At 49.8% G+C, this 71,040-nt stretch overlaps 3 protein-coding genes across 3 annotated transcripts in view; all 3 read right to left on the bottom strand.

The window, feature by feature from the left end:
* Positions 1 to 4,677: 4,677 nt before the first annotated feature.
* Positions 4,678 to 7,181, bottom strand: CDK5R2 (cyclin dependent kinase 5 regulatory subunit 2). Its single transcript, XM_059393494.1, has one exon. The coding sequence runs from the start codon at positions 6,987 to 6,989 to the stop codon at positions 5,877 to 5,879; it is 1,113 nt and encodes a 370-aa protein (XP_059249477.1). The 5' UTR covers positions 6,990 to 7,181; the 3' UTR covers positions 4,678 to 5,876.
* Positions 7,182 to 51,224: 44,043 nt separating this feature from the next.
* WNT10A (Wnt family member 10A) lies at positions 51,225 to 63,896 on the bottom strand. The gene is given in 5 exon segments (XM_059393493.1): positions 51,225 to 52,484; positions 55,035 to 55,414; positions 62,324 to 62,552; positions 62,554 to 62,587; positions 63,604 to 63,896. Coding segments are annotated over 5 exon segments (1,254 nt in total). The 5' UTR covers positions 63,717 to 63,896; the 3' UTR covers positions 51,225 to 51,986.
* A 6,441-nt stretch (positions 63,897 to 70,337) lies between these two features.
* Positions 70,338 to 71,040, bottom strand: part of WNT6 (Wnt family member 6) — a 14,532-nt gene continuing 13,829 nt past the window's right edge. The window contains 1 exon segment of the mRNA XM_059392679.1: positions 70,338 to 71,040. This exon segment is cut by the window's right edge and continues 483 nt beyond it. The gene's annotated coding sequence lies outside the window, so the exon portion shown is untranslated.

Here is a 71,040-nt window from a genome sequence, read left to right as displayed (position 1 = left end):
TTAATATTTGACTATTACCATATATTAACTACTACTTTCTAATTATGCAAACAACATACTAATACATTTTTATTATAAAAATTAAATGCCACAGATAAGGTGAATGTCCTCTGGACAAAATCAATCCCAGTTCTTCCAGAAGTCATTTATTAAGAGTGATGTATATCTTTCTCAACTTCTATTACACACACATACACACACACAAATTAAGGTTTAGTTTTGTTTTGCTTTGCATAAATTATATTGTACTATACATATTGTTATGCAACTTTCAATGATACTATATGTTTTGTAGATCTTTCCTCAGTACATCTAGTCTAATTCATTCTTTTTAACTGAATAATATAGTATTCAGTAATTTGGCTGTATCAAAGCTTATTTAACCCCTAACATACTGGTGAATATTTATGTCATTCTAATTTATCTCTATCCAAACAATAACACAATAAAAATATCTTTATCATATCTTTATGTGCGCATATTCAAGTATTTCTCCAAGGTCAATACTAGAAATCAGAATTCATGAATACAAAGGTATGAATCTAAATTTTTAGTAGGTACTTTTAAACTGTCTCCTTTTCTTTGGGGGTCCTGGGTGGCTCAGTCAGTTAAGCGTCTGTCTTTGGCTTGGGTCATGATCCCAGAGTCCTAGGATGGAGTCCTGTCCTGGGATCGAGTCCAGCATCAGGCACCTTGCTCAGTGCGGAGCCTGATTCTCCCTCCGGCAGCCCTCCTCCCCTGTCAGTTTTGCTCTCTTTCTCTAGAATCAATAAATAAAATCTTCAAAAACAAAAAGAAAGAAAGAAAGAAAGAAAGAAATTGTCTCCTCTTCTAAGGATTTTATAGCTTTTTTCTTTACATTGAAAAACAACAATCTGGAATTTATTTTGGTGATAAAGAATGAGGAATAATTGACCTTTTTTCTTCATATGAATGACTACCCAGTTGTACAAAATCATGTGCTGACTAATCCATATTTCCTAATGGATTTGAAATGGTGCCTTTACCATATATTAAATTCCTATGTATGCCAGAGTTTAGCTTTGTAATATCTATTCTGTTGTCTATACCTAAGTCAGTGCCATATATGTTAACTACCTTAGTTCTATAATACATTTAAGTATCTGGTAGGGCAAACCCTCCATCATTACTCTTCTTTCTTATGCTTTACTTGATATTCTATGTTTTTCTGAGATCACATGTAATTTTTTAAAGGAGTAAAATGTTGAGGGGCACCTGGGTGGCTCAGCGGATTAAGGACTCTGCCTTCGGCTCAGGTCATGATCCCAGGGTTCTGGGATTGAGCCCCACATCGGGCTCTCTGCTCAATAGGGAGCCTGCTTCCTCCTCTCTCTCTACCTGCCTCTCTGCCTACTTGTGATCTCTGTCAAATAAATAAATAAAATCTTTTAAAAAAAAAAGGAGTAAAATGTTGAAAGATTAATGGAATGGATGATAAGCCCTCTTTCCTTTTAGGTAGTCATATATAAAAATGCACACAGAGAAACTAATTTTATGATTTATGGACTAGAAGCTAAATATCAATCACAGTGGACTATGACCATGGGGTATAAAGAAATGGGGTAGGGGAATTTTAAGAAAAGGGAATAACTACTGTAGGCAATATCTCTAAATAGAAATAGACATTAGGAGCAGCTAACTACTAAAGAAATAGTGGGAAAAATCCAGGCGAGGGGGGAACCCTTGAAAATTCAAGCTAGATTGGGGGAATTTTAATCCAGATACTAAGAGGTTAAACCTAAGATAGAGGAAAGAAAAAAAAATAGGGGTGGGGGTTGCTGGAGTAAAAGTTAGCCACCCAGCCTGTAAGTGCAACAGAGAGACTGAGTCCAAATCTCAACAATGTATTAAACTAAGTTCAACTAAAGTGTTGAATCCTGAGACTATCCCTATTTTCCTATTTCGCACCCAATTTTTCATCACCGAACTGAAACAATTTTTCTACCCCGCATTTATGTGCTGTCTTAGGGTCACTGACAGCAAATTTTGTTTAACCATGTATAAAGGAATCAGGAGCACCACTTAAAGTGGAGCTATGAAGATAGTCAGCCCTCCATACCTAGCTGTCACCTGTCTTGGTCATGGTGGCGTGGCCAGAGGGGTTGCTGTGGCAGCCTCTGTTGTCAAAATCTTCCAGAGATGCGCATCTGGGGGCCTAAGGCAGAGTCCCCATAGGCTGAGGCCATAGATGTCCCCTTAGATATTGCCAGATGCACTGTTTGCTGGGTACTCTGTCTGGCAGGCAAAGCAGTTACCATGACAACCAACGCCCCCACGCCCAAGTCTGCTATTTTTTTTTTTTTTTTTTCATTTCTCCTTTCCCATTAAATACCAAGGTATTCCAGGGACAGGAAAGCATAGCTCTCCGGACAGAATGTCCTCTGCTCCAGGAAGAGGGGCAGAGAAGTAGGCAGTGGCGATGTGTACATGTTATGTCTGAAGGAGCCTTCATCAGTATAAATGTATATGTACCTGCTTTCTGGGTTAAAATGTATGTCTTTGGTTGTATCCACGAAACAAATTGTCAGATCACTGTTTAACCACACATTCGCTTTCCTGCTTCCCTCCCCTCTCTGTTGCTCCAGTGCTGGGAGAGTCACTCCAGTAGTCCTTTGCCAGGGGGAAGTGCTGAGTCATGGCTCCAGCTGGGTTTCTGTATTCTGTTCTCCATCTCCATTCTTTCCTCAGTCGACCCCTCACCCAGGTTGGGCTCTTTCTAGAGCTCTGAGCCCTCTTCACCACTACCCTCCTCAGCCTGGACTCACTTTCCTGAGGTTCACTTCTGGGCAGTAAAGAGAAGGCACCTTCCTCTGTTTCTGCACTTTCTCCTTTCTCACCTTGCCTTCTGAGAAGACTGAGCCTTTCTCCATGTGACCACCCCTCCCTTAGAAAACCGGAATCTGAACAGGTTTGACCCAGCAGGCTACTTATTCCATGTATTCCTCCTCCATGCTGATCCTTCTCCAGTCCTTTACCCCCTAATCGGATTGTGGCAGTGTTCATGCTTTGGGGCATGGCAAGGAAAGTGAGATTTATTTTGACACCACGCACTGAGACTTTTTTCTCATTCTAAGTCTCCAAGTGCCAGACCCCACAGGTTCTTAGTTTGTGTGTGTGTGTGTGTGTGTGTGTGTGTGTGTGTGTGTAGGAAAGGGAGGATATTGTGTCTATGGATTCAGGGGCAGTACCTAGTGATCCCACCAAGAGCAGGACGTTTGGGGGTCTCGGTAGGCTCTCTGGTTTCTCTTTCCCACCCACCTTAGACTCTTCTAATGCAGAAGTTCTAATAAAGGAGTCTTGTTAACTAGTTCCAAATAAGGCAGCCTAGGATTGTTTCCTCCGCTAGAGTGGGGAGAGTGGAAAGGTGGCCCCGCCCGCTCAGTCTGGTTACTATGGCGACAGCCGCGGGGTGACCCAAGTGCTCCTCCCTCCCTCCTCCCAAACCCAGAAAGATGACGGCACCGCGCTGACTGCGCCAAATTCCAGCCAATGGGTGGCTGCTCCCGCCTTCCCTTCCGCCAACTCTCCCCTTCCTTCCCTCCCTCCCCCCGGAATTCGATTCACAAATCTGGGCTCGGGATTTCCGGCTCCAGGCCGGGTGCAAGGGCGCTGGGCCGAGATCGGGGTAGAGTCGCGGTCTGTCCTGTTAGGAGGGCAAATGGAAGCCGGTATTCTTGGGTTCTCGGGCCAGACTCCTGTAATTCACCACCAGAAGAGATCACAACCTACTTTCAAATTATTCGGAAAATCTAGTTGAAGCTGAGCCTGCAACTCCTCCTGCCCCTACAAGCCCCACCCTGCCCACAGCGCGCCAGTCAGCACCACGGACAGCGATCCAGTACCTAGTCTCCCGCCCCTCGCGGGGTTCTGACTCCTCATCCTCGAGGTCTGGCTGCAACTAGGGACGCCAGAGACGCCAGCACTCTGCTGGAGCCAGGCCTCATGGGCCAATGAAACTGAATGGGGGCGCTTAGCCACGTGGCTCAGAAGGCATCGGGACAGGAGTCTCAGGCTAAAGAGCTTAGTTCTCTTCTTTCAACCCCTAAGAAAGGCACCTGTCTCCCAGGCTGTCTGTGTCCTAGCCTCCCTGGGGATAAAGGGCCAGGCCTGAACCTTAAGCAGGGTTGGACTTCGCAAGGCTATCCTGGGTAGGCGGGTGACTAAAATGGCCTTGAAACAACCAAGGGAATTGGAGGAGGGGTGTGGAGCTGAGTGTGTGTGTGTCAGGCCCCACCTGAGAGTGGTGAGCACAGACTTGGTCAGGCCTCACTAGACTCTAGACAGTATATATAGCAGGGAGAGATGGAGGAAGAGAAAAGCAGCTACCGTAACTAGCTAGTTCTACCTCAACGGTCTACTTTGTAAAGGGTATAACTTTTGCTGTCTTCATTATTCAATCCCTAAATGGCCTGGGCATTAATGAAGAGTTAGGTGAGACAAGATGGATTCAGCTTTATCATCAGGCCTCAACCTTTGGCTACTAAAGTCTCTGTAAAATGGAAGCCAATGTGAGGGCGGGATACGGAAAGAGTAGCAGTTCTCAGGGACCCATCCTCCCCAGTAGACCCGTGGGGGTCCTCCTGCCCTGTGACTGTTTCACTCCTGATCCCACTCCCTCCCTCCCGGGGCCCAAAGAAAGGCCGGCGCAAAACCATCTGCAGGCGCTTCCAGCGCTTTATAGTTCTCTCCGGGACAGACGGACAGACAGACAGTGCAGCCCGCGCCGTCGGCCCGCATCATTGGCACCTTGGACACGGCACCAGGCCCAACCCAGTCCCTGGTACCTTCCCGGGAAGATTCCGGTCCGGCCTCAAATCAGCACCTCAGACAGCTCCCGGCCCAACACCCACCCTCCCCCCTCCCTCTGGAAACAACCAAATAAATTAAAAGGGGAGGAACAAAAACACCCAAAGATACGGAAGAGGGGTACCCCTCCCCCAGAGTAAGAAGAGTTTCTGTCTCCTCCCGCCCTTCCGCTGAGGCGCCGTCGCCGCCGGGATGGCCTCCTAGGTTGATTTTGCTCCCAAACCTCGGCCTCCTGAAGCCGGCATCTCCCTCCCCCCCCCAACTCCCGGCATGCAACACGTTGGAAAAGGTAGGGACAGGAGGTGGGGGTGGGGCGAAGGACCATCCTGGTTGTTGTCTGGGCTCCTGGGGCTGCAGTTTCTCCCCGCACCGAAGTCAGTCCAAATCAAGAATTGATATTCCCTTTGGTCTGGGAAAGGGGATATGGGGTGCTCAGTAGGGGGAAGAAATGCAAGCTGACATAGGCGGGGGGGTGGGGGTGAGCAGACAGGAGGGAAGATGGTGACACATGTCAGAAGCAAGGAAAAGAGAACGAGAAGGGGAGATGGGGACACGGGTGCAGAAAGAGAAAGGGGAAAGGGGGGCAATGATAGTGGGATAGGGGGTAAGCTGGAGACGGAAATACACACCAAGGGTACGGAAAATGGAAAGGCAGAGAGGGAGATGTGAAGGCAGACAGGAGGAAAGATGAAGATACAGGAAGGAGGCGAGCAAACGGTCAAAATCGAGGGAGATGGATTTACAGACACACACGGAAGGGAAGGAGGAGACCCGGGTAGAATTGGAGAGATGGGGGCACAGGCAGACAGAAAGGGTGAGGTTGGGGGTCCCCCTCCCGCGCTCATCCCCCACCCCCACCCTGTGCCCAGCAAATCCAGAGCCGCGGCCTCTGGCGTCCTGGCCTCCACCTTCCCCTGCGGGACAGGGGCGGCTCCTCCTCCGGCCACGGCACGGAGCGGCGGTAACAGCGGCGGCGGCTTGATGGTCCCGGGGGCTCCGAGTGTGTGTCAGGGGCTGGGGCGGGGTGCGGGCGCGGCCCTTGGGAATCCCTAGCGGTCCAGGTTCATAGTCCAGTGCTTGGCTCCGGTCGCGCAGCTGTCCCTGGCGGCCGAGGAGGAGGCGGGGGCCGCGGGCGCCCCCCCGCTGGGTGGACCCCCGACGCCCGCGGCGGCCTCGCCCTCGTTCTTGAGGTCTTGAAAGACCTGCGTGAAGAAGTGGGGGTCGGCGTTGAGCCGCAGCATCTGGGGGCTGAGCCGCTGGATGAGGCGCAGGCAGCGTTGCCAGAAGCGCTCCTTGTCGGGCTCCACGAGGAAGGGCTTGAGCGGGTATGAGATCTCGTTGCCCATGTAGGAGTAGGCGAGGTAGAGGCAGGTGAGGAAGGCGGCCTGCAGCTCGGCTGCCGACGCCAGCTCATCCCCGCGCAGCGACTCGCGGCACAGCAGGTACACGAACACCAGGTTGGCGGGCGTAATGAAGGCCTGGTCTTGCCAGCCCTGCAGCAGCAGCGAGCGGTCCACTCCGCGGAACCAGCCCACCAGCTCGCCCGGGCTCAGCTCCTTGAGGCGGTAGCAGCGTCGGCACACGAAATCGCCCAGGCAGCGCAGCAGCTCGCCGGTGGACGCCTGCACGATGACCCGCCGCGGCGAGCCGCCAGGCACCGGCGGCGCCGCTTGAGGGGCTGGGGGTGGCGGCGGCGGCGGCTTTCCCCCGCCCGAACCCGGCGGCGGGGCGGCCGCGCTGCCCCCCGACGGCGGCTCGCAGGTGGCGGCGGCCGCCGGCACGGTGGGCACCGGCACCGCCAGTGGCTTGTTGGCGCCGCCGCCGTCTGGGGGGTCCCGGCCCTTGCGGAGAAGGTTCTCGCGGTTGCGTTGCTGGACCAGGGGGTCGGGGCCAGTGGATGCCGGCTTGGGCGTCACCTTCTTGCTGCCTTTCTTCTTCTTGGCGGACGCGGCCACCAGGCGCTTCCAGGTAAGCGCGGAGATGAGCACTGACGGCCGCTTGAGTCGGCTCTCGCCTTTGCCGCCCTTGCCTGCTGGCGGCGCCCCGTAGCCCCCCAGAGCCTCGTCCCCCGCGGGCGGCGCTTTCTTCTTCTCTTCGGGCAGCCCGCCGGGCCTCCGGCCCTTGGCCGAAGAGGCGGGGGAAAGAGACAGCACCGTGCCCATCCTGCAGAGCGGGGCCGGCGCCCGGGCCCCGGTGGGAACCGCGGGCGGCGCCGCTGTCGCCGCCGCCTCTGCTGCAGCCCCCGGAGACCCGGCGGTGGGGGGCCTAGCCCCGGCCCGGGCGCGGGAACGGGCAGGGGAAGGTGGTTGCTTGGCTGCTCCGCGGCGGTTGCTCGGAGTCTGAGCTGCGCCAGCTGCAGCGTCAGCCCCACCCCTTGGACCCCGTCTTTAGCCGCGCCGCGCCCCGCCTCACGCAGCCAATCCTCACTCGAGTTGCCCTTCTGACCGGCAGCTCCTCTGGCCAATAGAAGCTCGCATACCAATTTCAAGTCCCGCCCTACCCCCCACCCTCTGTCTCCGGTCCTTTCCCTTCCCCAGAAAGGGGAAAGGGGGAGGAGGTGGCCCTGGTTCCAAGGGCCTCCTCAGGGTCAGAGCTGGGGAAAGGGGTCTGCCGGCTCCCACTCCCCCTCACATCGCCCCTCCCTCGCCCCCGCAAATCCCAAGGCCCTGGGTCAGCTTGTTTTGATGTATTGGATGGCGGTGGCAGAGAAGCGATGGGAACAGCCTCTCCCCCTTTTTGATTATGTGCTGGGGGCAGCGTGGGCAGTGAGTGCTTCCCCAGGGCGCCCCACGACCTGCGGGGTCGAACTACTCTGGGCTTTTCCAATATGGCCACAGGTGGATTACAATCTCTTAGCTCTCCTCTCCTCCCTTCCTTCCATGAGGCCACCATGATGGGCTTGTGGGGGAGTTCAGTAGGTGTGTTCTTGCTCTACCTGTGATGGGGTCCCTGTGGGGCGCGGACCTACCTGCAGATCACAAGTCCCCTCCTTGGGGGCCTTTGCTTTGGGGGCGATCAGACCCTCAGCTAGATGCCCCAGTTTGCCGTTTGCTGACCTGGTTCTCTGTAGCTCGGTGTGTAGGGGGACACCATAGTCTCTGGTCCCTGGGTGGCTCCTCTCCTGCTCTTCTTCCCCACCAACACACCCTGATCTCACACTTGGATGAGTGATGAATGATTAGTTCCTGGAGAAGTGCTGGAAATTGGATGGGTTGGTCTCCTGAGACTCAGACAGAGCCTGGTCTCCTGAGGAGGCAGGACCTCCTGGGCAGAGGGAGGCCCAAGAGGGTTGACCCAACCTGGAGCTTAACCCTGGTCCAGGTTGAAGTGAGCTTTCACTGCAAGATACTAGGCTGGGTCCTGCCCATTTCTCTGTTCCCCCCTCAGCACCCACAAGGCCTTTGTCCTCTGGGCCTTACCTGCAGGTCCCGAGCCCACCTGTTTCTGGAGCTGTTCTACGAACCTTACAGGACAGTGTCCACCTTTCTCCAGGCTTGCTCCCTGTAGCTCCCCAACATGAAATTCTTCCAACTTTTTAAGTGGGCCTTGGAGGTGGGTATGATGGGGAGAGAAACCTGGGCTATGTATTCAGCAAAACCCTCAGAATTATCCTTGGAGTCACTTCTGTCTTCGTAGACCACCAAAATGACTTCCAGAGACCACTGCTGTCAGTCTGTGTGTATGCGCATGTGTGGGTGTGGCTTCATCCATATAGGCTGTTCCAGAATTCCCTTAGGCTGCAGCTGCTGCCACCAGAGGCACCTGCTTTTCTCAGCTCTCCCACAGCCCCTGCTCACTCACACCTTCCTGGAGGCTTATGGTCTGGTTGTCTCTATTCCCTATCTCTTTACCACCCTACACACGCAGACTTGTACCTCCTTCCTGACTCAGCACCCAATGTGCCCTTCTCAGCAAGGTGTCTCCTGGTCCCTTGAGATCTGATCATTAATCCCCTCCTTGAAGCCTGACCTAACCTATACAACCTCTCCTTCTCCCCCTAGTTGCAAAAAAACAAAAACAAAAACAAAAAATGGTTTCCTCTTTTCAGCTCCTGTAATTGGTCCTATTTCCTCCTACAAGGCCTTCTGAGTCAGCCTTTATCTGACACCCAAGGAACAGTAGGCTCACCGGTAGTTAAGGACAGGTTGCACAGAGACTGAGTTGCCCTAGCAGAAACCTGTGGGTCTGAATGGCACATGGGTCCTCCCAGCTCTAGTCCCAGGAGTCCCTCACTGACGTAAGGCCTATTACTGGTGTCATGTAGGATAAGATCTTCTATCTGTACAACACCCACAGATGCGACCACCATGATACCCCGACTCCAGGCTCAGTTGTGACCTTCTAGTGTTCCCTGGGTCAGAACAAAGAATTCTCTTTCCTACTTCAGGATCCCCCAAACAGGTCCTGCCCCCACCAAGGACTCAAAAGGTCTTACTCCCCTTCTCAATCTTCATCTCGTCCCACGTCAGACCTTCTCTCTGGTTCACATTTTCCACCCTTCTACCTCGGTTATCTTTCTTGAATCTCTGAGCTCCTACCACTGGGCCAGTACCCTTCCTCAAACCACTACCTCGCCTCCTTCCATCCAACTCTTGAAAATCCACCTCCTCCAAGAAGCCTATTTGGACTGATGGCAAGGGACCCAGTGCTCTTCCTGACATCAGTCTTTCTAATCTCTTTTCCCAACAACAGCTGCTGTATGACAACTTGTTCACAGGCTGGGCTGAGTCCTGAGTCAAAGATGTGCGAAATGAATATGGATGGAATTTTTAAAGGAAGCAGACAAAATAGTCAAAACAGATCCATAAAAAAAAATAACAACATTTCTGTTATTAAAAAAGAACACAAACATTAGTGGAGGGGAGAGGGGGATTCTTTTTCTACAGGCTGGAGGCCAAGGGAAATAAGAAAGACTCCAGGGAGAAGGTAGTCTTTACAGAAGGGCAGCGCCTCCCCACCACATTGCAGGTGTACTTTTCCAGTCGGGTTATGTTTATGTCTATATTCTGTGATTGATTCAATTATCTGTATTAGGATCTGTAAGTCACTTCTCATCCGTCCATTTCTTTCTTTTTTTTTTTTTTTTAAGATTTTATTTATTTGACACACAGAGAGACACACTGAGAACAGGGAGGAATACAAGCAGGGGGAGTGGGAGAGGGAAGCCGCTTCCCACTGAGTAGGGAGCCTGATGTGGGGCTCGATACCAGGACCCTGAGATCATGACCTGAGCCGAAAGCAGATGCTGAACTACTGACCCACCCAGGCACCCCTCATCCGTCCATTTCTCATGGATGTGTGTGCTTCTCTGGGCCAGGGCTGGCTGTATCAGCCTCCCCTTAGCTGAGATCTCCCCACACCCCATCGAGGCCAGGCTCCTTGTCTGTCTCCATCACTTGGTAGGTTACCTAGAACAGTGCCCTGTCCAGATAGATGGTTATTCCTGAAGGCCCTTTAAGGCAAGAACTATAGGCGTAGGTCAAGAATTGGAAGGCTTGGATCAGGGTATTAGCCTATGTAGGAACACAGCCTTATCATTGAAGATTACCACCAACTCCACCTTAGAGATGAGCCCTTCACTGACCCATCCTGGGAAGATGAGCCCCATCTTTTAGGGAACATCTCCAGGTAATGCTGCTCAGACTCCTCTGCCCTTTGGCTATTTTTATCTCCTTCTCTGAGAGGCCAATAGTCTAGGAAGCAGGAGGTAGGGGTTCCAGTCATTTCAGCTCTCTGGGCCTCCTTTTCTTCATATTAAGATGTAGGGATTCTATACATGTTACTTTTATTATTGGACAATGAATATTAAAGACATCAGATAACATCTTGGGGATTGGACTTAAAAAAAAAAAAAAAGGATTCTTAAAGCCTCTTCCAATTCTACAATTCTGACTCTAAATAAAACCCATCCTATGAATTTGTTTCATTTTCTAGCTCCAGCCCTGTGTGGTTCTCCCTAGTCTGTTTCTGCCTGATGGGCTCAGGTTTGTTTGTGCACGGCATCCCTGAGGCCTGTCCTTCTGCGGTTTAGCCAGGGAGAGGAAGGGGAGCCTGCTCAGGCTCACAGTCATGCAAATCTCCCTAGGTCCCTCCAGACTTTAATGGGGCCCCTGTAAAGTTTGGAGGCAAAGGACAGGATGCCAAGGTGGTCCAGGGTCTCCCTAGTAGACATTAAGGCTGGAGGCTCCGCAACCTACAGTCATTGCATCCTATGTCCCCAAGGGACCCCTACACAGAGGCTGATGACAAGGAAGGTTCTTAGAACAGCCAGCGTGGAGACCCAGCCTGGACATCTGAATGCTTGGTCCTGCTGCTTGCACCCCTTCTCTGAGCCAGGATCCCCACCTCAGGGTCTCAGCTCCTGAGGTGTGCAAAGTGGGGGGGGGGGGGATATGCAGCTGCCCGGCCTTCCTTCCCTCTCCCAAAGACCTTAGAACAGAAGAGCTGGGGTGGAGGGAAGCAAGGCCCCAAGAGGCAGTGGAGGGAAAACTCTTCCCCAGGAGACAGTGGGGAGTGGGGAAGGGGGACGAGCAGAGAGAAGAGATGAACCTGACAAAGGAGATACTGCCCACGGTCAGAAGAAGCAGAGATACTGCCCCATGTTCTCCCATCCTTCCCACTGAAGCAGGCTCCTTGCCAGAAAGACTTAACCGAGGAGGCCAAATGGAGGTTTCTTAGAACAGAGAAGGGAGTGGAAAGCATAGTTGAGGAAGAAGTGCCCTGGGGCAGGGAGAGGCGGAATGATGCTGAGATGCTGGATTAGGGGTTGGGGGGCTCCTTTTCCTTTCCGTAGGCTCTGCCTCCTTCCTTAATACAGCCTTGGTCTCCCTTTCAGGTTAGCAGTGTCAACCCCCCTCATCCTTACCCCTGGATCTTCTCTCCCCAGTGCCCCCACTCCTGCTTTCACCTCCGTGGTCTCCACCTGAGCCCAGCTTTCTCCTTCCAATCCTTCCAGCTCCCTTCAGGAGCTTTATTTCTTAGTCCATTTTGTCCTGCCCCCGCCAAGCCCTTTCGCCCCTCCTCCCTTTCGTGCCCACCACAAACATCACCCCCCACTCTGTCTCCTCCCTGCCCCTGCGGGTACCCAGCATAGCACTCCAGATGTAGGAGCAGATCAAGAAGGGCGGGGGTGGTGGCTGTTGCTTTTCTGGGATATTCTTAGCCTGTCTGGGGGCTGGAGCTGGAATCAGTGTTTCCATCTCAACTAGGCAGGTGGCTGCGGGGAAACTGCTCCTGTGACTGGGTCTTCATCTCGTTCCAGGTCCCTTTCCTTGTCCTCCTATGTCTCCCTTCCACTCTGTGGGCACAGACCCCTGTACCCTGAGGTGGGGGCTTCCCTCCACCCTGGCCTAGTCCCAGGGAGGTCTCAAAACCCTGCTCTTGGAGACTGTTGGGGAAAAGAAGGCCTTTGAGAACTCGAGGTCAGATGTTCCCTGGATCCACACACAGCCTTTGCCCCTCTGCCCCAAGGTGGGCTTCCTTCTGCCCCGACAACCCCTGCTTGGTGTTTGGTCCATAGACTCTAGTCGTGACCATGACAGCCTTTCTTATCTCAGAATACAGGACTTCTTCAGGGGCCCTGGAGTTCTAGAAGCTCTCTCTCTTTTTTTTTCTTTTTTAAGATTTTTATTTATTTGTTTGACAGAGATCACAAGTAGGCAGAGAGGCAGGCAGAGAGAGAGAGAGGAGGAAGCAGGCTCCCTGCTGAGCAGAGAGCCTGATGTGGGATCCCAGGACCCTGGGATCATGACCTGAGCCGAAGGCAGAGGCTTTAACCCACTGGGCCACGTAGGCGCCCCTAGCAGCTGTCTCTTGAGAGAGTCAGAGCCCTGGGGTCCAGGCCTCTTTGGGGATTGAGTAAGGGGCTTTCTGGCCAGATTCCTCTGTTGGCAGAGGGAGGTGAAAAATAGATCTTACTCCTTCATAAATAGCACAGAATATATTTGTCACCTTAAAAGAGACAGATAGTATGGGGGTTCCTATGTGGGCCCTAGAGTCATGCAGGTCTGGGAGACTTGGGACAATTTCTTAATTCTTTTGAGGTCTATAAAAGTAGAACATCACAGAAGTGTTGTAAGATTTTACTGATCTGGGCACCTAGGTGGCTCAGTCGGTTAAGCATCTGACTTTGGCTCAGGTCATGGTCCCACGACCCTGGGATCAAGGCTCACAGGGGGCTCTCTGCTCAGCGGGGCGTCTGCCCCTCCCCCATGATCGTGATCTCTTTCTCCAGCTCTCTCTCTCAAATAAATAAATAAATAAAATCTTGAAAAAAAAATATTTTATTGACTTTCACAATGCCCCACAATGCTTGTATATTCTGTGGGCATGGTGCTTGGTGTTCATAAATGTGGGTTATTACAAATTACATTCTCACCATTATTTTTACGGAACAGGAGAGGTTCGCTTGACCTGTCCCTTTATCATGTTTTGTTTGGTTTTGTTTTTTCCTCATAAGAACATTCTTCATTACTGTCAGGATAGTACCATCATTACTTTGGGTTTGGTTGAGACCAAAATTGACACTATTCTTTCTTTTTGGCTATTGTACTGGTGGCTATCTTACTCGGACTGTCCCTTGGGGCGGGGCCGGTGGCTTGATTTGATTCCTGAGGTCCCGAAGTCCTGGCAGCATACCAGGTACTTGTCCCCTTCTCTGGTCCAGTGTGGGCCTCATTAATTTGGTGAACCTCAATGCTCTTGGGTGGCTCAGTTCGTGAAGCGTCTGCCTTCAGCCCATGTCATGATTCGAGGGTCCTGGGATCAGGCCCTGCATCTGGTTTTCTGCTCAGCGGGGAGCCTGCTTCTCCCTCTCCCTCTGCCCCTCGCCCCTGCTCTCCTCTCGCTCACACTGGCTCTCTCAAATAAATAAAATCTTTTTTAAAAATTGTGTGTGGGGGGTGGGTGGGGTGGGTGGGTGTGTGAGCCTCTGTGTGTCTGCTGTGTGCCAGGCACCGTCCTGGCCCCGTGTTCTGACTGTGTTTTTTCAGGGGGCACGCTCTGGATACTCCTCTTATCCCCGCTGTCTTTCCAAAGCTCTAGAGACTCCACGTAGTCAGTTTCAGTTTTCAAGGGCTTTTGAGAAAGTGTTCTGCAAAGTTATAAAATCTGCATTAGCAAATACTGCTTGAGAAATTGTAGCCTATGAGGTCCCGGGCTACGTGCTGGGACCAGGAAAAAAAAAATGTGAGGTAGGACTTCAGCTTTCAAAGAACATACAACAGAGATGATAGAGACATGAGCAGTAATACTAGTAAACTGACCGGTGTCCTGTGATCAGCTAGGGAGGATGGGATTGGACCAGTGGGCTAATCTGCCCATCCCCCCACCCCACCCCCACCCCCACCTTCCACCACCGTAGCTAATCTCCGGCTTGTCCTGAATTCTCAAGGGTAAGCACCTACTGGCAGGGAGTCAAAATCAAGTTAACTAAGTTCCAGTTTCGCTGTCTCTTACTGGGTTCTCCCCAGCCCATGGCCTTCCCTGTCTGACCCCAAGCTGGGATGATGATAAACACCATTTGCAGGGCAGACCAGGGCCTCAGCAAGTCCCTGCTTGCAGTGACAGACTCCCACCCTTGGAGCAGGAGGTGTAATGTGTTACTGTGCACTCGTGAAGAGCCCCAGTGGGTCTGTTAACTGGCCCAACATCGTAGGAGACACTTCTGTTCATCTCCTACTTGTCTGGAATGAGGGACAGGTGGGGGATGGGCTGTGAAACACGTTCATTAATTTACACTTCCATCTCCCTGATCTCAAAATATAAAGACAATCCTTTATTTTCACCTCCTCTGAGCATAAAAAAAGCAGTTCTAACTTTATAAGCTAGAGCCCCACATAGACTCACTTTTGATTTTGAGTGTGGAGAAGAGTAAGAAAGTTGTCCACTGGATTAGTTAGTAGTTCCTAAACTGCTCGGCTCAGCAGAACCACCCTGGGTGGGCGTGGGCGGCGGGGTGGGGCACTTCGTAAAAATACAATTTCTGGACTCTACCTCAGACCTATGGAATCATAATTTCTTCAGGTGGACTTAAGGTGGCATCATTATCAGAAATTTTTAAGAGGGAGAAGAAAATTCTGGCAGAAGGCTAGATCCCACGTGTTCTGTCTTGCCCCACTATGGTTGTTGTTAGCCAAGCACCCTCTGGTGAAAAATATATATATATATCCTTATTTGCCTTTGGGAAACCCCTTCTTTAACACTCCCAATCCATGTGGGTTTTACCTGCCTAGATTTAAGACAAACCCAACCAGCTGCTGTCCTGGTCCCAGTGGGTCAGGGATGAGCTGGTGGCCCAAGCCACTCCAATGAGACTCAGTTCTTGAAGTTTTTCTAGAACTACTGGGAACAAGGTTCTTCTTTCCCCTCTGAGGTTGCTCAGCTGGTGGGATGAAAGCCTTGAGATGCTGGACCCCACTTGGGGAGAGGTCATCTGAATGAAAGCACAGAGCAAGAGTCAACAGATGGAGAGAGACATTCCTGATGTGATTCTAGCTGCTGGATCCAGCTGGGCGTGATATAGAGCTATAATCCAGTAAATGTCCTTCCTCCTCATTCCTCCCCCCCCAATTTTAAGGTTATTTGAGTTGCAAACCTAACATTTGCCAGCAAAACAATCCTACCTAATGAACTTACTTCTGGAAATTTGTTGGTAACTTCGGAGAAGTTCATGTTTGGTCTTAATGACTAAGGAGGGTGGTCTCTGACCTCTGGTTGTCTGTGAAGGACTGAATCTGGAAGAGACACGGTTGATCTGCCCTGGATTTGAGCCCAAGGCCTGTTTCCTACTAGATTCCTCAGACCTCTTGTCCAAACCATAGCTCGTGACTGGAGTTCAACACGTCCCAGTGTCCCTTGCTCAAAGTAAAAGCCTTGGGACTGGAAAGCCTTTCCCTCCAACATGTACAACTGTCAAGTCTTCTTCCTGGAAGGCTGCCAGCTTGCATTGCTTAGGTATCAGCTTTCTGCTCAGATAAGAAATCTGATGCTTCACCCTCCATCATGCTTCTGAATCAAGTTTGCTCCAACCAGTGTAAGAGGTGGCTGTGGCCAACACAGAATCATTCATTATCATTAGGGCCATTAGCACAGTGTCTCTTGGGGGGCTGGGGTAGGGGTGGCTTTGAATTTTAAGCTGCCCCAGGATTATTTTTTTTTTAAGATTTTATTTATTTATTTGAGAGAGAGAGAGAGAGAGAGAGATCACAAGTAGGCAGAGAGGCAGGCAGAGGGCGGGAGCGGGGAGGCAGGCTACCTGCTGAGCAGAGACCCTGATGTGGGGCTTGCTCCCAGGACCCTGAGATCATGATCTGGGCCAAAGGCAGAGGCTTAACGCACTGAGATGCCCAGGAGCCTCTGCCCCAGGATTCTTGTCCAGGACTCCAGAACTCCTTGTCTGGTCTGCCTCTGAGGAGCTTTCTGGGGGAGAGAGGGCAGTTAGGATGCCAGTCAAACCAAAATTTTCAATTACCACGTGGTTCATATCTGACCTTTTTTTTTTTTTTAACTCCAAGGTTATTTACTTTTAGATTGTTTGTGGATTATTCTTCAGTGGGACAATATTTTCCTATCCCACTCTGTGGTCCAAACACTTTTTTTTTTTTTTTTTTTTAAAGCGGGAGAAGCAGACTCTCCACTGAGCAGGGAGTCTATGTCAGGCTCGATCCCAGAACCGTGATGTAAATCTGAATCAGATTCAGTTCAGATCGTGATGTGAACTGAAGTCAGACGCCTAACTGACTGAGCCACGCAGGTGCCCCTAAATACACATTCTTTTCTTTTTTTTCTTTTAAAGATTTTATATATTTGACAGATAGAGATCGCAGGTAGGCAGAGAGAGAGGAAGGGAAGCAGACTCCCCACTAAGCAGAGAGCCCAATGTGGGGCTCAATTCCAGGACCCCGGGACCACGACCCGAGCTGAAGGCAGAGGCTTTAACCTACTGAGCCACCCAGGTGCTCCTAAATACACATTCTTGATGGTGACTTGGGCATCCACTCATAATTCATCTTTCCATTCATGCATTCAACACAAATTTGAGTGTGTGGAAGTTTATTTTCCTTTTTCTTTTCATAAATTAAATCCAACTTCTAGCACATCCCTACTGAGTGGAGAGAATGTAATCTTAGCTGTTGTGGGGACTCTACCTCCTCCCAAAGGTGACAAGAAATTTCCAGAAAACAAAAGGTGTCCTTTGGGGACACTCATTGTCCAAGCCCAAAGGGCATCTCAAAGTCTGTCGTGTCTACTTTTTCTAGGCTATAACCGAGAGTCAGGAATCTTTAAAAGTGGTTATAAAAATATGTGAGACACAAAAAAGGTATAAAAAAAAACATATCCACCTCCTAGTTCAAATAAAATACTACCTACAGTTTAATCCCTTTATCTTCTCCTCCCCAGCAGCCCCCTACCACCAACCACCCAAGAGAATGAATAACATTCTGGATTTGGTGTTTGTCTTTTCCATACATTTCTTTATTCTCTTACTGCCTGTGTAGATCCTGATTAAGCAAATGTGTGTGTTATTGCTACATAACAATTACCATAAACTTAAACATGAAGAGGCTTAAACAACATTTATTCATTAGCTTCCTTCTGTAGGACAGAAGTCCAGGCAGGCTTGGTTTGGTTCTCTACTTAGAATTTTACAAGACCCATCAAGGCGGGTTTTCTTACATGGAGACTCTGGGCAAGAGGTTGTCGGCAGTTCTTGGCAGTTACAGGATTGAAGTCCTCATTTCCTTGTGGGCTGTTAGCTGGAGGCTGCTCACAAGTCAGCAATTGTGCATCCAATCCTGATCACACTTGAAATATCTCTTATTTCCCCTTCTTTGACAGGCTGAAGAAAACTTCCTGCTTCAAAAGAGTATGATTGGGTTAGTAAGACTCCCCCAAATAGGCTGCCTATTTTAAGGTCAACTGATCTACTGTTTTGGATATTTTAATACAGATAATAATAGATAATATTCATCTTTCTATTAGAGTAAATCTGCCATAATACTTTTAATGGACATCTGGTGTTCAATTATGCAGATATTTGTTTTACCAATATTTCTTTTAAGAAAATTTTCTAATATGGCACAAACCGAAGAACCACAGTGAAAGTCCATATATTTGCCATCTACAGTCTATAATTAACCTTTTACTACACTTGCTTTATCACATATCTATTCCTCTATCCAACTTCTTTTCTTTTTTTTTTAAGATTTTATTTATTTATTTGGCAGAGAGACAGTAAGAGAGGGAAACAAGAGAGGGAGAGGCAGGCTTCCCACTGAGCAGGGAGCCTGATGCGGGGCTTGATCCCAGGACCCCGGGATCATGACCTGAGCCGAAGGCAGATGCTTAACAACTGAGCCACCCAGGCACCCTATACAACTTCTTTTCCAAACTACATTTCAAAATAAGTAAGGTCATGGTTTTTTGATAGGTTTGTCCATTATAGTATCTCCAGCACCTACAACAGTGCCTGGCAAAAAAATAAGCATTCTATAAATATTTAAATCAATAAACTCAAGAAAACTGTGAAAATTTATATAGCTCAGTAAATCATGTTATACAAACATAATGAGAGACTCAAGACAGACGTCCCTCTCTCCAGGAAGCCTTCCTTGAATGACCCCTATCCCCTGCCAAGCTAGGTTGAAGATCTTTCTCTGTGGTCCCATAATATCTGGGATTGGAGCATCCGTCTCATTGCATTTAAAGCATTGTATTATCATCATTTTGTATATCTATTTCCGCTATAGATGGTGAGCCTCTTGAAGGCAAGGACAATTTCTCATTTGCCTTTGTACCCCAATGCCTAGTACAATCCCTTACCTAGTAAATTATAAAATGGCTAATATATATTGAGTTCGTACCACAGGGGCATATGCTGGTTTTTTTTTTTTTTAAGATTTTATTTATTTATTTGACAGGCAGAGATCACAAGTAGGCAGAGAGGCAGGCAGAGAGAGAGGAGGAAGCAGGCTCCCCGCTGTGCAGGAAGCCTGACGTGGGGCTCGACCCCAGGACCCTGGGATCATGACCTGAGCCGAAGGCAGTGGCTTTAATCCACTGAGTCACCCAGGTGCCCCGCATACGTTGTTTTATGTGTGTCACACGTATCATGCACTTTACATGTCTCATGTTATTTAACTGGGACATTAACACTATGAGGCAGATATTGCTTTTATCATTCATATTTTACACACAGGGAGGCTGGGGAACAGGAAGGTTAAGTAATCTGTCTGAAGTCAACAGCTAGATAGTCACAAAATTGGGATCTGAACCCAGGCCATCTGGTTCTTGTGTTTGTCTTTATAACACCACACTGCCTCCTACACAGAGGTAGCTCTCCTGTAAAACTTATTCAGTGTCAGCCTCAGGGACTTTCACTTGGCCAGACCCTTCCAATGTCCTGGAAGGAGCCCAAGGTGGTCAGAGAGTGACACATTTTTTCTAAAATTTGAAAGAATGATATTTGAACCCAAATTATTTAAGGCTGCTCTTTCCATTCCAGTGTCTCCTGTTACACATCCCCCATGCAGAGGGTACTGAAACTCCATGGTGGTTTCTGGGATCAAGGTCAAACTGGGATATTTAATCTGGATTCAGTGGCTGTAGTAGTTTCCTGCGAATTGCTGTCTTAAAACAACACGTATTTCTCTCTTAGGAGCCCAGACTCAAGGTGTTGGCAGGTCTGGTTCCTTCTGGAGACTCTGAGGGAGAATGTGTCCCATGCCTCTCCTGGCTTCCATTGTAGTGGCCGACAATACTTAGCCTTCCTTGGTTTGTAGACACTTCAGTCTAATCTCTGCCCCTGTCTTCATACCACCTTCTCTGGCTCGCAGAGTCTCTCTGTCTCTCTTGTAAAGGACACCTGATATTGGATTGAGGGCCCATTTAAAATCCAGGATGATCTCGTCTCAAGATTCTTAATTATATCCATAAAGACTAAGTATTTTACTAAGCTAAGTTCACATTTGTAGATTCTAGAGGTTTAGACATGGACTTATCTTTTGGTGGGGGAGCACTAGTCAACCCATGCAGTGGGCTATAGTTGTGGAATCTCCAGGCATCTTTTACAAAAAGATTTTATTTATTTATTTGAGAGAGAGAGAGAGAGAGAGAGCACACACACATGTGCAAGAGCAGGGAGAGGGGCAGAGGGAGAGGGAGAAGCAGACTCCCCACTGGGCTCGATCCCAGGACCCTGAGATCATGACCTGAGCCCCCCAGGTGCCCCTGCAGGCATTTCTACACATGGTTCATTATTAACTCATTCTGGTGTGAGACTGTCTTCCAGAATCATGACTAGTGCCCACTCACCATACCAACAAACGCATATGTGAGATCAGAGCTTATGTGGCAAAATGGACATGCCTTATAGTACCTAGCACAGAAAGTGTATAAGTAAGGAAAACAAACAAGGCTTGAAATGTGGGGAGCCAGAAGTTTGTCTGTGAAAGAGTCTTCAAATCATCAGGTACGTAAAATTGTAAATAGAGAATTCAGTTCTCATAGACACAAAAATGGAACTTCTCTCTTGTCAGGAATATATTTGATTATGCCCTGAAATCACACAGCTCATAAGTGAAGGGTATTTGGTAGCAGTTTTTCCAAATTAAACAACTCTTTTTAAAAATATATTTTATTTAGGGGCGCCTAAATAAAATAAAAATATTTTATTTAGGGCGAAGCCTTTGCCTTCGGCTCAGGTCATGATCCCAGGGTCCTGGGATGGAGCCCCGCATCAGGCTCTCTGCTCAGCAGGGAGCCTGCTTCGCCCTCTCTCTCTCTCTCTGCCTGCCTCTCTGCCTCCTTGTGATCTCTGTCTGTCAAATAAATAAATAAAATCTTTAAAAAATGTATTTTATTTATTTGACAGAGAGATCACAAGGAGGCAGAGAGGCAGGCAGGCAGGGGCGGGAAGCAGGCTCCCTGCTAAGCAGAGAGCCCAATGTGGGGCTCGATCCTAGGACCCCAGGATCTGACCCAAGCCAAAGGCAGAGGCTTAACCCACGGAGCCACCCAGGCACCTCTAGAAAACACTCTTAAAAATTGACATGACAATGACTTTTGACAATGATTTTTGAAGCCAAAATAAACTTTTTTTTTCCAAAGTAAACTCTTTAAAGCTAAAAAAGTTATTTTGATCACCCATGCCAGAGGAAGAACTAAATTATCTTTCCATTCTTTCTTAGACACTGTATTATAAAATTGTTGTCATGTACAGATGTGATCACAGAGTATTCAGCCAAGAAATGTAGTTTAAAAGTATTACAGGATATTTTAAAAAATTGTTAATTTTTCCAGATTTTGTGATATTTGTGTCAGCTTTTTAGAGTTTAGAATTTATGATTTCATTTCTCATTCTAAATAAATATTCAGGGGTGCCTGGGTGGCTCAGTGGGTTAAAGCCTCTGCCTTCGGCTCAGGTCATGATCCCAGGGTCCTGGGATCGAGCCCCGCATTGGGCTTTCTGCTCAGCAGGGAACCTGCTTCCCTTCCTCTCTCTCTGCCTGCCTTTCTGCCTACTTGTGATCTCTGTCTTTCAAATAAATAAATAAAATCTTAAAAAAAATTCTAAATAAATATTCACTTTCTGGCCTAGTATTATACTCATAATTTTGTCAACTTTTCCTTTCTTTTTTTAAAAATTTTATTTATTTGTTTGACAGACAGAGATCACAAGTAGGCAGAGAGGCAGGCACAGAGAGAGGAGGAAGCAGGCTCCCCGCTGAGCAGAGAGCCCGATGTGGGGCTCGATCCCAGAACCCTGAGATCATGACCCGAGCCGAAGGCAGAGGCTTAACCCACTAAGCCCCCCAGATGCCCCTTGTCATCTTTTTCTTAATAGAGGTTCCAAGATTATATAACCTTTAGACCCTTTACACTTATCTTAAATAAGATACTGGCAATTTCACTCCTAGGATTATACCCAATAAATGCACATCTATTCACTCTAAGACATATATTAAACTTAGCAAGGATACTGAAATAGCCCCATACTGGAAGCTACCCTAATGCCATTATATTAGCTATCTATTGCTGCATTTAAAAAAAAAAAAAACACTCTAAGACTTAGCGGCTTAAAATGATAAGCATTTATTCTCTCTGAGCCTCTGAGATCAGGTATTTGGGAGTGGCTTAGCTGGACGGTTCTCTGAGTTAGTTCTCTTCTGAGGTTACAAAGAGGGAACTGAAGTCCTTTGGAGTCTTTACTAGGGCTGGAAGACCCTTAGCCAAGCTCAGTAAGTGGCTGTTGGAAGGAAGCCTCAGTTCCTTGGGGGGGTTGAGGTCTCACTGTGGGGGGGGGGGGGATGGCAGAACGGCCCACATTATATCTCTTTTGGTTCTTGCCTTGATTTTCCTCCTCAGAGATTTCTATATACTGTGTTGACTCTTACTTGCCGATCTTTAATATTTGTAACTGTCCTTTTTTGAATCTTTTTTATCTTTTTAATTTCATTTTAATTTTTAAGGTTTTCTTTCTTTTTGCCTTCCACTTCTCTTCAGGTTCTATGTACTCTGTTAATTCACTCAAGCATTTTTTCTAGTGTAGCCTTTCCTTCTGAAATTACTTTTTCATTTCTAACTCTCTTTCAAGTTCTGTCACCTCATTTCAGATCGTCTCTAACTGCATCCTTCATATTTGTGTACTTAGCTGTATGTATATTATATGTCCATAGAAAGTCTACCCTTGTATTAGGTTCTCCAGAGAAACAAAGCTAATAAGACGTGTGTGTATATATAAAAAAAAAAAAAAAAGTGGGAGAGAAAAATGGGGAGATTTATCTTAAGGAAATGCTCACTTATCTTAAGACAAGAGTAATTACGGAGGCTGTTAAGTCCAAAGTCTCCAGGGTAGACCCGCATGTGAACACCCAAAGAAGAGCCGATGTTACAGTTCAAGTCTGAAGGCTGTCTTAAAATTAGCCATACGCCCCCTAAAAAGAACCTTAACATGAACTTGTAGATGAGACTGAGAAGCTAAGTAACTTGCCCAAGAGAGCAGCTAGAGTAGTGGTAGAACTGAGTCTCCTTGAGGCCAGAGGTAGAACTGAGCTCTCCTTGAGGCCAGAGTCCACGGTCTTTTCACTATACCAGGCAAAAGGTGTTCTTTGGGGTCTGGTCCTATCTTCCCTGCTACTTTGCAGGTCCAAGAACACCATCCTCTTCCATAAGGAGCTGCAATGGCTTCTGAGTGTTCTCACTTGCTTTTGCTTTCCACAAAGCAGGTAGAGTGATTATCTCAAGATGGAAATCTGATTCCATCATCTAGAACACTTCAGTGTGTGCCACTGTCTTAGTCCATTTGAGTTGCTGTAGCAAAAATACCATAGACTAATGGTAGACGAGACTAATGGTAGACTAGACTAATGGCTTAAACAACAAACATGTTATTTCTCACAGTTCTGGAGAGTCAGAAGTCCAAGATCAAGGTGCCAGCAGATTTGGTGTCTGGTGAGAGCCCACTTCCTTGTTCATAGTTGAGTCTTCTCACTATCATCCCCTGGTGGAAGGGGTAAGAGCGCTCACTAGAGCCTCTCCTGTAGGGACACCAGTGTCACTCCTGAGGGATTTACCCTCATGACTTACTAATTACTTCCCAAAGGCTCTACCTCCTAATACCGTTAGGGGTTGGGATTTCAACATATAAATTTTGGGGAGATAAAAACATCCAGACCCTAACAGTCACTAAGAATACAGGTACAACTTCTATACTAAAGACCAAAAAGCTATAGTTTAAGCAAGTTAGAAATTTATCAATTTGTCACATATAGTCTAACAGTCCAGGGCTATGGCTGCTCCATGGTGACAGGGAGACAATTTTTCTCTATCTTGTTGCTTTGCTGTCCTCAGCAGATGGCGTCCATCTCGTGGTCTAGGATAACTCCTCTCGCCCCAACCATAAGTCTATACTCTAAGCCAGAAAGAAGAAAATAGTAGGAAATGGAAGCCTTCCCTTTTGCTCACAACCCATTAGTCAGATGTGGTCCCATGGGCAAATCTATATGCAAAGAAATTCAGAAAATGTCTTTAACTGGCATGTACCAAGCAAAACTCTGGGGTCCAAATTCAAAAAATAGAGGGAAAATGGGTATTGGGAGACAAATAAGACTCTATGCCACACAAGGTTTTCCACTGATTTTATAAAAAATACTTTACATGTCTCTTGGTTTTGCCTTGCCAGGTTCCAGTCTCACCTCCTAACACACCTCTGTCATTCTCTGCCCTCCAACCACACTGATGTTTCCAGTTCTTGAGCGTTCTGTTCTCCTGCCCCGCAACACTCTGGGCCTTTGCAGGAACTGTTCCTTCTGCCTGGCACACCCTTCTCCCATATCACTTAGTTAGCTTCCACTCATTCTTCAGAGGTTTGCTCAAATGCCACTTCCTCAGGCAGGCCTTCCCTGATCCCACTCTAATATAGGTAAGACTCTTATCTACCAGGAACCCTTCCTCTGTAATACTCAGTCCAGTTGTAATTATACACCTATTTGACAATTATTCAATTGCCACCCCCTGCTCTAGACTACAAATCAATAAGACCAAGGCCATTTCAGTTTTGCTCCCCACTGTATCCTTAGCACCTAGCAGAGTACAGCGGGAAAATACTTGTTTTTCTTGGGGGGAGGGGGGAAGGACAAATGAGTTACAGTGAGGACTTTCAGCTATGTGGACAAGTTCTCAGACCACATGGCTTGGTCTAGACTTATCACCTCTGCAGTCATGACAGCAAGTGTGGATTATCTGGGTCCTCCTGTGCACAAAGAATGGTGGTTCGAATTCCACGGTGTAAGGTTTGGTATAAGGTATTCGGTGCATTGCCCTCTTGCCTCCTGACTGCAAATAGATTCTACCAGGCTTTTAACGTTTTTGCTTTGATCAGGTTATATCAAGAAAGAAAGCGGGCAGGTTGAACCCTGCCACATTGTATTTCTGCACAGGAATCCCCACAGCTTTATCATGCGAATGACTGGCTTTATTCAGCGGTCCGGAGTTCAGAACACCCAGATCCAGACACCAAGGAAGCACTTGGGAGTTCCCACTGAAGTTAAAATGAAGTTAAAACAAAATATCTGCAAGTCACAGATTTAACTCCCTCTTCTGTAGTATTCCAGGTCCTCTGGAATAAAGACCTCTGTAGACCTCAGAATTACGTGTCTGGATGCTTTTGGCTACAAGTCACAGAATGCTCCTTCTCAGCTGGCTGAAACAGGAAGGAGTTTCTCATCCCACATCACAAGAAGTCTGGAGGCAGGGAAGCCCAGGGTTCTTTATTCACTGGAACACTCTACAGAGGCCTCGAATTCTTTCCATTCCCATTATACAGGAATGGTTCTGTCCCCTTGTTTTTTCATTTGACCATCATTGCAAACAGTATGCTGATGGCCACTTGATTTCTTTTTAAAACAATGAAGAGTATCTCATTTTAAGGAGATATCATAATTTATTTATGATATAATACATAAATATAATAAATAAATAAATATAATATAAAAATAAATATAATAAATAAATATATATATAATTTATTTAACCAGTCTCCTCTAGATGAATATTTGTTTCCTGTCTTTTGCTATTACAATGATGCGATACATACTTGTGCTTAAGTTATTTCATGTGTGAGTGAATGCATCTGAAGATAAATTCCTAGAAGTGAAATTGCTGGATCCCAAGATATACGCAGCATTTGTAATTTTGACATATGTGGCCAATTTGCCTTCCATACAGGCTGTACCAATTTATAGCCCCCTCCCCTAATGTGTACAGCAACGCTTGAAATCTTTCTGACACCAGAACTTAAGAGTGGAAAAACTATGGTAGATGTCTGAATGGTTCTTGCATAGAGAAACAGTAAGTGGGATGCTTATCAACTCAGTCGTTTTAACTGGTTAGCAGCATAAGCCTTGACACTTCTTTCCGATAAATCATTAATCCCTGTGGACGCCCCCACCTCCCCATTGTCTGTGTAGGCCAGGCTGTCCCTGCGCAGTCCGTTTCTGCACTTAGCCCTAAACTTGGCCGTTCTGCCCACAAATGACTCTTCCCTAGTCTTCTCCCGGGCTCCACCTGGCCATGTCCTAGTCCTCCACTAAACATTATGTGACACCTCCAGACAGAATGAGTCACGCTTCTCTGCTCCTAAAGACTTTTGTTCACACCTCAGGGATAGCACGAATCACCTACAATGTAATCATCCACTTACCTGTCTCCCACACTATGCTCAAGGGTAGAAACTTCACCCTCATCTTTCAACCAGCATCTCCCCACAGGGTACCTGGCACGTAAGGGGTTCACAGTAAAGGTAGGCTGAAACGAAATTCAGCGAGGACACAGGGAGGAAGTACCCACTGGCAAACCTAACAGTATTTGTCTTTCTCCTTTTCTGATAGTGTTGCCGAGAGGGTAAAAATACAGATTTTCCGAGTATTTCTTTATTTTTCTGTTTCTGGATTTCCTCCTTCTTCTGGAATCTATTCTGTTCTCTGCTGTGTCCTCAGTGGCTAGAACAGTGCTTGGGAGAAAACAGGCCTTTCATAAGCCAGTTGTGAAGGAATGGTTATCTCTGAGCAGAAGGAGCATCTACAGGGCAGCTGATACTTTTGTCCCTGTATCCCAGGTATGCCATCTCCTTTTCTAGGGGGTGCTCAGTCCCACAGTTCTTCTGGTTGACTGGAAAGCGTCAGCTGGTTCTGGAGTTGGGAGCATAACCAGGAGGTGACCATGAAGGTCCTGCTCTTCGCTGGATGCCCTCCTGCCTGAATACATCTATTTCATTCCTGTAAAAATGTCTTCCTCTGATCCAGTCCTGAGAGCTGAAAGTAGGCTGTCAGAACTCTGAATCAGGAAAATATGGTGGCCCACTCTCTTTGACTATATTAGTGCCCATTGGCCAGTATTTGGCTGACACTCCTAGGTGCCCCAATTCTGCTGAGTCTGAATTTTCATACACTCACTTGTGACTTTGTTCTGTAAACTGCTTCTGGGGACCTTTAGCAACTATGAAAAAAAAAAAAAGAGTGGCAACTAGGGATTCTCCTTACTGATCCATTTCTGTGCATGTAACTCAGTTTTATGAAGCAAAACAATATACGGCAGAGGAACACAGAGGTGTTAAAATTATGAAGATAATTGTGGATGCTAGAAGATAACTAACATAGAAGACAGGTAGAGGTTGTCTCTGTGGAGCGAGGAGGATATGATCGCAGAAGGGCTTACAGAGAGCATACAAGACCCTTTCGGTATTCAGTTTCTTAACTTGAGTAGTGGATGCATGGGCATTCACCGGGCTATTAATCCTTAAACTGTACATATTCATGTAATATGCTTAAGTGTACATGATGTATTTCTTTTTCTTTCTTTCTTTTTTTTTTTTTTTAAGAAAACCACTATAAAAGAGAAAGGAAGAGAGAAGGAAGGAAGGATGGAGGGAGTGAGGGGGGGAGGAAACTGGATCAGTTCATGGGAAAGAGCACGTCAATGTCGAATTCCCATTTTTGGCTAACATGATTCAGCATCTAGGAGGATAATCTCAACAATTATTCAGCGGATCAGTTTATTTAATTTATGAACTATGCATTAATTCATGCTCAAAATCAAACATTCTAAGCTTCTCTCCTCAGAATATCTTCCACACTAAAATTATCTATGCTGTGGTTTTAGGGAACAGAATTTCCTACAGAATCTTTACCTTATTGTAGCTGCTCCTGGAGCAAGGGTGGGACAACCATACAGAAATCAACTCTTTAGTTTCCGTCTTAAAATTAACTCTGCTCCCCTTCCCCCCCTCAAGTTAACTATCACCTTCAACACATATCCCCAGTATAGACACTCTTGCTGACAATACAAAATATCATTCTCTCAATACTAGGGTTCTTTTAAGATTTTATTTATTTGAGAAAGAAAGGGAGCACAAGCAGGGGGAGCAGCAGAGGGAGAGGGAGAAGCAGGCTCCCTACTGAGCAGGGAGCCTGGTGCAGGGCTCAATCCCAGGACCCTGGGATCATGACCTGAGCCAAAGGCAGATGCTTAACCAACTGAACCATTCAGGCACCCCACAATACTAGGGTTCTTAATTTTTAATTACTTTCAACCATTTATATCAAAGCCTTGCTGAAACAGATTATTTTTAACCCCAGAAGTGGCCAAGGGGTAGAGTGCATGGTATGTCAACAGTCTATGGTTTCTTAAATGTAGATCTCTGTCCTGTTACCACTCTATAACCTTGTCCTCACTCCAAATAGCAAACAGAGCTATTAGATCAGGATTGGGTACCAGCTTATAGACAGACAATCTAGAGGTGGGCTAGTGGCCTGTCCATATTTGTTAAATAAACGAATGAATGGATGACTATGATGTAGCCTGGCATAAGAGCTTTGCCCAAGAGAATCAACCATGTCTGAACTCCATCAATCATTCACTCTCTTGTGGAGCTGATACTGACATGCAGAAGTTGGAAGCTGATGACAGTTGAGAAACTGAGTGAACACACAAAGAGGTAGCAGGTCAGCAGTTTTGAAGCCACATGGAAGAAGTCATGAGTAGGAAAAACCAAGAACAAACAATATTCAGAGAAGAGTTTGAAGAGGTTGGTTGCCAGCAGGAGTAGGAGAATTAAAAAAACAAGGTAAGTTTCCACAATGTCAAGGAACGGAAGCCTTTCTGATATTGTAGGTATGACAACTATAATCTTGTCACAAATTCTACTTAAGGTCCAGTCACCCTGTGGTGCCTGGGTGGCTCAATAGGTTAAGCCTCCCAAGTTTTGATTTTGGCTCAGGTCATGGTCTCAGGATAGTGAGATCGACCCTGACATGGGGCTCTGCACTCAGTGAAGTCTGCTTGAGAAACTCTCTCCCTCTGCTCCTCCCTACCTTGCACTATAAATAAATAAATAAAATTAAATCAAATCAAATCTTAAAAAAAGAAAAAGAAAAAGAAAAAAGGTCCTAAGTCACCTTGTAGTTCTCAAAATATGTCCTGGTCTACATAAGGATTAGCTCTTCTTGGTTTCTTATGAAATGTTCACTCATCTTCTTGCCATATGTAGTCTTAGAATAAAACATCATCCAACAGACAGAATGGGAGAAGATATTTGCAAGTGACGTATCAAAGGGCTAGTACCCAAAATCTGTAAAGAACTTATCAAACTCAACGTCCAAAGAACAGATAGTCCAATCAAGAAATGGGCTGAAGTGAGGTGCCTGGGTGGCTCAGTGGGTTAAGCCTCTGCCTTCAGCTCAGGTCATGATCTCAGGATCCTGGGATCAAGCCCTACATCAGGCTCTCTGTTCAGCAGGGAGCCTGCTTCCCCCTCTCTCTCTGCCTGCCTCTCTGACCACTCGTGATCTCTCTGTCAAATAAATAAATACAATCTTTTTTAAAAAAAAAAAAGAAAGAAAGAAAGAAATGGGCAGAAGACATGAACAGACATTTCTGAAAAGAAGACATCCAAATGGCCAACACATGAAAAAGTACTCAACATCACTCAGCATCAGGGAAATACAAATCAAATCCAGTGAGATACCACCTCACACCAGTCAGAATGGCTAAAATTAACAAGTCAGGAAATCACAGATGTTGGCAAGGATGCAGAGAAAGAGGAACCCTCCTACACTGTTGGTGGAAATGCAAGCTGGGGCAGCCACTCTGGAAAACAGTATGAAGTTTCCTCAAAAAGTTGAAAATAGAGCTACCTTATGACCCAGCAATTGCACTACTGAATATTTACCCTAAAGATACAAAGGTAGTGATCCAAAGGGGCACATGCACCTGAATATTTATAGCAGCAATGTCCACGATAGCCAAACTATGGAAAGAGCCTAGATGTCTATCAACAGATGAATGGATAAAGAAGATGTTTTATATGTGTGTGTGTGTATAAATATATATATAGGAATAATATGCCACTATCAAAAAAATCTTGCCATTTGCAACGACATGAATGGAACTAGAGGTTTGGTACCCAAGCAAAGATTACTTGGCTTACAAAGAAGCAGAAAAATATCCTCTAAAAGGAAGAAAAAAAATTAATCAAAACCAACCCAGAACTGATATGGATTTTAGGATCAGCAGACAAGGTCATTAAAAGTTGTTTTAACTGGGGTGCCTGGGTGGTTCAGTGGGTTAAAGCCTCTGCCTTCGGCTCAGGTCGTGATCCCAGGCTCCTGGGATCAAGCCCTACATCAGGCTCTCTGCTCAGTGGGGAGCCTGCCTCCCCTCCCCTTCTGCCTGCCTCTCTGCCTACCTGTGATCTGTCTGTCAAATAAATAAATAAAATCTTTTTTAAAAAAGTTATTGTAACTGTATTACATATGTTCAATGGTTAAGTGAACACACAGAAGAAAGTCCCCCCCCCCCAAAGATTTTATTTATTTATTTGACAGAGAGAGAGATCACAAGTAGGTAGAGCAGAAGGCAGAGAGAGAGGGGGAAGCAGGTTCTCCGCTGAGCTGAAAGCCTGATGCGGGGCTTGATTCCATGACCCTGAAATCATGACCTGAGCGGAAGGCAGAGGCTTAACCCACTGAGCCACCCAGGTGTCCCCGGAAGAAAGTTTTTTAAAGAACTAAATCAACCATCTACATATGAAACTACAATGTGTGAGACTGAAAGGGATTAGCAAAAGATTAGACATTTAAAAAGAAAAAACTAGTGAACCCGAAGACATGGACTGTGATAAGTTTAAGATGTATGCTAAAAACCCTACAGGAGCCACTAAAATAACAGAGTTATATAGCTAATAATCCAACGTCACAAAGAGTGGAATAATAAAATGTACTCAATCCAAAAGAAGGCAGAAAAGGAGGAAAGGGAAGAAAAGAACAGATAGGACAAATAGAAAACAAACAGCAAGGTAATAACCAACCTAACCATATTTTTTAAATCACATTAAATGTATTAATGAATTAATTAAATGACAGATTGTCAGTTTGGATTTTTTTAACAAGACCCAACTATGAGTCTCCTATAAGAAACACACTTCAAATATAAAGACAAAGATATTTTGATAGAAAGCAAAATGATAGAAAATGACATCATGCTATCAGTAAAAGAAAGCCAAGATAACTATATTAATACCAGAAAAAGTGGGTTTCAGAGAAAAAAATATAACCAGGAATAAAGAAGGTCATTACATAATGACAAAGGGGTCAATTCATCAAAGGAACATGAGAAGCCTGAGTGTTTATGCACCTGAAAGCAGAGCTCCAAGATTCAGGATGCAAAAGCTAACAGGCCTGCACGGAGTGACCCAGGGTTCTATTCAGAGATTTCAGCATCCCTCTGCCAATAATGGATAAACAAGTAGACAGAAATTCATAAGGATATAGAAGGTATAAGCAACTGCTATCAACCACCTTAACCTAAGTGACATTTATAGAACATTCCACTCAACAACAGCAACAACATTATTTTCAGTCAGATATGCTGGTCTGCAGCTTAGAAGAGCCATCTGGGTAAGAAAGGGACTTGAGAGTCATTAGCTTTATGATGGTTATCAAAGCCTTGAGAGTGGAGGCATAGAGTGTGGGGGGTGAGAAGAGAGGATGAGTGAAGAGGAACCAGCAGAGCAACCTAAGGAGAGTCAAGACGTAGAAGCTGGAGGGAGGCTATAGTTAAGACCGCTGGAGAGTGTTTCATGCAGGGACAGGCCCATAGGGTCAAGTTGGCATTTATTCATTCAACAATTCTGAACACCTGCTACATAGCAGGCACTGTGCTGGGGACACACTGGAAGAGAGAGAAAGCAGACTTAGACCCTAATGTCCTCCTGTTGGTCACAGTCTAGCGGGGAAGTCAGCCAAATAAAGCCACCAACAGACTGGTAATTACCAAGATGGTTTTGTAAGAGCACATACCAAAGGAATTCAATCATCCTGGGGAAGATCTGAGCAAGATCCAGACAGGAGGACCCTAGATAAAACACCAAAAGCATAAAGCAACCAAAGAAAAAAAAAAGGTAAACTGGATTTCATCAAACTTAAAAATTTTTGTGCTTCAAAGGACACCATCAAGAAAGTGAAAACACACCCTGAGCACAGGGAGAAATGTCTGCAAAACATTTATCTGAAAAGGTATTTCTATTTAGAATATATTAATTTAAATTTTTTAAAAAAGATTTATTTGACAGAGAGTCAAATATATATATATATATATGCGCCTGTGTGTGTGTGTGCGCGCACGCCTGTGTGTGTGTACATGCACACGTGAGTTGGGGGAGAAGCAGAGGAAGAGGAAGAGAATCTCAAGCCAACTCTGCCAAGCACAGAGCCAGACGCAGGGCTCTGATCCCATGACCCTGAGATCACGACCTGAGTCAAAATCAATAGTCAGATGCAACTGACTGAGCCATCCAGGCATCCCTAGAATATATTAAGAACTCCTAAAACTCATTAATAGAAGGGAAAAAAACCCAATTTAAAAGTGAGCAGAGGATGTGAAAAGACATTTATCCAAAGTTATACAAATGGCTAATAAGCATGTGAAAGTATGCTACAAATCATTTGCACTAAGGAAATGCAAATCAAAATCATAATGAGTTACAGCCTCACACCCGAAATGATGGTCTTAATAACCTTTAAAGTGGAAAATACCAAGCACTGGTGAATGCATTAGTTTGCTAAAGCTTCCATAACAGAGTATCATAAACTGTATGGCTTAAACAACAGAAATTTATTAACTCAGTTTTAGAGGAGTTAAAAGATAAACTGAGGCACATTACAAATTCTAAGAGTTTGAGCAAAAACTGATTCGAATCAGGCAGCATCCAATCTAGCAGATAGAAGGCACACCTGAATTGCTGTACAGAATGACTTTCATAGGCAGGAATAAGGAATAAGGAAGTTACAGCAGCAGAAAGCAGACTGGTTGTTGCAAGGTTACTTTCCTTTAGGGGATGACAGAGGTATACCTGGTGCTGATCAGGTGATTCCTGATTGACTAGTTTAAGATTCCATTTTTGGGAGAGCTGAAACTGTAATTAAGGTAAGCCTCAGTTTGGTGATGTGGGGCTCAGTATAAGTGACTCCATTGTGGGTCTGCTATCTTGTTTTTAACAGAGGCCAGAAGTCCAAGATCAAGGGGTCAGCAGGGCCATGCTCCCCACAAAGGGGCTAGGGCAGGATCTGTCCCAGGCATCCCTCCCAGTTTCTGGTAGCTTCTTGCGCCAATCTTCACACGGCCTTCTCCTTGTGTGTGAGTCTCTGTGCCCAGATTTCTCCTTTAAATGAAAGACCCCCATCATATTGGATCAGGAGTCCAGTTTGACCTCATCTTAACGAATGACATATACAATGGCCCTATTTCCAAATTTCACATTATGAAGGACTTAGGGACAAGGCCTTCAGCATGAATTTTGGAGGGACATAATTCAACCCATAACAGCAAGGATGTGGAGAAATTGGAACTCTCATACACTGCTTTTGGGAGTGTAAAATGGTGCAGCCACTTTGCAAAACAGTCTGGCAGTTTCTCAACATGTTAAACATAGAGTTACCATATGATTTAGCAATTCCACTCCTAGGTACATATCCAAGAAAATGAAAACATATGTCCATACAAAAAATTATGTACAAATATTCAGAGCAGCATAACTCAGGAAAGCCAGAAAGTGGAAACAGTCCAAATGCCCTTCAACTGATGAATGGATAAACAAATTGTAGTATTATCACACCACAGAATATTATTTGGCAATAAAACAAAGGAAGTGCTTAAATTTACATAGTATTCTATGTCAGTTATATCTCAATACAAAATTAAATGCGGTATTGACACATGAGTCAGCATGGCAGCACGGACGCACCTTGAAAACGTTATGCTAAGTGAAAGACGTTGGTCATACAAGACCACATAATGTATGGCTCCATTTATAAGAAATGTCCAGAGCTGGCAAATTTGCAGAGGCAGGAAGTAGATTGGTTGTCCAGGGCTGGGGATTTTGTGGAAGGTAGGAGGAAGTGACTATTAATGGGTACAAGGTTTCTTTGAAAATATTCTGAAATTGAGTGGTGATGGGTTGCTCAACTAGGAATATACAAAGTTTAACTGTATACTTTCAGAGGGTGAATTCTGAAGTACGTGAATTGTATCAAAATAAAGCTGTTATTAAAAAATAATAACAAATAAATAGGAATAAATAAATAAACTCCTTACTGTGAAAGGAAAGGAGGAAAGGGGAAGAACATTCCAGCAAAAACAACCACCAGAAGGTGAGTTCCAGAATGGCAGCAATTTTTGCCAGTTTTGTTCACTACTGTACTCCCAGTACCCAGTGTCTGGTAAATAGTAGGTAGAGTGTGTGCACACACACATATTTATAGTATACAGTATAAGTATGATAGAGTAACGTCAAAAGTCTTATGGCTGGCTCAGTTGGTAGAGCATGCAACTCTTGATCTTGGGGTTGTGAGTTCAAGCCTCACGTTGGGGGCAGTTTATTTAAAAAAATAAATAAATAAAATAAAATAAAAAGCCCTGTATCTGGAAAAGAGTACTGGCCTCTGGAGAAAAAGATCAGTGTGTGTGTGACCAGGATGACACTGAAGAGGACAGGTGGACCATGCAGGTCAGAGATTTGGATCTTAATCCTAAAAGCAATGGGGAGCCACTGAAGGATTTTAAGTGGAGGTGGAACAGATTTACATTTTAGAAGACCCCACCAGCAGCATCGGAGAGTCATGATGCTAAGGACTGAACAATTGGACTTAGCAACAATGAGGTTGTTGGTGACCTTGGACAAGATCAGTCCAGGTAGAGAGACAGGGTGACTAATTTTGGGAACTGGAAAGGAAGCAGAGCTGGCAAAATTATACTACACTTGGTAAGACCTCTCCATATTCACAAGTCTCCAAGGAAACCGACCAAAAATACACTTGGCTTGGGAAATAACAAAAGACATGTTCACATGAATATTCACACACAGCCGGTTCACCAGCTGATTCTGTTTCTGTGCAAGGATTCCACACTTCTCACCCTGACACAGAGGGAGGACCCATGGCCACAGTTCTTTATATTCTCTCACCAGATGCGGCCTTTCATTGTTGGGAGTGATGGATGGCCAGAGAAGGCTGCCATCGTCTGAGACTTGGGGACACTTTAGAAACATAACTTGTCCCCATTTAGCTTCACTGGGCCTCACACCCGGACTGTACTACCCCGGAACCCAAGGGTAAGCCAAGTAGACACACTCAAGGCCTGTTCACTGGAGACTAATCGTGAAAGCTTTTGGAATAGGGCCCATAGTATGACCAGATGTCTGAACTGCGAACCAAACAGCCTCGGTTCTAGTTCTCATTCGATCAGTCACCATCGCAAAGCCTTGGGCAAGTAACTTAACCTTTCTGGGCTTCCGTTTGCTCAGGTCAAAAATGAAGAGAATAAACACATGACGCACAATAATAAACACAGGACATATCTGTCCTGATCAGAATGGTCAGGAGGAAATGACAGCCGTGCAAGGGCGTATCTAGATTTTGTGGGGCCTGCAGTTGATATCATTCCATGGGACCTCTTTAAGAAAAAGAATATAAAATTGTAAGAACAAAATTAGGTATGGATGTTAATATGTTTATAATGAGAAATTAGGGGCACTTGGGTGGCTCAGGGGGTTAAAGCCTCTGCCTTCGGCTCAGGTCATGATCCCAAAGGTCCTGGGAGTGAGCCCCGCATCAGGCTCTCTGCTCTGCAGAGATCCTGCTTCCTATCCCCTCTCTCTCTCTCTCTCTCTCTGCCTGCCTCTCTGCCTACTTGTGATCTCTGTCAAATAAATAAAATCTTTAAAATATATATATATATAATGAGAAATTATATCAAACTATAAACTTTAAGAAGGTAATAAAAAAACAAAACTTTTTTAAAATCACATATTTATCGGGGTGCCTGGGCAGCTGTCGGTTGAGCACCGGCTCTTGGTTTTGGCTCAGTTCTTGATATCAGGGTCGTAGGTTCAAGCCTGTGTCTGGCTCACTTTCAGTGCAGTCCTTTGAGGTTGTCTCTCTTTCCCTCTCCCTCCCCCTCTGTCCCACTCTGGGCATAAGCTATCACACACATCCACTCTCTCTCTCCCCCCTCAAATAAATAAATATTTTTAAAATCACCTATTTGTTCAATTAATTGCCTGGCATACTACTACCCATTTTTTCCCCACTACATTTTTTGGCTACATATTCTTTAATGCTTTCCTCAAAGACAATTTTGTAATATTTTCTATAGAGAGAACAGGAAGATAATTCAGTCCTTCTCTTTCACAGTTGATCAAATTTTGTTATTACCGACAGTTCAAAAAAAATACTTTCAGCATCCCAATTCATTATTTTACAACTGTTCTCAAATTTGGGGAAATGTCTATCAAACTTCTTTTCTTTATGAGCTATAACATTTCAAGGAATTTCACATTTTCTTATGCCATGATTAATCTTTTATATCTCCTCATTCTTCTGGTGCTGGACACACCAGGACCAAAGGACCTCTGGCACCTTCAGATCACCACGCTTGTAATTCAACACAGCGGGAGTCAGGAGTATTCTAGAAGCCATACATGGAAGGCAACAATAATTTAACTATATACAGGAACCAAATATATCTATCCCGCTTAACTCAAATTAAGAGTATTCCTTACTCCAAAATGCCTACAAATGCCCCTGGCTCCTTCAGTGCCCCCAGATAGGGAAGTCCTAGTGAAAAGAGATGTGATCTAAACAGATTTGGGCTAATATATCCTCGTTTTGGGGCGCCTGGGTGGCTCAGTCGGTTAAACCTCTGCCTTCGGTTCAGGTCATGATCCCGGGGTCCTGGGATCGGCCTGAATGGGGGATCCCTGCTCAGCAGGGTGGGGTCTGCTTCTCCCTCTTCCTCAAATAAACAAATTAAATAACTCTTAAAAAAAAAAAAAGTCCCAGTTCTGCTAATTTTATAAAAACACGACCTCTACCATGGCCATCCAGGGGGCCTGGGCGAGGCAGGGTCCAGAAGGTGAAGCTGCGTTAGCGCTGGGGCAAATCTCCTCCGTGGTCACAAAGACTATTTAAAAAGCTGGGCCATCGGCAGGGGACGTTACTCACGTTTGGAGGGAAGCACAGCGGCCCCGCCAGCCTGGCTCACTGCCCGTGGGCGGCCCACGGTAGTGTCCCAGTGAACGCAGCTGCGGCCACTGCCGGCCAAGCCTCACGCAGACGTACCCGCTGACCCAGCTTCCCCCCAGCCCCACCTGCGGCCCCACTGGAGGTTCACGAGTGTCAGCTACCCCCAGCCCCTCTTTCCGCAGCGCAGGCGTCCACCTCCGGTTTCAAAAGAAGCGCGCTCCCTCGGCCCGCCCCTCACTTCCGGCCTGGAAACCCTTCGGTCCCACCGGATCTCGCGATATCGCCAACTCCTCGGCTCCCCGAGCTGACCCCGGAGATCCGCTGCAGAACCCGCCGGTCTCCCGGTGCTGACTTTCCCGGCTGGTGTTTGGGACCAGGGCTCTTCGTCCGGCATGTTTTCTAGCAGCACGGACCAGGCTCTTAAGCCGCACTTAAGTCCATCGGGCCCAAGGTTCAGATCAGGAGCGGAGGGGCGAGGGTCCGCCTTCAACCTGACCCTGGTCTGGTTGTGCGCGAATGGGTGATAAGGACTCAAAAGTATGAATGACTGCAGGACTCTGGGCTCTACGCGCGTCATCTCATTTAATCCCTACAGTAACCCCGAGAGAAAGGCGTGGTTTTCACCCTCGTTATAGAGATGGGGAGACTTGAGGGTCAAAAGCGGAGGAATGCCGGGAGTCACGGGAGAGGATGTGACAGGACAGACAGTCTGACTGTTAGGCCTCATTTACTTGCTAAAGCAATTTGTCAACAGGTTCCTCTGACTCCTAGATTCCTAGAGGACAGTGTAGCTCCGTGAAAAGTATTCCACCTTTGGGTTCACACCTACTCGGGTTCATATGAAAATCCAGACACTTCCCGTGCTGTGTGACCTTGAGCAACTGTCTCAACCTTTCTGAGACTCAAGTGATAGATGGGAATAATAATACCTCCCGGGATTATGAGGATCGGATGTATATTCAGGGCTTACTTCAAAACAAGCACTCAATAAATGGAAGCTATTGTTATTAATAATCTTTTTATCCCCTTACATGTTGTACAGTGTTCAATGTGTAGGAGATGCTTAATAAGCCCTAAGTAAATGAGTGAATGAATGTAGGGAGAAATGAATAAGTCTAGCCAGACACCTGGTGGTCCCTGCCTCCAGTCCACTAATCTCTTATCCCTTTCCCTGATGTGGCTACACCTTAAAGGGTTTGAAGGGAAATGACTATTCATCCTCCTTTACCCAACATTTGTGTGTTCACTTGTTATTAAAGTAGCATACAGAAAAATGCACAAATCAGGGGGCATCTGGGTGGCTCAGTCAGTTAAGCATCTGCCTAGGCTCAGGTCATGATCCCAGGGTCCTGGGATGAGCCCTGCATTGGGCCTCTCTGCTCCACTGGGAGCCACCTTCTCCCTCTCCTTTTGCCTGCAGCTCTGCCTACTTGTGTGTGCACGCTCTTGCTCTCTCTCTCTCTGCCAAAGACATAAAATATTAAAAAAAAAAAAAAAAAGAAGAAAGAAAAGAAAAATGCAGGAATCTTAAGTGCACTTAACTTTTTATAAAATGATCCTACTGGTATAACCAGCCACCTAATGAAGAAGCAAAACATTACCAGCCCCCAGAAGGCCCTTCATGTTTCCACCTAGGCATATATCCCACTGGGTAACCACTATCTTGCCTTCTACTAATAGACATTAGTAGTGCTCATTTTTGCATGGGATGCGACTGGAATCAGATAGCATGGGCTAATCTGTAACTCCCAGATTCACATGTCCCCTCCCTTCCAGTGGGAGTCCAAGAAGAAGCCCGATGGGGTTGACTCCCATGTTATCAGGGTGACTGCCCGATGCCACCCACCTTGACATCACAGATAGCTTCTCTACCTGCTCGCTGGCCCATGGATCCCTGTGCCCATGGACTCCTGGCATACCTCTCTATCTCTGAGGTAAGAAAGCATCTTCTGCTGCTTCTTCTCAGCTCTTTCATAAGGGTTCCCATGGTAGAGATGTGTATGTTCCTGGTGACCCCTGTCTTTGTCATTACACCCCAGATCTTTCTTCCTCCACCAGGAAGGCCTTGGGAGAGTGGAGGATGGGGATATGTTGACCCACAAGGAAGACATGCCCAGCTTCACACCATTCCAAGTAACACTCCTCCCTTTGTTTTATTCAGTGTGCCCCTTCCCCCTCCACCAAAAACTGTTTCTCAGCTCAGGGAGATGAGCTCTCAAGGTCTCTACCATTCCTACCTGCCGTGTAGCATCTGCCACACCCTCTCAGCCCACTAGACATGTTTGTTCTTTCCCAAACCCCAACTGAGGACCCGGTTTTTGTCCTCTTACAAAAGGATTCCTGATGCCACACAGAATGAAGGATGTGGCATGCGGGTTCTGGGCATTCTGCCTCGAGGGGGCAGTGTCGCCTAACACCACAAGACAGCCCAGTCCTTAGCCCAGTCTAGACGCCCCATTTCACAGATATTACCAAACCCATGTTATATATGAGGAGGATAAGGCTCAGAGAAGTTTAAGGGGTTTGTCGAAACCATATAATTCATAAGTGATGACAAGTAGACCTCGGGAATGCTGTTTGACGCAGGTCTAGAAGGCTTGGTATCTGCTAAAGGCCATAATTCAGTGAAACTAAATGTGGATATTTTACATATTTCATATCTAGTCCTCAAACAACTCCAGGAGAAAGGTTGTTTTTTTAAATCTCCACATGGCAGATACAGAAATTGAGGTTCAGAGAAATTAATTATTCTGCCCAAGTTCACAGGGATAGAGACTAAACTAGGATTCAGCCCCTCCCATCCCACAGACTGACCCTAAAGCCTGGCTCTTTCCTTTGTGCTCTGTCACACTCACCAAAGGGATTCTGGCAAGTGCAGATTTGAGTGGGTACATGGGTGAGATAGGACAGTGGGGACTAGGTATTTACCCAAAGGATAGAAAAATACTAATTCAAAGGGGTACATGCACCCTGATGTCTACAGCAGCATTATCTACTATAGCCAAATTATGGGAACAGCCCAGTTCCATCAACTGATGAATGGATAAAGAATGTCACACACACACACACACACACACACACACACACACACACACACAATGGAAAATCACCCAGCCATTAAAAAGAAGGAAATCTTGCCATTTGCAACAGCAAAGATGGAGCTGGAAAGCATAACCCTACGTGAAATAAGTCAGTAAGAGAAAGACAAGTCCCGTATGATTTCATTCATACGTGGAATTTAAGAAACAAAATAGATGAGTAAATGGGGGAAAAAGAGAGAGAGAGAGGTAAACCAAGAAACAGATTCTTTAACTATAGAGAATAAACTGCTGGTCACAAGAGGAAAGGTGGGTGGGGGCATGGGCATAAGAGGTGATGGAGACAAAGGGGTGCCCTTGTCATCATGAGCACCGGGTGTGGCATGGAAGTGTTAAATCACTATATTGTATACCTGGAACAAATTTTACACTGTGTGTGAACTAGCTGGAATTTAAATTTAAAAAACTTAAAAAAAAAAAAAAAAGAAAGATAGGACAGCGAGAAAACATTCCAGAGAGAGCAAAACACATACCGCAAAGGGACAGTTTTGCTTCTCTATTAATGTGTAACAACCCCCCCCCACACACACACACACAATTTAGTGGCTTAAAATAATTTATTTTTATCTTTCACAGTCCTATGCGTTGACTCCACTCAGCTGGGCGGTTCTCATGGGGGGGTTTGTCATGCCATCGCCGTCAGATGGGAAACTGGGGCTAGAGTCATCTGAAGGCTCATCTGGGCTGGATATCCAAGATGGCTTTTCAAAAATACAAGCCTGGCACCTCATCTGAACTGGCTGGACCAGATGGGGACTGACCAGGCATTCCTCCCTCTCTCCAGATCGTCTTCCCGTGTGGCTTGCCTCGGTTTCCTTGCAGATGGGGATCTCAGGTATTCAGCCCCCATAGTGGTGGCTGACTTTCCCCACAGTGAACATTCCAACGGGCTGAGACAGCAGCTGCAAGACTTCTTGTGACCTCTCTTTGGAATTTACACAGCATTACTTCCACAGCATGCTATGAGTGAAAATGAATCATAGGGCCAGCCAGGGTTCAAGAGGAAGGGACAATTCATAGGTGTGGATATGAAGAAGCATGCATAGTTCAATGGGGGCCATCATTGGAGATTAACTACTACAGGGGGTTAAGGAGGGAAGGATCAACTCAGGAACTGCCTGTTTTCCTGTTTCAGTGGGACATGGTGTGCTAAGGAGCAAAACTGGAAGTGATGGCTTGTGGCATGTGGTGGAGGGGCTCGATGACATGCTCAGGAACCTGTAAGTGGGGTCCTTCTAGGGTCCTTAGCTGCGGACCTTTAGCTGTGGACCTCAGTGGCCTGGAGGCACAGAGGAAAGCCACGGGGTCCCACCCCTTACACATCTGGGCGTCCTTCCCTTTTTGGAGGACCCTCCTTAGTGAAGGTATTAGTGGGAGGTCAGGATCCGCACTCTTGACCCCTGGTAGGGAGGTCATCAGAAGTGTGCCAAATCAATGATCCCACATGCGATTCTGATCAGTAAGTGACCCAAGGAAGCAGAGGACTGTTTATAAATCATCCCAATGGCAGGCGCTGCCAACTGCTGTTAGTGTATATAGTGGTGTACAAGAGAGGACCCCGCCCCCCAGAGCCCAGGGTCAGGAGCCCCCTAATGAGGCCTTTCATAAGGCAAGACCTTACGAGGTTCTGGCTGCTTAGCTCCTCTTTGTTCCTGCCCACTTCCTGAGACTGATGCTGGAGGCTTCATGTCAATTTCTTGAGTTTCCTGATATCATTTCAGTAAATTCCTCTTCTACTTAAGTGAACCAGAGTCCATTTCTGTTGTTTGCAATTAAGAAATGTAATCAACACAGAGACCACTGACATCTTCAGCTAGAGGAAATGACATGATCAGAGCACTTTATGGAAGATAAAAATAGAAAAATCTGATAAAGATGGATTGAAAAGAGAGAAACAGGAATGAGAGAGGCTGGTTGGGAGGATGTTGTGATGTTTAGGGTATATGGTGAACTATAATAGCACCAGTGCCAAGGAAGTGGGAGAAACAGCAGCTTTTGGCCACTGAGTGAATATGGAAAAAAAGAAGAGAGGGGGAAAGTCCACGTTTACAGAGTTTTGAATCTTAGCAACTAGGAAAATAATGATGTCACAAAGAGAAACAAACAAGTCAGAAGAACTCTTTTGGAGGGGGAAGTCTTTCATTCAACAAATATTAATTGTCTGCTGTATGCCAGTCTCTGTTCTAGGCATTGAGAGGACAGCAAGGAGCAAAATAAAGTCTCAGTCCTAAATTAACAAATATGTACACAAGAGTATGAAACTGCTATAATAAACATGTCTAAACATGTCTAACTGGCAGCAGGCCTTCAAGAAAAATCCTAGGAAGCAAGGCTGAATCTGAAAACAAACTGACCATCATTCCCACAGACATTCATTCATTTCTTCACTCACTTATATTTATTGAGTACCTACTATGTGCTCAGTACCATTCTCCCTGTAGAAATACAGCAAAGAAATAAAAGAGGGTCTCGGCTCTCATGGAGTTTTCATTCTAGAGTATGAAGCAAACAGTAAACAAATACACAAATATGTCATATATGTGGTATGTACTAAGAAGAAAAATAAAGCAAGGGAAAAGTAAGAGGAAGTTTGCTATTTTAGATAGGTTGTTCTAAGCAAAGGCTTCTTTTGTAAGGGGATATTTGAGTGAAGTCCTGAGTGAGGAGAGGCGACATCCATGTGGTTACTATGGGAAACTTATTTCAGGCAGAGGGAATAATAAGTGCAAAGGCCCTGAGGCAGGACAATTTGGTTCCTTCAAAGAAGTGCCAGGAGACCAGTGCAGCTAAACTAAATGGATAAGGGCAGGAGTAGGAGGAGAACAGGTGAACGTGGGAGTGGGAGTGGGAGCCAGATCTTGTAGGGCCTTGCAAGTCATTGCAAGTACTTTGGCTCTCATTCTGAATGAGATAGAAAGACTTTGGAGAATTTTGAGCAGAGGAAGCACACTACATGACTAACACTTTAAAAGGATTATTCTGGCTTCTGTGTATAGAATAGACTGGGGGTGTGTGAGGGCAGAAGCAGGAAGACCAACTAGGAGACAGCTGCAGTCAGTCATTCAAGGCAAGAGACCGTGGTGACATGGAGCAGGATGGTAACGATGGAGGAAGAGACATGTGATCAGATTCTAGAAGTAAACAGAGGAGAACAAACAGGATCTGCTGATAGATTGGCTGTGAGGTGTCAGAGAAATAAAGGAGCACAGGGACTCCAGAGTTTTTAATAGGACTTGCTAGAAGAGCAGTTGCCATTTACTGAAGAGAGGATTGAGAATTATATCTAGGGCTTCGAGAAAGAGTAAAATTGTCACCAGCCTTCCTGCCTGCCTGCCTTTCTGAATAATTTGACTCCAAAGCCATGGTAGGGGGCCAAAGCAAAACACCCATGTAGGGGGTGGGAGGGGAGATATTCGGGTAGCATAGGTTATCAGGGCCAAAATGGGAGAAGGTGAAGACTGCAGGGGAAGTGGAGGGGGTGTTAGCAGTGGCAGGGAATAGGTTATTTATGGAGGGATTAAATAACCCTTCCAACATGAAGAGACAAAGAAGTCACAGAAATAGAAAGGGGGTAATTATAATAAATCTTGTGGTGCTGGACTGGAATTTAAGGTATGGTGTGCACTCGTGGTTTTCTACATAGAAAGAGTGATTGATTGATTGATCATTCGCTAAATGGAAATGTATGTGTACAGTTATACATACATTTCCTAGCACTATCCATTGAGACAACCAAAAGCAGTGACACCTCGAGAACAATGAGCACACCTCGCACCCAGATCTTGTTTTCTAAATATCACTCTCCATTAAAAAGAACAGACGTGCCTCAGAAATGGCAGGTTGCTGGGCTGGAGCAGAGAAAGTACAAGATGAGCCCGGTATATCTTGTGCCAGAAAATAAGGAAGTGCTTAAAGAATCATGGCGATAGAAGCCAGCTTGGCAGTTGGCCAAAACTAGGAAATTTTTGAGCATCAAAATCAATAATGATGCAACAAGTAAAACACTCACATCCATAATAATGTTGCCAAAGATGCATCACCCAAATCAAATCATGAGGATACAATAGATAAACCCAAACTGAGGGACTCCCTGCAATATAGTCGGGCCACAGTCTTTTCAATCATCCTGATCCTGAAAGTGAAGGAAACCTTGGCACTGGGTCAGACTGAAGGACACTGGAAAGACAAGATAACCAAATGTAACACATAAGTCTGGACTTGATCCTTTCATCATCAGGCCTAGTGGTGAAAGTCCAATAAGGTCTGGGAGTTAGATGGTATAAATGTATTGATGTTAATTTCCTGATCTCAAGCATTGTATTGTTATGTAGGAGAATGCCCTTTTTTTGGTAAGAAATTTACATTCAAGGGGCACCTGAGTGGCTCAGTGGGTTGAGCCTCTGCCTTCAGCTCAGGTCATGATCTCAGGGTCCTGGGACCCAGCCCCTCATCAGGCTCTCTGCTCAGCAGGGAGTCTGCTTACCCCCCCCCCACCTGCCTGTCTCTCTGCCTACTTGTAATCTCCATCTGTCAAATAAATAAATAAAATCTTTAAAAAAAAAATAAATTTACATTCAAGTACGAGGGATAGATTGGACATCATGTGGGCAACTTACTCTCAAGTAGTTTGAGGAAGGGGAGAGTTCTTTGCATACTGTAACTTTTCTGCTACATCAAATAAAAAGAAAAAAGACAAGGAGAGAATGAATGAAGTCCCTGAGAGAGTGGAGAGAGACAGGAGGATCAGCCAGTTTCCCAAATGGATGGAATATTCCTAAGGAGAGGACAGTCGGGGATGTGCAATGTTGCAGAGATGGGAGAGATCAAGACTGAGATAAAGGTATTAAACTTACAAATGTTTTCCTATGTTGTCAATCATGGCAAAATCTGTTTAACATATGCAGTACATTGGAATATAAATCAGCCATTTATCATGAGAACACTGAATATGCATAGGGATTTCTTTTTTTATTTTTAAAATTTTATTTATTTATTTATTTATTTGACACACACAGAGAGAGAACAAGTAGGCAGAGAAGCTGGCAGAGAAAGAGGGGGGAAGCAGGCTCCCCGCTGAGCAGAGAGCCTGATGCGGCTCTATCCCAGGACCCCTGCACCATGACCTGAGCTGAAAGTAGAGGCTTAACCCACTGAACCACCCAGGTGCCCCGTGAATGTGCATAGGGATTTCTATCCCTGGGCCTTGGGATTCTGAGGTTGGAAACCTGCTTTCACTACAAACCATCACAACTTTGAAAAGAAAATCTCGTTGCCATAATCATATTAGCTCTTGTCAGGATGGTCGGTCTCTGTAATTCCTAGTTTTAGAAGGGTTCTTTCTTAAATGTAGTGTATTCCAATAATATAATTCAGTGCTCACATTTTGGTCCAAAAATATTCTGGATATGAAATTATTATTGTGTCCAAATAATACATGTTCATTATAAACTAATGAAAAATGTAGCTAAAAAAGGAGAACACGTTTTAAACCACCTATAATCCCATCATCCCAAAATAATTTCCGTTACCAATTTGCTGCTTATTTTAGAGTTTTAAAATGCAAATCACGTCTCTAAATTTTTGTTGCACTAAAGGAGGGATCCTGCCCTATGCTATTTTGTATCTTGCACACACACACACACCCCATATAGAGCAAACACGGGCTCAGTCACTAAATATGTTTCAACCACCTCATTTTTAAGGACGCTGTGAAGAATTCCATCGAGCAGATGGACGATGATTTATGTAATCATGTTCCTATTTGCGGATTTTTACATTGGGCGCAGAGAGATCGCGCCGCAGAACTTGCCCATGGAGCACGGACGCCTAGAGAAGATGGGAGGTTGGGGGACTGCTAAGTCACCTAACAAGGTTTTAAGTACACAGACACTAAGGAAAGGTCATCGAGGCCACGGCCGGCAGGAAGCAAAGGGCCGAAGGAGTCAAACTGTGCCACAGGACAAGGCGCGCGGAATGAGTGGACTCCGAAACCCACGGAAATGAAGCGAGACCCTAGGCGGGTGGCGGTGGCGGCTTTAGCAGCGGTTGCGGCCGATGATCCAGGCCTAAAAGCCGGTGCAGCGCTCTTTCTCACCAACAGAGGGCGCGGGGGGCCGCAGCAGTTCGCAGAGGGCGGGTCCCAGCTGCCCGCCAGATGTGAGCAGCTGGACCGCGGGAGACGCGAGCTCTACCCCCGTCGCTGCAGGCCCGCAGGCAGGGGGAGAGCAAAGATGGGATGCAGGGGCAATGGCGATGGCAGAATGCCCATTGCTGCTCTGCAGGGTCCAAGATTACCTTCCCTTGTGGGGCAGAATTCGGGAGGAGCTTCCCGCCCAGAGGGGGCGCCGTTTTCTGATTCCCACAAAAGTGCGGCTAGGGCTTGGCAGCCACGCTGGGGCTGGCTCAGCAATACAGAGTCAGGTCCACTGGGTGGGGCTCCCGGCCAGGGGAGACCCACGCGACTGTCTGCGGCGGGAAAGAGAGCCGGCCTTGAAGGCTTTGAGTTTCTTGAGTACCCAGCCCTCGAGTCCAGACGCGCCAACACACACACACACACACACCACACCACGAACAGCCTCCCTGCGCTCTTTCTGCCCTGGATGCGGTGTGCATTCAAGAAGAGAGCAACTGAGGCACAGCAGGACGGAGCACTGAGTAGACCCCTCCTCCCCATATTGTCTGGAGCGGAGAAGAGTTGGGCTGGAGGGCGGCAGTCCGAAGTTCCTGTTAAGAATCCCGGGCTAGGGACAACCCCAAGGACCCCGCCCCCTTGGCCTGCCTGCTGTCCCCACCCCGGCCGCTTCCCCGACTCGGGAGTAATCAGCTGCTGCGCGCGGCTGTAATTGACGGTGCAGGCCCTGTCTGGCAGAGAGCCGGCGGGCGGCGCAGGGGCGGGCGAGGGGCTTAATTGCAGGGCTTCGGGTGCAGTCTGGGCTGCAGCTCCGCTTGGGGCGAAAGGGACAGACTCTAAGCTCGGAGAGCCTGGCCTCAGAGGAAGCTAAAAGACCTCCGAGTTGGTGGTCGAGGATCCCTACCCCGGAAGCGGGATCGAGGGTCTTGAACCCTAGGGAGAATGCGGGGGGTGGAGTGGGGGGGGAGGCGTGGGACGTCTCCGGAGAGCTAGGAGGTGGGGGGCAGATTCCAAACTCCCCACCCCAGCCCCAAGGAGCCCTGGTTCATCTTGTCCGAGACTCCTCCCTCATTCTGACCCTCCCTCCACCACCACCCCCCCGCTCCCCTTTCTGCCGCCCCCGTCACCCCCCTTCTCGTATCCCCAGGGCGCTCCCACCCTGGGGAAGAATGTGCCCTCCTTGCGCACCCTTGCCATGGTAACGGCACACCCCCACCCCCGCGCACCGCAGCGGCCGGGCCTGGCCCGGAGGGCGGCGAGAAAAGGGGGAGTGGGCGCCTCCCAGCCCCGCGGACACACCTCGACTGCCCCGGTTGCCACAGTAACCGGGGGCGTTTCGAAGTGCGCAGCCGCAAAGTGGCATCGGGCACTCCTCTCGCTCCTTCACCCCTCTAACCCACCAGCAGAGGACCCTGGCTCCTAGCAGAGACTGCCGCCCACCTTCCTCCACCCCCAGTGCAACATCAAGGACAAAGTCCAGAGAGGGATCATGGGCTGTTCCAGCTTCCACGCACCGCAAGCCTAAAGGGATCCCCCTGTCCCCAGCTCGCCTCCCTCCCCCAGCAGAGCCCGAGAGGGGCGCTGGCAGCAGGAAGCCGGGAAGGGCCCCGGAGGCGCGCAGGGCCCACAGTGGAGCGGTGATTACAGGGACCTGTCCCTCCCGCCCCCGGCTCCCACTCTCATTAAGTCATTTTTTCCCCTGTTGGAAAGTCCCCGTGCCTTGAGCGCAGGGGTTGGGGCGACCGCAGGCAGCTGCCGGCAACCACATGAGAAGGGGGGCTGGGAGGGGGAGAGGGGGACCGCGACTAGGGCCTGGACAAACTCCAACGTGGAAGGCCCCCTGCCGGGGGGCTAGCTGGGAGCGCGTTAATTTGGGAATAGGAGGGCCTGGATGCCGCTGACCTTGCTTCTCACTCACCAGGGTCCTCCTCCAGCTGCCAGGGCCCCTACCTTTGCCTCTCTCCTCTTTTTTCAGCCCCGCGACCTTGGGTGACTGACAAGCAGGATGCCTGGGTTCGATCCCCGCCCCAGTCTGGCTGCCTCTCTCTGACCCTTGACCCTACCGCTGCCTGCAGGTGTGCTCACCACTCTTTGTCTCCATTCCTTCTCTCCCTCCCTCTGGATCCGGCCATCCAGGCTCCATTAAACCATTCTGGTTTTTTCCTCCTGCAAGGAGGTGACCCACGGTCCATCAGGGTGAAAGGTTTTGAGGACCAGGACTATTCCCTCCCCTTCTGATCTATGTCTCACCATGTTCTTATTCCCAAATTGGAACCCTAGTCCTCCCCCAAGCAACCCAGCAAGTTCTTCCTCCCATCTACCTCCACCAACCCCTATTTCCAATCAGCACAATGATTCCTGGTGCACCCTTCAGCCAGTATGCCTACGCCGGGTGCCCCTTGCCTCTTATTTTCCTGCCTTTCCTCACCTCCACATGGCCCGTTAGGGCCTTTGCCAAATCCCACATTCCCCTTTCCATCTGCGGGGTCCAGCTTTGATTCTCAGACTCTAGTCACCTTCCGGCCCAGAGAGAGGATGTGGAGCTCGCCGCACCTTGTTTGTTCCCTTCCCAACTTTCCCTCTCTTCCTTTATAGGCCAGGCCAGCCGATGTCAGCTCACCAGGACTTGTCTGGGACATGTCCCTCCCCCACACATGGTGTCAAGCCCCTGCCCCAGCCCACCACCCACCTCTCCCTCTGGAGGCAGCATGCTCTGCAGGATTCCTGCTCCTACCTCCTTATCCCAACCCTGATCCTGTAGCTCTCCTCTTTGGTCTTTCCTCCCCCAGCTGTGTCCTCCTTCAGCCTAGAAGGCACAAGAAGGTGACACTGGAGCTAATGCTGTGTGGTGGACACTCCTGGGGTAGGAGCGCCCCCCCCACCTTCATTTCCCTCCCCCAACCCATACACACACCTCTTCTCTCCTCCTCCCTGGGATGGGAGGGAGCAAGGGGGCGGGGAACCCAGCCCCCACAGCCCTCTCCTGGGTGAACAAGAGGAAAGGAATGAGGCAGGTGTGTCTGGCGGCTCCTGCTTACCCCTCCTCCCCTGGGGACTCTCACCCGCCTGCCTGTGGGGCTGTCTTTTGGGGGTTGGGGAGAGAAACCCTGTCCTCCGCAGAAGCAGCAGAGCTGAGCCTGCGGAAGGCCCCGCTGTCTTAGGCGTGTCTAGGAACGGCTGGGAAGCAGGCAGTTGGAGGGAAAGAAGCTGAAGGCGAGCCAGTGGGGGCAAATCACCCAGCTGGTGGGCCTACAGGGGTACACCATCATGAGAGCTTTTTTCCCTTCTCTCTCCTGCCCAGAGGGCTAGGGAAATACAGGGAATTGTGTAGGCCAGCCGTTGAGAAAAGGAACAAAACTTCATCCCCATCTGGTTCATTGAGAAGGATGACATTCTGAGTAAACTGAGGTAGGCAGCAGGATCCTCAGCTATGAGCAACAGGAGGTCTGGAGGAAGTAGGTGAAGTGTTTTTTTCCCTGAGATCCTGACCCTACTTCCATCTCAACCACCCTCCTTGAAAGTTTATTCCAAGAAAACATCCGACCTGAGAGCCAGGAGAGTACAGTGAGATTGCCAGCTCAGCGGTGTTCTTAGGGGTGTAGGGAGAGGAGGCTTGCCCACCTACTACAGGGCACATTGAGCTGGGGATCTGGGTGCCCAAGAGGTGTAGCAAGGATGCCGCTCCACCTCTGGCCTTACCTACATCCCCCACCTACCCTGCATGGACTCAGAGAGACCAGAATCCAGACAGTGAGTCTCCTAGCCCTCCCCCGCCACCCTCCTTCTGGCCGCACCTCCTGGCCCCACCTGCTCCCCGGGGCGCTGGGCTGGCTGGGTTGAGCTGGGTCTTGCCCAGGATTACTCCTCTCAGAGCGCCTGTCTCTGCCTAAGGGAGCTGCTGGGCACCGCCACTCGTCCTGGCTTGTGGCAGAAGGCTCAGGCACAAGATGGACAGCTAGAGCTATGGCATTAGAAGCTCCTGATCCAGCTTCTCGTCAATATCCCCATGGCCTCCATCCAGTTGGGCCCGGTCTCTGGTCTCTGGTTCCGGAAAATGGCTGCGGTTTCCTAACTGCCCCCCCTGCTGTCAATTCAGTTCCCTGGCTGCAGGTGTGTTCATCACTCTCTGTCTCCATTCTTTTCTCCATTGCTGTCAATTCCGCCCCCCCCCCCCCCCTTCATTCAGTTCCCTGTACAGCAAACCATGTGGAAATCAGACCAAGACACTCACCTGCTTAAGGCTCTCCGAAGTTTCTCATTCCTCTTAAAAACCCAACTCCTTACATTGGCCCAGAGGGACCTGTGATGGGACTCTCGCCTGCTCTCTGAGCTCCTCTCCTGCTAACCTGCCTTTTGATTCCTTCATTCCCATCACACTGGCTTCTTTGCTGCTTCTCCCGAGGACATTTTCCTTACTACTAAACTCTTGTCTCTGCCTGAAAAGCCCGTGCCCTCAATCTGTGCACAGCTGTCCCCATTGTACTGGTCTCTGCATGAGCAAAACAACTCAGAGGCGCCTTCCCAGACCAATGTCTTTCTCTAAAGGGGCCATACTCCTACCTATGTATCTATCAATAAATGAATAGTTTAAAAAGATGCTGTGGGCTGTGTGTGTGTAGATACACACACATACACACACAAATGGAATATTATGCAGTGGTAACAAAGGAAGACAGCTTGGCATTCACAGTTACATGGACAGACCTTGAAAGTATTACACAGAGTGAAATAAACCAGACTGGGAAAGACAAATACCACAGAAGTTCACTCCCATGTGGCATCTAAAAAAAAAAAAAATGAATCAACAAACAAAAGGCAGAATGGAACTATAAATACAGAGAATGAGCTGATGGTTGCCTGAGGGAAAGGGGCTTGGGGGATGGACAAAATGGGTGAAGGGGAGTGGGAGAGGAAGGCTTCCAGTTATGGAATGAATTAGTCATAGGAACACAAGGCACAGCATAGGGAATACAGTCACTGGCATTGTAACAGCGTCCTATGGTGACAGATGGTAGCTTGTCTGTAGTGAGCACAGCTTAATGGATAGACTTGTCCAATCACTATTTTGTACATCTGCAACTAATGTAACATTGTGTGTCAACTGTACTCAAAAAGGTTTTTTAATGCAAACAAAAAATAAAGGGGCCCCACTCCCCACAAATCACTCTACATGAGCCCCAAGCTTTATTTTCTTCACCGCACAGAGCATCGTCTGAGATGACCTCGTTCATGTGTTTACTTGTTTATTGTCCCTCTCCCCCAACCAGGATGTAAACTCCAAAAGGACAGGTGCTGTGTCTCTCTTATTCACATCTGTATCCTCAGCACCCTTCGTCCCCTGCAGAGTGCCAGGCCACAAAAAAGTGCAAAATAAATATTTGTTAAATGAACATGAACGATGAGGAGAAGAGGCCCTTGGGGGAGGGCATCGGCGGCCTCTACAGAATCACTTCAGCTCAGTGACGTCCATTTTTTCTTTTCTAATCATCCGCCCCCTGCCCATCGGCTTCCATTCCCTCTCTCTCCAGGGGGAAGAGGTGAAGACAGGAAACGGGAAAGGCCCAGAGACTGCCCCATGACAATCGCCCTCGCCCTGGGTGTGGGTTAATTCCCAGCCCAGAGGAGATGACTGAGCCTGGGGCAACGAGCATTGAGGCACACCGGGAGCCCACAGAAGTGAGGGGTGGCGTTCAGGCAGGTGGGGACTGCCTCCTGATTGCCGATCTGACCCTCAGAGCCTGGAGGTCCCTCTCCGATCAGAGGGTCCAAACTCCTCTCCCAGGAGTCTGGACGACGACGCTGTCCGGAGAGCCAATCTGGCAAGCGGCAGAGGGCCGGGCTCCGGCTGGGGCCCTCCGCTCACTTGCAGACGCTGACCCACTCGGTGATGCGGCACTCCTCGCAGACGACGAAGCAGCACCAGTGGAAGCGGCAGTGGCAGCGCTCGCTGCGCGTCTGGCGCAGGATGTTGTGGCCGCGGCCGCAGCACATGCTGCCACAGCCGTCAGGGCCCGCGCTGCTCTTGTTGCACAGGCGGCCCACGGTGCCCGCCGAGTCCAGGCGCGGCTCGCGCTCGCAGAAGTCGGGCGACTTCTCGAAGTAGACGAGGTCGGCGGGGCTGGCGCGGCGCCGCGACCCCGGGACGCCCGGGGCGGGCGAGGGGGCCCCCGCGGGGCCGGGCTCCAGCTGGCCGCCGTTGCGGTTGTGCGGCCGGATGAGCGTGGCGCGGTGGAAGCGGCTGCGCAGCAGCGCCCCCACGGCGCGGAACTCCGGCGTCACCTGCCAGCACGTCTTGAGCTGGCAGCTGCCCGACGTGCCGTGGCACTTGCACTTCCGCCGCATGTTCTCCATCACCGCCTGCGGAGGGAGGCACGGCGAGGGGTGACGCCCGCGGCCAGCCCCACGGCCCTCCTCCCAGCGCAGACACTGGCCTTCCAGAATCTCGGAGAATTCTGAAACTGACTCCCATCGAACACAGGCAAAAGCTGAGGCCCGAAACAGAACGGGGCGAGGGGGGCGGGGCGGGCGGAGGTGTGTGGGTGTGTGTAGGATTGCGGGCTGTGGGCCGCACGGCTCCTGAGCCTGGCAGTCCCGAGAACAACTCCCGCCTGCTCTTCAGGACTGTTCTCCCATCCCTCCTCCCACCAGGCCAGGTCCTGGGGGAATTCCCTCCTTCCTCCCCTCCTCTCCTTTTCCAGCAGCTGCAGGGGGCCCTTGGGGCTGGAGGCTCTCGCTTCCTGAGGGGGGATCCCAGATCCTCAGGGAAATTCCCTCTCCTTCCACCCCTCAGGTGGGGGCCAGGAGCAGGGGTGGGTGCTGGCCCCAATATATCTCATACCCAAAGCTTCTGGCCTCTATCCAGGCATGAGTTGGGGCTGTGGAGAGTCTGAGAAAGCCCCTCTCAGCCTCTGGCCCTGCAGCCCTTCGCAGAGAGCCTACGGAGGGGACAGAAACTGGGGACACTCCTCTCTCCTCCATTATACTGGCTGGGGCTTATTCTGCCCAATGCTGAATGCCACGGTTCCTCCTAGGGGAGAGTGAGCATCAACAGGGGCCAAAGGCTCTACCTGCCTACAGAACGGGAAGAGTCCCAGAGAACCAGCCCCCCCCCCCCCGCAATGAAAATGAGGACAAGACCCCACACCTCCAAGGGAAGTAGTTACAGGAATACAGCCTACCCACTGCCTCTGCCCAGCTCTCAGCCTGCTCTAGAATCTCCTCCCAAAGAACCCCTTGCCATTATTATCCTCACTAGAGACACCAGAAGCAGTTGGCCACATCTTCTCCCCCCACCCCCAGATTCCATTCCAGAACACAACATCTGGTGGGGAGAGCAATGATCTGGGGCCCTCCAACCTGGGCGGTTAAGGCCACAAAACAGAGACCATGCCTTCTGAGTCTTAAAAGGCCCCTCTGCTGGTAGGTGCAGCCTGTGGTGTCAGCACCATGGAGGAACCAGCCCAAGCCCCCCCACCCCACCCCCTACCAACAGCTCCAGAACGTTTGCTTCCCACAGGCAGCAGCCATTAATTAAGCAGTTTAACAAGGAGGGGGAGGTACTGTTGGTATGGGCTGGGATAGTATGGAAGCTTGGGAAAGAAGCTGGGTGAACAGGGCAGGGCTGGGTGGAAGCTGGATGTGACCTGAGGGTGTGTATGCCTCAGTTTACTTCACCTCTAAGTCAGGCTTGGAAGAGCTGAATCAGCTCCAAGTCTCTGAAAGGAAAAGGCAAATGGCCTGGGCTGAGAGGCCCGGAGAAAAGGGGATGCGGAGGGACAGATGCGAGCCAGAGCGAGGGGAAGGCAGAAACAAGGCCCGAAGGCAGGCCAGGCAGAGCCAGAGAGAAGGGATGGGGGCTGAGCAGCCAGGAAAGGAGGGTGCGGAGTTATGAGAGAGGACTAAGGGGGCATCTCAGTGGAGGCAGACGCAGAGTGCAGACAAGGCCACAGCTCAGTACAGGCAAGGCCGCAGCTCAGCTCGAGAGAGCACAGGCCTGGTGCTCAGCTGCCTGCAGACCAATCCTCCTTTCCCACTTCCTCCTAGGTTTCATGGCCTTGGGCAAGCTCCTCCATCTTTCTGTACCTCGGTTTCCGTATCTGAACACGAGGCTAATACTAGGACCCTCAGAGCTAGTTGTAAGGATTAAATAGGCTGCTAGGCACTAAGGTGCTCCAGGCAGTCCCTGACACATAGGAAGGACAAAATAAATGCAGGTGGTTATCCATTCCCTTCCCTAAATGCAGGAGATTATTCCTTTCCTTTCCTTTCTTCTTCTTCTTCTTTTTTTTTTTCTTTAATGAATGATCTTTGAGTAGTATGAACATTCAAAGGAAGGGAGGTAAAGAAGAAAAGCAACCATGCAACCCCCACACATGGTGGCCCCCAGGCACCTCCCCTTGCAGGAATCCCTCATTCTGCACAGAAAGGCTGCAAGAGGTCAAAGATCACAGCATAGGATAGCACAGAATCATGGAACATTAGAGCTGGGCCAGGGCTGGGGGGATGTAGGGAACTGGGTGATCCAGTTCAACTTTCTTGTTTTATAGGGGAGGTGACAGAGCGGCAGAGCAGGGCCAAGGCCCCCAAGGCCCTGATTGCAGTCCAGTGCCCCTTCCACCGCTCACTGCAAGGTAAGGAGAGGACCAGGCTGCCCAGCAGAGGGGGAAGCTGATCCAGGACAGGGCAGGTCTCATCCCTGCCTCCCCCACCTAGTCCAGTGCCTGGCACACAGTGGGCCTCCAATGCAGGTTTGAGGACTGGATTAGGCAGGGGGCAATGAGAAAGCTGCTGAGCTAGGTGGAGTGGCTGTGTTCCCTAGAGGAGAGGTCGGCCTGGGGTGGGGGAGGGGAGGAGCCCTAGGCAGAGGGGTCTGGAACAGGCCCCAGGCGGGGCGGGTGGGGCTCTCACCTGCCTCCCAACTCGGTTGTTGTGGAGCCTCATGCGTGCGTGGATATCTCTGTGAGGCTCCCGGGAGTCCAGAAAGTCCTTAGAGAAGCGCTCCCCGAAGCCCACGTCGGGGCTACAGCCGCCCCACTCCCAGGAGTCCTGCAGGCCCGGGCTGGCAGGGGGCAGAGCCGGGTGTTCCGGGACCCCGTGGCTCAGGCCCTTACCACGCTGGAGCGCGTCCAGCTGCAGGCGGTGCAGCTTCCGGCGGAAGGCCTCCTCGTCCCCGCGCCGGGAGGCGTCGCAGCCGCAAGCCCTCAGTTTACCCAGGGCACAGGCATTGGACACAGCGTGTACGACCCCGGCTGCAGCGATGGCGTAGGCGAAGGCGCTCTCTCGAAAGCCTGGGGGTGGAGATCCAGGAAACAGACTCTGGGGGGCTTCGATGTCTCAGATGTCTCATGCCTCCGCCCTCCCTGCCCAACCTTCTCACCATAAGAGGAGGAAACCGAGGCCCAGTGTTCGGGGAAGGTCTGGTACAGGGATACAGGCTCAAAGAGGGGCAGAAATCACCCCCTAGAAGTTTGGGGTGCAGAGTGGAGTGGGGAAGGCCTCCCCCAGAGCCCTCTTTTTGCTTGACACTCCATTCCTGGTTTCATTAACATCACCCTTAGCAAGCTCAGAGTCTGTGTCTACCTCTCTCCTGTTGGACAGAAAGTATCTGGTAAACGTTCTTTTGAAAATCAGGGACTGAATCTATTATCTCTCATGCTATGTTTGCAATTTTAAAAATAAGCCTGCAGAAAGAAGACAAAGTTTAACCTAAAAAAATATATTTATCATTCGTGATGGACTTCCAGGCCCCAGAGGATGCTAAAGATGCAGAAGGGCAAGTAAGAGGAAATGGTGTCCGCCTAAAGCTCCCGGCCCCAAGTCTGCCTTCCTGGTGTCACTCGCTTCTGCCGACTACAGAACATTCTCTGATGGCCAAGTTCAAGAGCCAGAGAAAAGACCCCATGAGTTTTCCCTTTCCCTGTCCACAGGCATCCCAGAAAATCTGAGAAAAGGGGATCATTCCACCACCTATCCTGCAGTGGGTCTAGGTCAGCTGAAGGGGTTGTTTAAGGGATGCTGAAACACAGCCCAGTGCCCTGCACGTAGTGTTGAAAGTTGAGAGGAAAGGGTGAGCTAAGGCAGACACTTTCCTTGAGATGCTCAGGGGCACGGACACCCTGATGAACCACTCTCAGGGGCCCAGGACTGGTCTCCACTACTGTTCTCCTCGGTGTTTCCCAGTCCGACCCATCCTCTGGGAAGGCCCTGGTAGGTCTGGGCCTCCTTGGCAGGGGGAGGTCTACTTGCAGAAGATGCTCTGGATCTGGGACCCACTTCTGGCTTATTCTGCATCTAGAAGGGACCAGCTAGCAGCATTTTCTGGTACAAGTCTCTGACCAACCTCTGAAATTGAGAGAGTGTGGGCAGTGGGACAAGAAGCCAGGAGCAATCAAGAGAACTCACCTGCGCCCAAGGCCAGACCCTAGCAGGAGAGCAGAGGCTTGCAGGAGACCAGAGATTCAGAGGAAAGAACTCTGAATCTTTCCACACTAGCATCGAAGACTGGAAGGACATGCTCTGGGAGTTCCCACAGACCTCAGAGAGCCAATAAGGACTGGACAGAGACCCTAGCCCAATCCCGCACCCTCCATGCTCACCCTCTGCATCACAGGGTCCTGTCCTCCTGTCCTTAGCTAGCCACTCACCCACCCTAAAAAACAAGATGTGTAGTCGTTGGAAGTATGAACTCTGGAGGCAAACTGTCTGTGTTCAAATCTTAGCTCTTCCATTTATTAGCTGTTAATAGCTATATGACCTTGGCCAAGTGACTTGACCTCTGTGCCTCAGTTTTCTCATCTGTAAAACAAGACTGTTACGAACTGCTTCATTGTTGTCCCAAGAATTAGTAAATTTCAAGTACTTAGAAGAGTATGTTACTCATAGTGAGTACTGCAGAAACATTAGCTGTTTTTGAGAAGTTCTTCATGCTGTCTCATTCCACTCACAACAGCTGTAGTTCCAAGCCATTGGTTCTTGTTTCCCCAATCAGGGACAGAGCCCAGCGGCTCATGACCTACTTTAGGATCAATCACATGGGCCACCAGAAGCCCAAGAAGCAGGCCATCCCTGTCCATCTTCTCTCTCCATCATCTCAGGACCTTTTCTGTAAGGAGCCCAGCTATGAGCAGACAGGAGGAGATGAGGATTGGCCTGAAGCCTTTTAAGGGGATGTTGGGAATTGGTGGGAGCTGGAGAGGAGTAGACACTGACATGGGAGGTGGGGCCCAAGGGAAAGTGCTTACCCACTGCCTTTCAGCTGTGGAACTCTCAGCATTTCTCCTATTGCTAGGGAGCTCATCAGCTCACTGCAAGGCCAAATGGCAATACTCAGATCTCCAGAAGCAGCTTGGGCCTCAGGAACCATCCCCCGCTTCAACACACACAGTGCAAAAGGGAGATAGATGCCCAAGGTCACAGGGGTTAGGTAGCCCACCAGCCCCAGCTCTCTCAGCTCCCAGGCCTGGTAACTTTCTGCTAAAGGACACTTGGCTCTAGGGAAGACATCCTCCTGAGTAAGAAACCCAAGTGTCCCCGGTCCCAATTCCTATGGCCCTATCTATGCATGCTACTAAGAAAGGGCAAGAGGCTGGTCCAAGGGGACATGCTGGGCCAATCACCATCTTCCGGGCTTTGTGACATTCAGAAGCAGGTCCAGAGAAGTCTGGAAAAATGTAGTTCACAATCTACAAAGAACACCCCTACCTAACCCAGGTAGCCAAAGACACCACGCCATGGCCTCTGGCAGCTGTCACAGCCACGTGCAGGGGCAGCCAGGCAGGGCCCTTGTGACCACCCTCTGCTGCAAGCATCCAGGATTCAGAGACATCCAGCCTCCTAGGTCTGCCCCCAGCTCCCACTCAGGGCCCCAGTTTCGGTCCTGGCCCTGACTGTCTGGGGCAGACACAGGCACTGTGCCATCTGGCCAGCTGGAGGGGGAGAGGGGTGGGGCCAGGGCCAGCTGGGCTGCCTGAAGCATGGAGGGAGGTGGGGGCTTGTTAAGACGCACAATTAGCTGTCCTGCCTTTGATCTGGGACAGGGACTGCCAGCATCTAAGTGGAGTCAGCTGCTGCTCCAGGATGGGGCTGGGGGAGGAGGATGGGAGGGCAGGGGAGCATGGATGAGAGAGGGTTCAGGAGCCAGTGGGAACTAGGAGGGATCAGAGACGCTTGAGCCCCGCCTATTTGAGTCAAAGAGGGAGGGAAGGGGAGAGATCTGGTCTCCATCCCCTCCATGCAAATCATCTGTGCATTGCTCCTGTGCCTGCGCTGAGAGAGAAAGAGGGAGAGAGGGTTGTGTGCATGTGGGAACACTTAGGGGTGACACTGAATGTGGCTACACGTTTGCACAAACAAAGGTAGGTGTGTGTGTGTGTGTGTTTATACGTGTCAGTTTCATTGCCTGGTAGCTCAGGGAGGCAGTGGTTGAGGGCAGTCTTTAAAGTCAGCTGGCCCACATTTGAGTCCTGGCTCCATAGTTCCCTTAGAAGCTGTGTAACTAATGGCAAGTTACCTAACCTCTCATTGCTTCATTTGTAAAATGAGGATACTAATAGCACCCATTGCATGGGAACTGTTTGAGGATCTTAAAGTACAGAAAAAGTGCTTCAGAACACTGCCAGACAGGGGCGCCTTCGTGGCTCAGTGGGTTAAGACTGTGCCTTCCATTCAGGTCATGATCCCAGAGTCCTGGGATCAAGCCCTACACCAGGCTCTCTGCTCAGTGGGGAGCCTACCTCTCTTCCCCTTCTGCCTGCCTCTCTGCCTATTTGTGATCTCTGTCTGCCAAATAAATAAATAAAATCTTTAAAAAAAACAAAGACAAAAACAAAACAGTGTCAGACAAACAGCAAGTACTTAATATGTATTAGCTAACTTATTGGGAGCTATTAGAATAATGGAACATTAGGTGATCCTGGTATATGATTGCCCAAGCTTCTGTCTCCCTATCTGCTTGTACCAGTAACCCCAAGCCTGCAGGCCTAGGCATAGAACCAAGCCTCCTCAAGGATGGCCGTAAAAGGGAGGTGGGAGAAGAAAAAGCCAGGGCTTTGGAGAGCAGACCCTGAACTCCCAAACTGGGCTTCCATTGGGCTGAGAGCCTGGCTGGCTGCTGGGCCTCATGCCCCCTCTTTCCATCCATTCTAGATGGGTCTGGGCCTTGGAAGAGGGCAAGACTAACCTGTGTGGGTGTTCCTAGGGCCTGCTGCTGGAATCTCCTACACTTGCCTCCACCAGCCTCTCCCTGGCCCCTCACCCCCTCTTTCCACTCCATTGTCCCCTGTATTGAGTGACAGATGAATAGGTGTTCTAGTACACACGATGAGGGGCTTCCCTCCAGATGTGTTGCCCAGCAGATTCCAATGGTCTGGATCCTCAAAACAAAAACCTGGGGATATCAGTGCCCTGGACCTTAGGTCAGAGCCACCCCTGGGTCGGGGACCTTCCCACAGCTTTTTTTGGATTCTAGCCCCCGAGAGGCCTCTCTCCCTGTCCCTACCCACCCAGGTTCTAGCACCCTGTCATGCCCTCTCCTGGACTGGGTAAAGCCCTGTTATATGCCCTGCCTTCCCAAGTATGTCCACTCTAGATGTTCAAGCACCTTTTCCTCCTACACTGGAACCTCATCCCTTTACCCAATCCATTTCTGGGGACATGCCAGGACAATCAGATGCAGTAACAGCATTAAGGTGGAAGTCCCAAGGGACCACCTCTTCCTAGCAGTCTCTGAACTCTAGATATAGCAGAACGAACCTTTAAGAGAACCCCACTGGCAATCTGGGTTGGAAGAGGGGTCAGTGCCCCGTCTTCCACTTGGGGGAAACAGGTCACCTGACCCAACATGGGACAATTCACAATTTGAAAAGAACACTGGGGGAAGGACCCAGCACAGGGATTGGCTGCCACCAAGAATGGTCCCACAGAAGTCAAATTTAGCCAGTCTTTGTGGTGATGGGCAGGGGATATAACCCCACAGGAGGATGAAGGATGAATCCAGATACAGAGTGAGGGAAGGGTTGTAATGGTGGCCGGCGGCAGGAGAAAGTGGCAATTTTTTCCAGAAGCCCAGAGTCCCCAGCGAGGAGGGAGAGGTAGAAAATAGGGTGTCGCAATGCGGGAGCAGAAGCCACCTAGTAGGACAGTGTTTCAAGGCCGAAGGAAGGAGCCCAGCCCCACTGCCAGAGCCCGGGAGCCGCTGTCCCGCCCCTTCTCCCCGCACTGCGCACCGCCCCGCCCCGGCTAGCCCCGGCAAGTCTCCCCCTCCACCCCTAACCTACCCCCTACCCGTCCCCCCAGCTCACCTCCCGCGTATTAAACTGCAGGTGAACCCGGGAGCGCCTGGCGCCGCGCCAAGCCCGCGCGCTTCCACCGCTCCGAACTCACCCCTGACCTTCAAAGACCCCACGTCCTCTACCGAGCCCCACAGACCTCTCGCGGCCGAAGTAATCAAGACGCTTGGGCTCACTCTATCTAGAGGGAACAGGAGGCCCAGAGGGCAAGAGGGGACACCGAGGCCGGCAAGAGGGATGAAGAGCTTGCCTTGCCTTGCCTTGCCTCACCAGAAGCGGCTGGGGTGAGAACCTCAGCGCCTGTCCAACGCCCCCCGCCCACGCGAGCAGAACCCAAATCAAGGACTGGGTGGGGGGGTTCCTCATTGCGTGGGCCCGAGGGCTGGAGGGAACACGGGGCGTCGGGGAACTCACGGGTCACCTAGAAACCCGGAGTAGGAGCTGCCGCTCGGCGGCCGGGGAGAGCTCCCGCCCGGCCAGGGCAGGACAGAGGCACAGGCCTGTACCGTGACGTGGGCGAGCGCGGGCGGCTGGGGCTGGGCGCTAGGCCCGGGTCCCCCCGTAGCCGCCGTCTGCCGGTTCTGCGGGGCTCGGGTGCAGCGGGGCGCGCGGGCGGGGCGGGGAGCGCGGGGCAGGGGCGGCGGGGGGGGGGATGGGGGTGAGGGGAGCCCCTTGGAGAGCCGCGCGGCTAGGGCCGGGAGCCGTCTGCCGCGGCCCCGCGGGGATTAGTTCGCGGCTGCATGCCGCCACACGCGTCGGGCTGGGCTCGGCCGGGTAGAAACAGCGCCCCGGGCGCGCGGGGGAGGGAGTGGGGAGGGCGCGCGGGGGCGGGGCGGGCGGCCCGGAGCTGGGCTGGGGGAGGCTGCGTTGGCCCCGGACTTGCTCCCTGGGGGCCCCTGGGGATGCAAGGAGGGGTCCTAGTGAAAAGGGGATTGTCCCCAGCTGGCCGAGTTCTTTTTGAAATTAGGGTACCTCGGAGTCTGACTCCTCCAGAAGTCTCTGGGCCCCAAGGCCACAGGGTATAGGGGTACCCCTCTTCCTCCACTGTCAACTGAGAATTGGACAAGTCCCAAGGAGCCAGGTCCCCACACTGTCCCACTCAGGTAGCTGAGAGGCAAAGATAGATACACCCCCCCATCTTCCCCAAAAGATCTGAGTCAAGACCTAAGGTACTAAGGCAGGAGGTGGGTGTGAGCAGAAACTATCTCCAGCCCAAGCTCCTCTAGAGGTTGTCACGATAGACCCTGGGTCACCCAGAAGTCCCAGGGGAGGACAGGGAGTGGGCTGGGGCTTCTATGGGCTGTGAGGGGAAGAGGGGTTGGCAGAGCTGTCAGGCCTGCTGGGCGGGAGGCATGCACACACCCAGAGCCTCTGATTCAGAGAAGGTTCTCGGGGGCGGCGAGAATGACACAGAGGCTGGTGGTGTACCCTGCCTGCTGGGAAGAGCTTTTGCAGAAGTACAGACATTTTACCTGCCCGGGCTTCCCTCACCCACACCTTTCGGGAAAAATCCTTCCTGCTGGCTCTGGGCACCTTATCCCAGGCTCTCCAACCTAAATGCTGTTTACTAGGGAGAGGGAGGATTGAGAAAGGTGACAAATGTGGATCTTTCCTAAGCCTGAGATATACAGTGTCAATGACAGGGCAGGCTAAACCAGGAGTCAGTTCTCAGGCATGGAACCCGCTACCCTCAGCCCAAGCAGCTCAGGCTGGAGACACATCTGCCCCGTTTGTCTGGCCCCCGGTAGACCAGCCAAGACCAGATAGGAGCAGTCTGGCTGGTAGATGGGCACCTGGGGGGGGGGGGCTAGTTGCCAGTTTGAGGGAGTGTGTTGGGGGTAGTTGGCTTTCCTGATGAAGGTGCTGGATGGGTACGCAGAAGGGCAAGGGGAGTGGGGAGGGGGCAGCTACCTCGGCTGAAGATGGGGCTTTCATAGGGGATCTTGTTTCGAGTCTCCAGACTAGAGCAATTCCAGCGCTGGTCCCGGAACTGGTGCTGGCACTCGTGGATGGCGATCTGGATGCCCTGGATGGCCGAGGCGGCCACATCGGGGTGACGCACACACACTTCCATCTGCCTCCTGCTCAGGCCTGGCAATGTCAGGCACACCGTGTTGGCATTGAGCACAGGCTCCGGGGGGGAGGCGGAGGCCCAGAATGTCGTTGGGTGCAGACCTGCAGGAAGTGAGGAGTGGGTGTGGGTGAGCGTTTGGGGGAGCTAAGAGGGCCCCACTTAGCAATCCACACTCTGTCCCAAAGGCCAGAGTCCCCCTGTTCCAACCTCTGCTTCTAAAGGTTAGGCTTACAGGTAGAGTCCTAAAGCCTTCTCCTTTCCTTGGTCCTCTTATCATCATTGCCTCCAAAGCCACTTGCCCAGCTGCACACCTACACAAGTTAACGTGTAAATGCACACACATCCAAAATGCGCACATATTTCATAAGGACCTGCTGAGGCCCTGATGCTCACGTCCGTAGCATTCCCCAGGACACCACTCCCAATGCCTGTTTCAGACCGTCCCAATCACACTGACACATTTCTCACACATTGAGGGGGCCACACAGACCCAAGAACACTTACACACATGCACACTGCAGACAGAGCGATACATGCGCACACACAGACCCAAGAATGAACACAGGAACATCTTAACATGTATCTGATCTGTAAACTCTCAGTCGCACACATGTGCACACACAGACTGCTGTTTACAACTTAACCCCCAGGGTTCACAAAATCACACACACACACACTGAGAACCCTTCTGACTGCAGCTGTCTCAGTGACCCCACCTGAACTACTCCCTTCCAGCACCCCCCACCCCCAGTGCCCCTGCCAGGGGAGTCATCTCTGAGGTGGAGCAAGGCAGTTTGAGCTCTTTCCTGGGGGTGGGGACGCATTCCCCCAGCCTGGGGCGGACTCCAGGTTGGCACCTTCCCCCTCACACATACACCCGGTCTGCTAGTAGCCTTCACTTTCCTGGGTACAGCCTTGTCTCCGTGGACTGCCTGGATTCTGTCACCAGTTCAGCCCCCACCTATGAGGGCAGTGTCTTTCATTGGGCACCAGCACTTTCCTGCGACACAGTCCCTCCCTCCTTCCAGGGTCCCCTGCCCCAGCGGGAGCGCCAGAGGCCCCCCGCGGCTGGGGGTCGCAGCTCTCCAGGAGGGCGGGGCGGAAGGTGAGGGCTCACCTGGGCACGGCGGTAGCCAGCAGCAGTAGGAAGAAGAAGAGCGCGCAGAGCGCGGGCCGCGGCTGGGGCCGAGGTCGGAGCCGCGGCCAGGGGCAAGGGTGGGTGCTGCCCATGGCGCGCGGGCCGTCACGGGCCAGGAGTGGGGGGCTCACAGCCCGGCGGGACCGGCGAGCCAGGGGCGACGGCGCATGATCCGCAGGGGTCGGGGCGGCTGCGACACAGAGCTCCGACTCGGGTCACGGCTCCGGGAGCAGACGGCGCCCGCCTCCCCGCCCCGGGGGGCGGCGCCCCCGGGCCCCCCCCGGGGGGGGGGGGGGGGGCGGGCGGGCGCACCGGGCACCTCCTGGCACAGGGGTCCAGGGAATTTCCCAAGGCCCCCCTGCGACAACTCCTGGTGCCTCTCGAGGGTAAGGAGGGGGCCGGAGGTGCTGCGGGCTGGGGACGAGAGGTTGGGGTGCCGGGGAGCCCCCCAGAGCAGCGCCTCAAGCCTGCGTGCTTCCGAGGGCGTGCGAGGCGGGCGGGGGTGGGGTGGGGTGGGGTGTGGGGGGGGCGGCGCTGTCTGTGCCCGGCCCCACCGCCCAGAGAGTGAGTGACTGTCCCGGATCAGGGATCTCTGCCGCCTCCCCTTTCCTCCCCCCCCTCCCCCCCCCCCCCCCCCCCCCCCCCCCCCCCCCCGCCCATGTGTCTCAGGGCTCTACCCCAGGTGACGTCACGACGGGGGAGTGTGTACGGGTCGTGAGGCCACCGCGACCGCTCAGGACTCGGGGTGGAAGCGGCGGTGCGGAGGGCAGAGGAAGGAGAAGTGTTGGGGGTCCGTGCGCGCGCGTGCACGTGGAGGTGCCAGTGCCAGGGGCGCGCTGGTTTGTGTAAGAAACTGTATGTTACTGCGAGGCCTATGTGTCTGGCAGAGACAGAGCTGCCCGGGAGGTGTCCTCTCAATATACACACCTGCAGGGGCTGGAGGGGAGGGGCTGGCCCCCCTGCTTGCCTCTCCCACCTCAGGAGGGACTTCCCGGGCTTGGCTGGTGTGGCAGGTGTGGGGGGTCCCGTGAAGAGGTTTGACAGCCTCTGGATTTTGCTTTTCTTCCTTTTGTGACTTTAAACAGGTGCCTCAGGCTCACTGACCCACCCTCTGCCCCTTTGTGAAAGGAAGTTATAGAAGCCCACCTCACCTAGTCATCTAGTTGGTGAGCCAATGAAAGTAAATGCTTGTTTGGGAGCAGAGCTCCCTGGGGTGACAGGCCCTGGGAGAGGGATTAGTGAGCTCTTTAATCCTCAAAGTGTGCTTTGGGGGTCATCTTATTTTGTCCCCTTTGATTTCAAAAGAAAATAATGAGGGGCACCTGGGTGGCTCAGTGGGTTAAGCCTCTGCCTTCAGCTCAGGTCATGATCTCAGGGTCCTGGGATCCAGCCCCCCATCGGGCTCTCTGCTCAGCGAGGAGCCTGTGTCCCTCTGCCTCTCTGCCTACTTGTGATCTCTCTCTCTCTGTGTCAAATAAATAAATAAAATCTTTAAAAAAAAAGAAGAAGAAGAAGAAGAAGAAGAAGAAGAAGAAGAAGAAGAAGAAGAAGAAGAAAAGAATGAGGGTCAGAGAGGGCCATGAATTACTCAAGGTCACACAGCAAATTAGTCCAAGAGCTGGAATTGAGCCCAGTTCCCTTGACCCTGCACATAGTAGCAGTGGCCCCAACACTGAGTGTTGTTTGCCCCGGGCCTTCCTGCAGATGCTCCGGCTCTTGACTGGCCCCGGTACTTGTACTTGGCTCTCTGGGAGCTACCCCAACCCAGGCTCCTGGCTCAGGCCCACTCCTCTTTGGGATTTTCCTCTTGCCCTCCCACCCCAGCTGAACACTGAGCTCATCTCAGTATGGAGTGAGTATAGGAGACCCAGGCAAGGGCCTGAGAAATCAGAAGGTTGGAGGCAGAGGCTCCAGCTTCTGCTTCTGGTTCCAACCTGGACCCTGATAGGGAATGGTACTCTCACTGTGGCCTTAGCCTCCTCCTCTGTAAAATGGGTGTAAGGCTTCCAGTCTATATACACACCTCCCTCCCAACCTCATTGTCCTCTCCTGGTTTAAGGACAAACTCTGGGCTCTGAGACAAAAGGGGCCCATTCCTGGAATTGCCCATCCCTGGGGAATTGGAAAGGGGTGGGGCCTTCCCTGTCCCCAGACTGTCAGGTGGTAGGGGCAGCCTGAGCACCAGCAGGCTGACGGCATCCTCCCACCCCCCTTTTCCCCCCATCTCTGCCGGCAGCCACCGCAGCTGTCAGGAATTAAGGGCTTGAGGCTGCTGGGGGTGGGGGTGGGGCGATGGGGGGGGGAGCAGTCTGGCTGGACAGCAGGAAAACAGCCGGGGGCAGGAAGCAGTCTGCGTCAGCCAGAGCCTTGTTTGACCTCAGCCGCCCCCTGCCCTCCCCACTCTTCCTTCGCCATGCTGCAGGGACAAGGACAGCTTGGGTCTGGAGTTTGGGAAGAGTATGCGGCAGGTACAGCAGGACCAGACTCAGTACAGGAAGGAGGCAGTGAGTCTGGGCTGGGAGAGGGCTCCACAGAGACAAGCCAGCCTGGGAGTCATGTACCCATTGGCTGTTGGGGAAACTGAGGTGCAGAAAGGATTAGGAAGAGGCCGAAGGTGGGACAGGGAATGCATTCATGACCTCCTTACTCCCTGGGTAGAGCTCACACCAGTCTTCCATGCTTGATGCATCCTATGTACCCCCTGGGATAGGCTGTTGTGCGGAATACTGATTCTGGGTCCCAGGCAGCAGAATCAGCCTGCCCAGGGGCAAGGCCTAGATTATCTCAAGTGATTTTCATGAGGACCAAATTTCGGGAATTCTACTGAGGTGCTTGAGAGGCCATTTTTTCCCCCTTTGACCTGCTTTTGCCTAGGGAAGGTCTCTCTGTCCCCCACCCCCTACAGTTCATGAAATATAGAGGTGTAAAAGAGAGGGAGAAGACCCTTTCTTTGGAAAACCCCAGGAAGCAAATAATGACTCTCAAGTCTCGTTTGCACTTGGGCATAGTTCTAGCCTGATGTTATGAGGGTCTAAATGTGCCCAAGCCTGGGGCATTTCTCAGGACAAGGAGAGGCATATGTAGGCACAGGACCTTGGCATATGCAGAGATGAGGTCCAGAAAGAGGGTCTACAACTGGAGCCCGAATCCCAAATGACCCCCCCGCCAGTGGGCAAGCCCCTATCAGCAGCCCCCAGACCCCGCCCTGGCTCTGCCCTGGGCCCTGGCCCTCAGCCCAGCCCCAGCCCCCGCAGCCGCCAGCTGAGACCAAAATTATAGGGGCCAATGGGGGTGGGGGGAGCAGTAGGGATTAAAGGCAGCTTGGAGAATGGTTCCAGCTGTGGTAACTCTGGAGGAGGCTGCAGGGAAGGGAGGGCAAGGGGAGGCATCAGGGTGAGAACAGGTGGGCCCCTCATGGCCCCAACCTGGTCCAGGCCAGGCTCAGTCCTGAGAAGTCTGTCTTGGTGGAAAGGGAAGGAGCCCCAGACCCATAAGGGAGCTCCTTTATCTTATCCTTCAGGCCTCAGGGACCAGCACACCTCAGCAAGGTAAGGGGAATAACTTGTTGTTTTAGTCCCAAACTCCCCTCCAGATGAGATGGTCATCAGAAGCAGGGGAAAATGAGCCCTTGGCCTTATTCCAGCTGCATCCCCACCCAGCTGCCTGCATTCTGGCTGTTCCTGATGTGGTCATGCACACATCTGGGGCGCCTCTGTGCTCTTCCACCATCTCCCCAGTACCACATGTCCCCCCCCACCACTCAGCCAGCAGGGAACCTTCATGGCTCAGACTGTGCCTGGGGCTGAGCAGGAGATGAGCAAGGCTTGGTGGTGAGGGGGCATTTCTGAGCTCTGCATCCAGCCTTCTTCCAAGGCAGCAGTGCAAGGGCACAGAGCTGTCTCTGAGCTTAAACATGGCCAAGATAGTGGTCAAAAATGGTGCCTTTCAAGCCAAGGCTCTCACCCAGCACAGAAGCCCAGACTCCCACTGAGCTTGGTCCCAGAGGATGGACTGAGAGCATACAACTAGCCATTTGAAGGTTGCAATGTCCTTTTACCAGGTACTCCAAAGCTATTAGGCACCCCCATTTTTGACGGGAAAACTGAGGCTCAGAGAGATTTATAGACTTGATCAAGGTCAAGCTAACAGTAAGCCTTTTGTTCATACTACTTTCTTTGAATTCCTTCTAACCTGTTTGGGTGGTATCAGTTCATGCCACTGCCTCGGAGTCCAGCAGCACCCACTCTGTACCACTCATTAGGACCTGACAGTAGAGATCGGGAAGCAAGCATCCCAGCCCTACGTCCGGGTTAGCCTCAGAGGCCCCAGACAGTCTGGAACCCCAACAGCTTGACCCAAGCTGTCTGTGGGTGTGCTTGCTTCTTTTCATCCCACCCTCTCCTGCCTACAGCTCTCTGAATTCCCCAAATGTCTTGCAGGTCTTGTCTATAGGGCTCTGTTAATAGGGAAGCTGGACTCTGTGCGCCCTCTAGTGGTCTCTGATAGAAGTGCAGGAGATTGTTATTTATTTGTAATTTACATATTTTGAGTATTGAACCCAGCTCTGGGGAAGGCAGAGCTGTGGATATAAGCTCCTGAGGGAGCTTCTTTTCTTCTCTATGTGGCCCACGACGCTAATTCTACTCTCTCCCTTGGTAAGTTATACAAACTTTGTTGAGTAGAGAGGTGCTGAGTCAAGATTCTCCATGACACTTCCCAGAAGCCCGGGGCCTTTGACCTAAGGGAGCCAGGAGGAGGCAGGAAGGAAAACTCAGATGCCCTTTCCTTCCCACTAACACCCGATATCCCCTCTCCATACATGCTTCCCTCTGGGGTCGGAACGTGATTCTCTGATTCTCGAGGACTGAACCAGGCTGTGTCAAGAGGTCCATGCAGAGGCATTATGGGGAGAGAGGACAGATGCACTGGAAAGCATGGGTTAGGTCTGTTACATCCAGGATGAGTTCCCCCTTCCTTTTGTTTCATTTGAAACACTCTTCTCTCCTCTCTGTGCCCCCAATATCTGCGATCTTGGGTGGGGGTTGAGGGGCACCAGTCCCAGTCATGGTAATGCATCTTCCTGGATGGTTATTGGTTTGGGGATGGGCAAGTGACTCAAGCTGCCAGATCAGGGTCTTCCTTAGGGCTTTTGCTGGAAAAACCATTCTATTTTAGACCACCAGCTCTAAGAATGTGGGCATAGGGCTGGCATATAGAGAAAGTCTATCTGTAGCAGCAGGTAATGAGGACAGTATGAAAAGAGCAGAGATAAGGTAGAAACTATGGATGTGGGCACAGTAATGAGGGAAGAAGACAAGGGAGAAAGACCTATGACATCGTTTGGGCCCCTGGGTTCTATTGTGCTTGAATTCCATCTTACCTCTGGACTACCCAGTTAATTAATTCCCTTTTTCATTATTCTTCCAGTAATTCATTCCTTTGATCTAAGCTAGTTTGAGTTGGGTATCTTCACTTGCAATGAGGGTCTTCCCTGAGAACATCAGCTATCCCCACTCCCACACTAACTGCCATTTATTAAATATAAGCTTGACATAAATTATTGTGCCCAATATACTGACCTAAGGGACCCAGGAGGAGGCAGGAAGGAAAACTCAGATGCCCAAGGTTATGCTAAGTGCTTTCCATATCTCAAAAAAAAAAAAAATCCTCCTCATGATTCTATGAGAAGGTGAATGGGTTATGATGGTGTTGGCGCTTTCCCATTGAGTGGTGGAGTCGATTTCCCCTTCCCTTGAATTTTGGCTGGTTCTGTGACAGCAGGGTTGTGTTACCTTCCAAAGCTGGACCTTAAGGAACTTCTGCCTTCACATGCAGCACCACCTACTCTGAAAGCCAGTCTGGAGAAGAGGTCTAACTCTGCCAAAGCCACCATGCTGTGAGGAGGCCCAAGTTAGCTACACAGAGAGGAGGAGGCCAGGGCGGAGGCCTGGGGCACTAGACACATCTGAGGAAAGCCTCTTAGACTGTCCAGCCCAGCCCAGCCACTGCAGGAGGTGGCTAAGTGAAGGACCACAGCCAATAGTTCTGCCATAAGGAGCAGAGCCACCAAGCTGAAATCTGGCAAATCCCTGACCTACAGGATTATGAGAAGTAATTATTTTGGGGTTGTTTGTTATGCAGTAATAGATAACTGAGACATGATGGTGTTCCCATTGTACAGCTAAGGAAACTGAGGCTAACATGCCTATATTGTCACCTTCTAAGCAGCAGCAGTTTCCAACCCAGAGTGCCTCAATCCAGAGCTCATGCTTTGCCTACATACCTTGGTGGGACAGTCATTCTCCACTACAGTATTTGGACGGTGGGTGAATTGGGGGCCCCTGAACCTCAGCCATTTGCCTATGCCCTCCCCCATCCTCTGGAGGAAGATGGAGGCATGAGATTGAGTTCTGGAGAACCCAGAACCCCAAACCTTTTCCTCTCTGTCTCTTCAGCCTCAACAACAGCTTCCTGAGAAAGAACCAGAAGGAAGGAAATATGGTTAGGTGCCAAGAGAAAGCTTGGGACAACTTTGCTTCATCTCCCTCTGAGTGTGATTAGAAATGCTATTCAGGGCTGCCTTTTGGATGCTAATGCAGGTGAAGTAGTTTTGATGGTAACAAAGTCTGATGTCACTAATAACATCGTTTTATCACATTCAACAGTTTATAAAGTGCTTTAATCCTATGGGCTTGGGTGGCCCTAAATGTCTACCCTTGAATTCCTCAGGGGCCACAGAAACAGAAGAGCAGATGAAAGTGTCACAGTCCCCCAGAACTAAGATGAGGGCTGATCTGAGGGCTAAGTACACTACCGGAGGCTTCTGGTCTGCTTTCCTAGACCTGTTCAATCTGTTCCTTTAAAGAGGGATGGCTTAGGTCTTCCCCAGCTTGCAGATCCAGGCTGAGAAATGTGACAAGAATGGCTCATCACCAGGTGACCAGGAGAGCCTAATCCAATAGGTGAGAAGACAGGGACCTAAGGATGCTAGTTCTGTCAAAACCAGCTTCCTTTACACACTCCTCCAGAAGCCTGGCCCCATGGCAGCCCCCCAGGGAGCCCAGCTCCCCTCCCAAACTGTGGGCCCAGTCCTATTGGTTTAAATACTTTTATTGATACGAAACTCACTCACCCACCCCATGGCCAACAGTTCTAAGGAGTCCTGCATCCAGAGGCCTAGAGACTGGCTCTTTGGTTTCCATATAGGGACCAAAGGGCGAGAGGGACTGCGTAGCCTCATCCCGGAAGCCCTCCAGAGCGCTCCCTGTGGGTCGGGGGTGTGCTGTTCTCCAGCCCCCTGGGCCTTCCTGGGCAGCCATGTATCTCCAGCCCCATCGCCTCTCAGCTTCCGGAGGCATGGGAAATGGCCTGTGGCCAGGAGAAGGTGGGCAGAGCCCCCGCTGGGGTCCAGAAGTC

Source organism: Mustela nigripes, chromosome 3 (genome assembly GCF_022355385.1).
Source record: "Mustela nigripes isolate SB6536 chromosome 3, MUSNIG.SB6536, whole genome shotgun sequence".
Classification (NCBI taxonomy): Eukaryota; Metazoa; Chordata; class Mammalia; order Carnivora; family Mustelidae; genus Mustela; species Mustela nigripes.
The sequence above is the reverse complement of the archived record's forward strand: the minus strand, read 5'-3'. Positions and strand labels throughout refer to the sequence as shown.

Bases quoted from the DNA above. Each gene is read 5' to 3' on its own strand.
- CDK5R2 (XM_059393494.1), bottom strand. From the start codon at position 6,989: ATGGGCACGGTGCTGTCTCTTTCCCCCGCCTCTTCGGCCAAGGGCCGG.